Raw genomic sequence first — 72,089 nt, 5'->3', positions numbered from 1 at the left:
AGTGGTCTCCTTTGCAAATGACACATGGAGATTTAGGTTTGGATGGTGCAGTGTGTGGATTTTCGCTAGATGATGCATGGCTGCCCCTTTTTGCCTTTGGCTCCTTCTTCTTCTTCTTCTTCTCCTTCCCCTTCTTCTTCTTCTCAATTACTTAGTTTTTAGCTTTACCAGCTTCACCAAGCAAAGAGGAAGGAGGGGAGGGAGAAACAAGAGAAGCCAAAGGTTGGGGGGTAACTCTAGTATCATCTAGTTGCTGACTCTATTGCTCAGCAATCGTGGTGGTTTGAACAACAGAGGTTGAGAAGAGCCATATTGGCAAACCAATTGTCAGTCCTAGAAGGGACAATGTGGCCATATGAGGTGCACCAACATCTCCCCAAGAGGAGAAGGGACTAGGATTTCCCCCAAGGGGAAATCCTTGGTTGGTGGACTCCATTTTTCTCAACCTAAGACCAACGAGGGAATAGTGATGTTATTCTGATTAAAATAAATTTTAGACACTTTGACACAACTTGCTTTTTCAATTTTTAAGAGTCAATAAAAAGCTAAAGATAAATTTAGTCGCCTTCGATTTTTAATGAGCCTGAAGTGGCAAGTGCTCAGATGGACCTTTTCCTTTAAGGAGTCTGAAAAGGAACGAAAGAGACTACTCTGGAAATCTAGACAGAGGTATTACCAAACCAATCGCAAAATTGTAGAATACTTTTTATGGTATGGCAGTCAATCTTCCTGAATGATGTGTTCAGTGCATTGCAATCAATAGGGCGGCAAACACGGCTTCCTAAGGATAAAGGATATAGCCTATTGTGGTCTCCCAGTATATACTCGACGGTACATGGGACCACAAGTCCGTACTGGCACTTGTCGTCTCAAAGAGGAGGAATCACCCAACCTACAATGAAAGCGATAGTTACCAGGATTTACAACGCCAGAATACGTCTCTAGCCTAGACTTCTAAATGTTGTGTGTTAGGTTCGAAAGCATTTTTATGTTCATTGAATTTATTTTATAGTTGATCTTCCTTAAGAAATTCTCCTTTCAGGTTCACCACGTGATGTAGATATACAATTCCTAAAATGCAATCTAAGATGATAAACAATCGTTTAATCTTCTTTTTGCAATGAAAATCCTAGCTACTAAGGAAAGAGAAATGAGATTCTTTCAACATAGAGCAGAGAGCACACACTAGATGCACTGTCCCAAATCAAAATCAACAAGCAGTCTAAATGCAAATGCACATGCATGTATTTGTTTTTTGCTTTCTTAATGTGTGAATGACAAAACGAATGCTGAGTAAAAATCTAAATTATCTTTTCAAAGCGACAGTACTAACAATTTTCTCTCAAAAACGAAAGGAAGATAATGATGACACTTTGCGATTTTGAATTGAAAACTGCTTTCGACACTTGAAAAACTACTAATTCAAATCAAATACAAGAGTAACAGTGTAATCGACCATCAAGAACAATAGGATCCTTTTCTTTGACTGAAAACAAGACTTTCGAAACTTTCAAATCAAAAGACGACAGTTCGATTAAGCTACTTCTTTGTAAAAGAGAATTGTAAATGGTGCACAATACATAAAAACATTCACAATTCTTTGTACAATGGAGGCCAAATCATGCAAAGGAAGGGAGTTTCCACAGTGGTATACTGATCACAGACAACAAAACTCCTGAATAAAGCTGAAGAGAGTGAAGAAAAACCAAAATCTAGAGGCAAAATTAGCCTTTTCTGATCATCGCACCTGTAACACAGGGAAACAGGGATGCATCTCACCTACTGCACACGGGAGGTGCGATGCATCCAGATTTCCTTGAAGGGAGGATGCGATGGTATAGGGACGAGACTTTACTTGATTTTTGGTCACAGTTTGTAGCTCAATTCAGGGATTTAGGCCGAGCTAATGATGGTTAGTAAACATAAATCATAGTGGCTGATCTAATGAGGTTACTTGAGCCACCACCAGGGCAATTAGGATGTTTGCAAATCGATTGTTCAGTTTATAAACAAAACTCGGAGATAGACTAAAGCAGTATTGATCTACTTTGCACTTGCATATAAAATGTAGTTCGAAGGCTAGTTGGCTTAACTTCAGGCTCCGTCTGTAGTTTATAAAGCAAACAAATATAGACAAGCAAACAAGCTATTCGCGCCCCAGCGGAGTCGCCATTTTTTTATCAGGAAATCTAGTGTCCACTCGGAGATGCTAGTCCCACTAAGACAAGTAGCTATCTTAGAAACAAACAAACTAAAATTACTCTCATTTTCCTTTATGAGAAGTAGATAGGAGAGACGCAGAGTACCAACCTCAATATTTCACTTGGTTCCTTACTTGTTTCCTCTCCCCTCTGACAGATCTTTGCCGCTCCTCCCTCGCTTATCCCGCTTCCAAGAGCACCTGTAAAGTCAAAGCAGCATAACACTATCGAAGTATAGAGATCTACAATCATAAACAATATAGGAATAGATATATATTGACCACACAAATGCATATATCATCAAACATACAAGAACGTAGAGGAAAAATTGAATAACTTTATTAATAGAAATATTAGAAGAGAAGATTGCAACCCATTGATCTAACCCAGTATCATCCTCCCAGCATGAAAGCCCTTCTTCACCTCATGAAAAGCTTAGATCACCCAACACTATGATATTCCACCAAGAAACCAATAGCACTTCCTTACAAAATACAAGATTCCAGCCCCTGGATCTCTGGGATGAGCGATCCATATATAGATGTTTACAAGGGGGTGAGTCAGCTTCTAGGATTTTGATTAGTGTCCTCTCTCTGATAGTTCTTGGTTCCACTTGGAGATTCATGATCTCTTACTCATCCCTGGGCAAATTCAAAGAGGCAAGTGTCACGGGAGAAGTTTTTGGAAGATTCCATGATCATCCACCTTGCAAACTGTCTCTGCCATTTGTCTACTCTCGCCCATCACACCCTACAGAAGGGCTTTCCAGTATGCATCACACTTTTTTCACTGAGCAGGTGAGATGCATCGCACCCTTAGCACTGAGCAGTCTGTATGGTCCAGTTTTGACCAGTTCTGAGCAGTTTTCCATGGAGAACTTCTAGGAGATGATGTAATCAGTTGACCTTGTTCCTTTAGGGTGTGAAACAACACTTTTAGGGACTCAGAAGCCCTTGGTTTATGGACATATATGATTGGGGTTGCAGTGCCCAAATATTTCTATAATACTTACCCGACTACAAAAATGTGGTCTATAACACTACAAGGGTTAATGATATTTTCTACTGATTTTCATCAAATTAGATGAGGTGATGATGAAAGTTGTGGGATTATATAGAACCTCTAATCAGATGTTTATCAAATGTTACATATTAGTATACAGACCTCCTTAATGGGAATGGATCAGGTAAGCATGGACTCCCTTCATCTTGTTGGAACATCAAGTGGAAATAGAGGAAAAAAATATGTAAACTAGTCATGGCACAAAGAATATGCTGGAATATAGGGAGAAGACAAATTCTCTTCCTACGGCTTGTTAGAGAAACTTAGCACAACTTTAGATAAAAGTGATTGTCTATGGTATACAATAAGGTATTCTGAACTTGTAATTAACTTTTCTTTTGAGACAAGGGGAGACTATGATGACTTACCCCAACTATTTTTCCAATTATGAAGTTGGTTTTTATGGAAGTTCATGAATTGTTGTTATATGATCCTTTCTCAGAAAAAAAAATTCCCAGTAATATCAATTTTATGTCTTCTTTCTTTCTCTAGTTTGTGCTTGTTATCCAGACATATCTTTATAAAGAAAGTCCATTCCATATTAATAAGTACTAAAATCTAAGTACTCTGAAGATATGTTAGGACTATTACTTCACGAATTTGTTAGGGTTTTGATTATGTATTTAATCAATACAATATTTATATCCATGAAGATGAACCATTTTTAAAGAGTGGAAGCCAAACAATATTTCATGTGGATAGTCGAGGCCATACACTTCATGTGTTTGATAATGGAAATTTCGTAGGCGAGTAAAATGTTTAACTTTCCTATGTTATTTCTAGAGAAATTTCATACTGTTGGTTGATTTGGCACATCAAGAAAGTTAATTTCTTAAATTTCTGTTATATGTGAAACTGAATAATTTGATATAGGATTGGATTGATTGATGGGTTGTTTAAATTTAGAAAAATATTATGAACGCGATGATGATATTTTATAGGACCTCAGACTGGATATCATTTGAAATGGGGGTTTATGTTTGAGAAGTTGATTGCACTGCAGATTGGAGAGAATCATATTTCCCTACTAAGCCTGGCAGTTGGATTGCAGGTTCAATTCCATACCTAAACGGTTAGAGAAAATAAATATTGAAAGCAGAGTTTATTGCTTTTGAATGAGCAGGGAATTAAAAATTTATTTATTACTAAGGCTATCTCAATCAACTACTTTCGTTATGAGCTAGTGGGAATTGATTTTTTTTGGTGAATAGAAAATTGATTCTTTCTTTGATACATGGCCAACGAGAATAAATGGTCTTGTGAAATTGCTTGGACTTAGAAATGGTTGAACGTATTTGAGCTCCCAAATGTGGTATTACCAAGTATTTACTGCTAAACTAGGTCATGCTATCCATTTGTTTTCTACCCATTTGTAACTCGATTTTCACGAGTAATAATCCCAGCAAGTTAGTATAGCTAGGAATGATTGCTCCCTAGTCAATATTCTGATCAAGTTTTTCCATGTGTGTCATACTCGATCAAAATTTCCCTTCTAACATTGAAGACTATCAATTTTACTTTTAACCACAGATAGGTATAAAGGGTGAATACTTACAACTATCTTTAGACACTGGAGCAAAGAAATTGGAATGGATTTCAAGAGTAAACCCTCCTAAACAAACTACTCTCACCTAGTACAAGATAATCAGTGTCTCTGGTTCATATGAAAATATGAAACTCTTCTTCTATTTGGACTTCGTAGAATATATAGTGGATATCAAACACCTTTAGTCACACACAAATGCTTTGCATTAGTTAAAGTTTGGAATTGATGATGAGGTCATTCCAACCACTATGCCCATACTAGCATAGATTGATCTGTCCTAGTTATAGTGACAGACAGAGCTTTGCTGATCTTTTTCTTGATGGGACCATGTAGACTGAGTTTAACACACCCGAAGGCACCAATTTAGTGGCTTTGGACCTAAGTACCATGAGCAAAAGGAAAACCTGGGTAAATGGAAATCATATTGGGTGCTTTGTTTCATTGAAAGCTCCCATTGATGCATGCTCTAATGTATGCGACTACAAAGGAACTTATTACTCATCTAAATGTGACACGAACTGTGGATAAACCACTAAAAAATGCTAACCATTAATTAGCATAATCATTAGAAATATTCATTCCTAGATAAAGCTTCTTTGTAGATTTTGTAGTACTATACCTTCTAGAGTATGAGGTAAAACTACTTTTGGCATGCACAATACTCTACTTTTGGAAAATCACTCAGACGTCAAAAGTGGCCGGAATCTGGGTAAAAAAATTTCAAAAAGTCTTGTGAAGACAGTGCTTGAATCATATTTTTGAGAGTTGAAATGAATTCAGCACCATCAAAAACGTCTCGGACACCTTTTGAAGTTTAACAACTATAATTTGGATTTACAAAAATAATTGTGTAGAATCATATGTATTCACTCGTACAATGTTACTCCTACGCCCACGGTGCGTTGTACCATTGTAGTCTTCAACCAGAGAGAAATAAAATTGAAATGGTAATGAGTGGTAAAATGTTAAATTGTAAAATTGAAGTCTTATTTGCCGGTTGTAAGATTTGAAAAGGCAACTGAAAAGTATAGGATGACCGACCAATGTTTATACTTTTTAAGTAATGATTTTTAATGTTGTTTCCTTTAAAATAGAGTTTTTAAAATTTTAAACTAATTATTAAATAGAGGTTAGAAATTTAGTTTTAAATATTATAAATAAATTATTTTTTTATATTTTTTTTTAGAAATTTTATTATATTATTTTTTGAAATTATTTGTTTTAGAATTTTTAATAATAAAATTTAAATTTTTATTTAATTTTTCTATATATCTTTGTATTGTCTATTTTGTTTTCACATATATATAAAAAGTTTTATATTTAGAAATGCAAATATCTTATGGGTACTAAAGTACAAAACAATTTGCATTTAGAGAGATTTGATTGCTCAAATACTTAGTTAGAAATAAAAATGGATCTATACTAGTTCTTAATAATATTTTTTATATTTATATAAATTTCATATTTCTATATATAGAAAATATATTTATTTTATTTTAATAAAATCTTAATAATATTTATAGTTATATATGTTATATTTTTTGTTGACATGTTTTATAATTTTTATAATTTACTTTTTAATGTGATATTCACAATATGTGTGTGTGTGTGTGTATTTATTATTTTAATTTGTCTGCAATGGTGGTGTTAATGTGAGTAATGAGACGACTTCAAGGGTTGTGCAAGCCACCCTTGAATGTGGTGTACATTTATGAAGAGGGGGGCACGACCAACCCCCTGCATGCATTCATATGCAAGACCTTAGATGGCCTTGGCTCATTATAAACATCTCCAAACAATGTCTTGCAAAGCAAGTAGTGGTGGATTGAGAGCAGGAGGCGAGGCTAGGTCCTCAACCCCCCTATGGGTACTTTTTGTTCCAGTTAGCGGTGAATGGTGCTTTTTGTTCTGGTTTGGGTCTATTGTAGTGATGATGAATATAGGGCTCCCTGGCCCACGAGGGTCTTGGTGGCAAGAGTGGAGTATCTTTAGCAATGAGGACTCTCATTTGGAGCTTGGAACCCTGGGATGTAACAAGTTGGTGTGGGCTTCACTTTCAACGCCTTGCGTTGGAATTCATGTTGATTCCTTCCATTATTTGGCAGTTTATTTTGACTTAAGTATTGGGGTAGGGTTTGAGGATATAGGTCTAATTTATTTGTGATGGGGGATTTGGTTTAATTCTATTTATTTGGATTGGGGAGTTTTGGCAACTTATCTACATCTTTTTCTCAGGGGTCTCCATACATTTTTAATTGCTAGGTCTGTTACTAAATTTCGTGTTGGTCTTAATGACCATCGTCCAGTGAATTATAAGGTTTGGGCTTGATGTTTGCTTTGGTCTTGGCTTCCTAGGAGTCTGAGATTTTTTCATGACCTAGGTTTACTGTACTATGTGTGTTTTGGAATATGTTTAATAGTGTTGGGGAAGGGGACCTTTTTAGAGGCTTCTATGACTATTATACAACACCCAGGTGATTCCCTTGAGTATGGGGTTTCTATCACAAGTTTCTGAGATGATTTAGTGGGTTGATGCTCTGGATTTATTATGGATGTCAAGTTTTATTTATTGTTTTTTTTGCAAGAAGAGGTATTAACACTAGTAGCTCAAGGTGTGCCCTCTCGGCTTTAGACATGTCGCCTAGGAAGAAAATGTGTTGTAGGGGTGGGGGAGAGGGTAGAGAGGAGTGAGGATTTTTTCTCATGACTAAGCTGCCACATACCTTAATGTATTTCTACCAGAAATAAGGAAAGGGATATGTAAATTGGAAAATCAGGCTGGGGTGGAAAGATAATCCCATTATGATTCAAAAATCTTGGAGCACATGTCTACTTCGATTCCTGACCCTAGGCACACTAGGGGAAGGAAGAAGCAATATCTAAACTCTATGGCCTTACATTGGCAAATGAAAACCCTATTGGGGCTTGTCCAGAAGGACAAGCAAGTGGAGTTGTATAATGTATTTTCCACCTATAATAATTTATCAAGGGAATGCTCATAAATCAGTGTTCTACTTGTACAAAATTGATGCATGTCTTTCTCATGTTGAAGGGCATATTCTATGTGAACCTGATAACAAGGATCCACCAGACTCTCTAGGTTTAAGAACAAGGGATCCCATGCCAATTTCTTCTTCTGAAAATGATTATAATGTATTGTCTGTTAGCTTTCCTTCTTCTTCCCTACACAATTTTGGTTCAGCCTAGTCAAGTGGGATTATGCTTTTACGATGTATTCAGGTCTTAGCTTTCAATATGTCGGAATTGGTTTAACGCTGTGTTTTGTGAATTTTTATAACCATGAATATATGGAGAAATGTTGGCCTATTAGTCTCATGGTAAGTGATTTGAGGAAGAGTAAAATCCTCAAAGTGTAATCTAGCACAACTATGTAATCCTAGTTTTTTTTATAATACAAAGTATCAGTTTACAAGAAAAAAAAATACGAAATTCAAAAATATAATGGTTACATATAGAAATCATTATTTTAATTTATATGGTCAAATATATCTTTATTTGTAGCTATTATTTAAATTTTTTATATGTTTATTTTTAATTACATTTATTAAGTTTTTATATATTTATTAATTATATGTTCTAAAATATCATGATTATGAATATGAATCATCATTTTTTTTTTTTAAATTAATAGCTTTATTGCCTCGGAATGTCTTCAAAACTGAGTACAATATCTGGCCATGCAGTGCCTACTCATAATACCTTATAGGTGGTCTCAATCTGCCTCGAGGGAAACCATATTTTTAACCACCTACTCATTAAAAGTAGTCTAAAAAAAAACATTCTTAGCATATCCTGATAGACCAAAACATAGCTACAATACAAGATAACCTAAATCGTTCCAACCAATTAAGAGTTTGAGTAAGTAACAGGGGCTAGTCCCTTGGTAGTGGAACTAGGAGGAGCTGGAGGATCATGTTCACAATAAAGCTGGCCTTCCAGATGTGCTAGCCTTGTATCTAGTATATCCAAAAAGAAACATTTATTTCTCGAAGCTCTTTTAATGTCCTCTAAGGAGGAAAATTCAATATATCTCTCATCTTGTTTCTCTTTTAACACCCTACCAAGAAATTCCTTCATCTGGCAATGTAATACTATAGAATTGAGATATTGTTTCCTTCGTCCCCTAGTGTGACCAAGGTCGGGAACCTAGTTAGAGACCTCTTCTAAAATATTTGAATTAGAAAAGGCTTGACATTTTGCATCAACCAAGGACTCTAGGTTACAAATTTCATGATGAGTTTTAGGGATAACAACGACAACGAAAAAGTCCCAACAACTTCCTTTTCATGTTATTGAGCCCAATTCTAGCCTTCGGGGCCCCACCACCTCCCCTATGACTGCGAATACACTATATTGGTGGCATGTCACAAAGTTATATCATTCTCCTAGGGTTCGAACAAAGGAGTGTAGAGGTAGGGGAAGGTAAGAAATACCAAGCTAGGTCAAGCACACTAACAGAACACTACAAAATTCCCATAGAGCCAAGACACAAAGCAGAGAAAGAAACAAGGCAGGGAACGATATTCACACTACATCGTTTACAAGAATTTAAAGTATTCCCTATAACCACCCAAAAGTGGAGCCGATTCCACACTCAAACACATAAAATTACATCGCAAGGTTAGTTACCCCTCTTCTACACAAATTATTCAGGTCGAAAGGAGAACACAGGAGAGCCAACACCATGGTGGCCAAGACATAATCAACATTTTCGAGGCTACTAGTAAACATGGTCTTCGACCACCCTCTAGTGTAAGATCCCAACAAAACAAAAATCATACCAATGAGGCTAAACCACTAAATTCCATACCAATTAACAAGAAAAGAGAGTAATAGCAGGTGTACTGTAATTTGGGCAGTTGTGGAAAATGGAGCTGGGAAATCCTACATCTCTGCCCCTTTGCCATTTTTTTCTCCACCTCTGTAGCTCCCCTAATATTCACATCCACCTCATAAACCTTCTTTTCACACAGCTAGATAATGCCTTACATCCACAAGATGGATTTTTCACACTTCCACAAAATACAACTTGAGTGATTAGTTCCGCTTCCAAACCAAACACACGACAAATAGAAAAATCCTCACCCTTTCCCTCCTGCAATGTCAAATCCCTATTAGTGACAAGATTAACATTTTTGCATTTTTGTAATGGCTTGCTGCCTGTGAATATTTTTGTATTGGCTTTGTGCCTTGTAAACTCTTAAGTGAGTATACTTAAGAAAATAAAACATAATTAATTAATTAATTAATAAAAAATAACTAAAATTAATTAAAAAACATAAAAGTAAAATAAAATAAAATTGATTAATTATAATAAAATAAATTTGATTGAATAAATTGAATACTTTTATTTATTTTTAAATTTTATTACCTTTTTTTATTGAGTGTACGTTATGTTTTTTTTTAATGATTATTTTTAGATTTACTACTTTATTTTAAGAAAACTACAACATCTCTCCCTATTGAGTTTACATAGAAAAATATAATTCTAATGATATGTACATGAGAATGATGGGAGACAAACTAGTTTATCAAGAAGCTATAACAAAATGCACTATACATTATATATTGATTTTTGTCAACAATATTATTTATGATTTTACATAAACATTTCATAACTCCAAAATTTTCATATTTAATATGTTTAGTTAATGTTGTGTGTTGACTTTTTTATTTATCATGTTAATTACATTATTGGCCTAGTCTTTAATATATGAAAATATGAATCTAGAACAAGTTTAAACATGAAATTTTTTTTAGCTTCTTGAAGTAATTATCACCAGATTAAATGATGTAATTGTTGGTGAAATTGAAATTTTTTATTATTCAAATTATAATTTAAATGTATAGATAGATTGGGCCCTATAAGAAAACATTGAACTCACTTGAAATATGCATTACAATTCCAATAATTCTTTTAAAGTTTTAATTGATTTAAAAAATGATAAAAAATATGAAATAGGTTAAAAATTGATTGTTGAAACTATTTGTTTAACTTTATTTTAAGATAATGATTAGGTATATTTATTTTTAATTGAGATTTGTTTTAATTTTTGTTTTTCATTTTGTGGAGTTGCAGTTATTAAGCATGGCATTCTTATGAATGTTGTTTATTAACATGTGGCATCACAAAATCATAAGAAATGATTTTGTCTTAAATTCCCAAAAGTTGGGATGAATTTATGCAATTCTAAAAATTTCCAAAATTAGCAAAAATGTTTTTTCAATCTTTCTTTAGGAAAACCTTTATTATCATCTACAATATGCTCCTTAGGACACATTGTTGGTCTATTTGTGTTGCCATTGATGTCCCCTATTGAAATCATGTACTCATGAGTCTATATGTCAAGTCTTGAGTCTGTTGTATACTTGTTGAAGGTTTTCATGTTGATGTAACTTGTTGTAATAAGTATCAGAAGGTCTGTAGGAGAGGTGTCATGAGGTAACAAGGCCTCACTTGAAGCTGAGATACACTTGTACTAGAGGTCTGGTTGATGATGTGTGTGATGTCTTGTTGAAGTTATGCAGTTGTGTCCCTGATGTCAAGATGAGTTTGGAATGATGGTTTACAGGTCATTTCACTACCCAGAAGCTCTGTGGAAAGTTTGAGGGTTGGATCCTTATTGCAAGCCATGCTTTTCCCCAGTTGCATGGAAGGATGTTCATCATAGTGATTGGAACAATCCAGTCACATGGAGGACAGACTCATGCAAGCAAAAAACTCTTCTAGTCAATTTTGTCTAGGCCTGTGAATTTGACCAAGGGATTACGACTTTATCTCCAGGTTTCTCATGCTCCTCTAGAAATTAATATTTTTTTGGCAAAGTCTAATGTCAAAATTTTCTAGAAAAAGGTTGAAATAAGTCATGGGGCCTTTAGAAGGCGGTTAAAGTTGAAATCATCAAAGGGCTAGTGGAAGCAGGGGTTTGATATGGTCATGATGTCAATCTCAATCATTTATGAAGTTTGTGAAAAGGTTTTGTGTGAGCTCCATCATCTGAAGAATTAATTGACTTAACCATATCTAGATTCTACAAATATGAGAAGGAAAGAAGCTCATTTGTTGGTTCAGAAGAAGGGTGTGTGAGGGAGTGTGCTTGAGTTGAAAGTGTACAACCAATGAGTTTTGTAGTGAGTTCGTAATTTCAGAATTGCAGTGTGCTTCAAAGAATAATCATTAGGGGAATTTTTAGGTCTAAAACGGGTATCGTAAGGAAATTACTAGAAATTGCACCAAATGTTGCAATGTAAATGCCGTAAGTCAGTAGCATATGAAAAAAGAGCAGAGTTTAAGAGTGAATCCTCAAAGTAAATTCTTCGAGGGAACACCCACTGTTTTAGAGTGGATGTTTTCATATCCTTTTGAAGGAGTAATTCATACTAGACATTCCCCATTAGTACAACTTCCAAAAACGTGTCAATGTAGTATTTGATTCCCAAAAGCAATGCATTGTCATTTATAAAGGCACCAAAGACATAAACAAGACATATATCTTAACTTATTAGCATTAAATGAAAATTTGATAAGGTGTTGTCAGAAATAGTGAAGTGTGAAAAGATAGGGGAAAAGGATCGAGTTACTTACTTAGAGATGCATATGTATCAAGTGGCTTGTAGTTGAACAACATTAACGTAATATCCTGCCTTGTTGGGTGATTAGGTACTTTAGCGCCTCCTGTTTTGTGACCAACTTAGTGTGAAAACATAGGGGAAAAGGATTGTGTTACTTACTTAGAGATGCATATGTATCAAGTAGCTTGTAGTTGAACAACATTAACGTAATATCCTACCTTGTTGGGTGATCAGGTACTTTAGCGCCTCCTGTGATCAGGTACTTTAGTGCCTCCTGTTTTGTGACCAGCTTCACATAGGGGAAAATGATTGAGTTACTTACTTAGAGATGCATATGTATCAAGTGGCTTGTAGTTGAACAACATTAACGTAATATCCTGCCTTGTTGGGTGATCAGGTACTTTAGCACCTCCTATTTTGTGACCAACTTATTCCTTCCTGTTGGCAAAGTGCGTGATCAGGTACTTTAGCGTCTCTTGTTTTGTGACCAGCTTCTGCCTCTTATTTTGCGACCAACTTCTTCCTTCCTGGAAAAGTGTATGGGGTTATCCACATCCCCACTTGGTTAGAATGGTGCCTATCGCTATGTTGTTGGCATCTACATGCACATGGGATTCCATCTTTTGATCCAGAAGGACCCAGATTGGTGCCTTCCAGTCACAGGTGGGAGTACAATCCAAATACTGATACATCCTGGTCGGGAACTCATGGTTATACGACACAAAAACAACCTCTCCAAAATGTGATAATTCTCAAGGATAGCCTCGCCCACCCTCGTTGAGTCTCAACTCTTGCTAAGGCATAATTTTTTAGTATATTTGGTTTGGATTGGAAAATGTGATAACTTTGACAATAATAACAAATGAGTCATCTTACAAATTCACCATAGTAAGTTAAAAATTCATGAAAACAAGTTACAAATTCACCATAGTATAAGTTAGATGTATGCTAACTTTGACAAACATTAATAACAAATGAGTCATCAAAAATAGAATAGAAATTTCTAGTGTAGATTACTCAAACAAGTTACAAATTCACCATAATAAGTTACAAATTCACCATAGTATAAGTTAGATGTATGCTAACTTTGACAAAGATTAATAAAAAATAAGTCATCAAAAATAGAATAGAAATTTAGATATAAAACAGTATAAGAAGAAAATAATAATAATTTCAAATAATTTCGAATTCAATTCTATCTTCTCTTATGATGATATTTTTTCTATAGATTTTAATATGGTTTCTTTAAATAATAAAAATGAGTTAATATATTGTATCAACTAATAAAAAATTATTTATAATATTATTGAAAACAAAATAATATTAATTATTATAACTAATAATATTAATTATGTGGCATGCTTATTTTAGAATAAGGATATTTTCATTTTTTTTAATAACAAAAATTATGTGGATGGGTGAGATTTAGTAAACTCTTGATAAGGGGCATAATATTATTGAAAACAAAACCATATTAATTATTATAACTAATAATATTAATTGTGTGGCATGCTTAGTTTAGAATAAGGATATTTTCATTTTTTGAATAACAAAAATTATGTGGATGGGTGAGGTGCTCGCAAATTAACGAAAACAAGTTACAAATTCACCATAGTAAGTTACAAATTCACCATAGTATAAGTTAGATGTATGCTAACTTTGACAAAGATTAATAAAAAATGAGTCATCAAAAATAGAATAGAAATTTAGATATAAAATAGTATAAGAAGAAAATAATAATGATTTCAAATAATTTTGAATTTTGAATTCAATTCTATCTTCTCTTATGATGATATATTTTCTGTAGGACCATTTGGGGGAGCTCGGGCGTGTGTTGAGAAGAGATGAAGACCGTTCTGCGACCAACCAGGGCGCCTCTGCATTATCAGCCAGTTGAAGCCTTCCAATCCACGACTCTCAGGTATTTTGAGCTTCCTATGCATGAAGAGCATTAGATTTCCATGCACGCCATCTCGTCACGACATCTCCTTCCTTTTCATTTCCATTCATGTCTTCCATCTGGTAGTCATGCACTCCTCTATCACCTATCCTTCCCTCGATAAATCTGGCTTCTGTGAAGAGTGATGATTTTTTAACCATCTCTTGGTTCTCTCGACCCCTCAATGGAGCCTCTCTCCCTGAGTTTATTCCTATCTCCTTAACAGAGCTTTCAGTGTTCATTTTCCTTTGGTTTGCAGGTTGTGCTGCTGGTCTACTGATGCTCTCCTTTCGACATGCGCCTGGAGCAAGGTTAGTATCTATTACCCTTACAGTTTTGTTGGGTTATCTCTGTAACTCAATCTTTCTTTTTCTGGAAGCAGTTCTAAGCTATAAATTACAGAGATTGCGTGGGTTTATAAGCGTGTCTGCTGCTTATCAACATTATCCTACATAGTTAAGGATAAAACTTATTTTTGTTATCATCAGTATGCTTCTTTAAGTTTTTGTCAATTGTTTCTGGTTTCTTCACAATGGTCTGGGCTATCATCCATATGGTGAAGAGGTTTATAGTTATACATAAGCCTTGCTCTGACATCCGTTTTAAAATAGGAGGGTGGTGGTGTATCATGGAAATATATTGTTGCTGTCTAGTTTGTAGTTAATTCACTCTTTGCAGTGGCGGCTCCCTTCAGTTATTACCTTCTGGCCATCAGGCGCTTCTCCTTTCCCGATCATGCCTCGATAGTTGGTATCCTCCTTCTCGAGTCTTCTGGCTTTCGTTTCCTGTGTCAGAACTGTTCAATCATCCCTTATATGGCATTTATACTCTCCAGGCTTATTTCCGGTTTTTGGTCAGATCTCCTTCTCGAGTCATCTGGCTTTCATTTTCAGTGTCAGAACTGTTTAATCATCCCTTATATGGCATTTATACTCTCCAGGCTTTATATCCTGAATTTGGTCAGATCTCCATAAATAGCTGGTACTTAGCATGAACTGAAAATCTTATTAGGACATAGCCAATCCCGATAAGTTCTGGGGTAATTACTGAGGTCAGAAAGTGGGTGAAGCATGGATGGTGATTCGGATGTCTCGGCCACGGAGGCCATGGTCAAGGCCGCGATTCAGGCCGAGAAAGCATGGAAGACTGCCACGTTGCCTGCTGATTGGCAATCGACCCTCGATGACGTAGTAGTAAGGCCATCATGGTATGATGCTGACAGGGAAGGGACAAGATTCCATAGAGCACAGTCATCCCGAGAGGCTAATAGAAAAGATGCTTCTAACCGACTGGAAAAGCTGTTACATGAACACGCTAACAGCTATAATAAGATTCGGAACCCTGTTAAAACTTCTCCCCCGCCAGCGGCTTTAAAGCTAGATAGCTCTCACTTGTCGGATAGAATAGATAGCTTGCAGAACCTCGCTTTGGTGGGTAAGTGGCACTTCCCAGAAATGGAGGATGCCGAGATGAGAAGGTGGATTGAGACTCAGTGGAAACAGGTGATTGGATATACCCCCATCATATCTAATCTTATGAAAGAGTGGTACTGCTTTCATTTTCTAAAGGCCAGTGATGTTGAGTCTATCCTGAAATGCCCATGGGTTCATAATAGGAGTTTTCTTGCTCTCTATAGGTGGTACATTGGATATGACCCTCTAAAAAATACTCCTTCGAATAATTTAATTTGGGTGAAGCTCCCAAATCTCCCCCTGGAGATGTGGTCTAAAGAAACCCTAGCAGAGATTGGCAATTCTATCGGTCGCTTTGTTTATGTTGACCCTTGGTGCCTTGGCGCTAAGGACAAGAGAATAGCATGGATTCTCATTGAAAAGGCCTATGGGGGGGTTTTCCAGACCATATTGAGATTGCTTGGAGAGATTTGAAAATTAAGCAAAGGCTGGATTTTTGGGGCATCCCTTTCAGATGCTCTGCGTGCCACCGAACAGGTCACCTGATTAAAAATTGCCACCGGCTCTCAAAACCAAAAGCTAGACTTGCGCATCGGAAAACCAGGATTAGCTCGCCTTTTTGCAAAGAAAGGGAGTTTCTGCCTCATTCAGATAGCCTCTCCCCAACGGAATTAGTGGATGGTCAGAATAACAATGTCATTTTATCTCCGCAATTTTTATCTCAGGATTTCTCCTGCGAGCAGGAGTCTAAACCCGAAAGCTCTGATAAGCTTGCATGCTCGGTAAAAGTCATAACCTCCATTTTGCAATGCTCGCCTATTCCCGAACCGATGGATGACAAAACTGTTCCATCCCCTCCTCCTGTCCAGCTCAAAGACTTTATAGTGGGCTCCCACCCCATCCTTATATCCTCGTCATCGTCGATGCCCAGAAAAAATTTGCCTCCTCCCTCAAAAGGCAAGGAGCCATTGGCGGCTATCACCCCTCTAAATTCTCCGTCTTCATCTCCTGCAAACCCATATGACAGTGACTTAGACTTCCTCTTAAGCAGAAAATCCCTGGAGCTCGAACCGCTGACCATTCATAAACCTGCTAAACCGTCTATGCCTTTCATAAGCCCGACCTCAACAAGGAACATAACAGTGAGAAAGAAGCGTAATGGAGATAGCAGACATTTTAGAGGGAGGACAACTGTTGATGACAGCGGGATAAGGAACCTATCCCTGACCGATGTTCCCATCTATGAAATATCAGAATCTTAGCCCCTTAGAGCAAGTATGGCTGGAGAATCATCCAAATGACCTTTATGATTTCAATGAACATCAGAGGTCTTGGAGTAGACCTCAAATTTTTGGCGTTGAAGGATCTCTTTTATTCAGCTCAGCCAAAAATTATTTTAATACAAGAAACCATGCACAGTAACCAGGTGTCTATAGCTTATTTCAGGAAAATGTTTCCTTCATGGTTCCTAGTAGCATCAGAAGTAAAGGGTCTTTCTAGGGGTCTGGCAGTATGTTGGGACCCCATTTGGATTTGGGCAAAAGCGTACAAATGATTTGTTGGAATTCTCATATCGGCCTATATCAGAGGGACATATTTCCCTATCAACATATTGAACACCTATGCTCCTTATAAGAATAGATTCCCCTTTTGGGAAAAAAATTTAGTTTCAGAAATTCTTGATATAGAATATTTGATAATTACAGGGGACCTGAATATTACTCTAAACTCTGGGGAGCGATGGGGAAATTGCAGGCGACAGGATCCGCTTGTTGACCGCATAAAAAATGAACTTCTGCTCAGAAATCTTGTTGATATAGTTCCATCGAAAATGCTACCGACTTGGGACAATGGAAGATCAGAGGAGGCGTATATTGCAAAAAGAATCGATCGTTTCATTGTACGGGGCAGCATTATTGATAAGCTGGGTATGCCACAGTCTTCCATTGGGCAGGCTTTCATTTCCGATCATAGACCTATATATCTCAGTTGGAAGCAAAGCGGATTCAGAAAAGGTTACTCTTTTAAATTCAATAGGGCATGTCTGGAGGATCCGGATTTCAACGAAGTCATCACCAAAACCTGGAACGAATTGTCGGCAAATGATAAGGTCCCCCCATTTTTGACTTTCAGGGATAAGCTATCTGCTACGAGGAAAGTTGTCAAAGATTGGAAATTTAAAAAAAGACAAATGGATAGAGCTTCTTATCAAGAAATTTAGATGGAGCTTGACAGTACCTTAAAGGACCTGGATGAAAATTCCCTCTCTTTTAGCACAATATGCCGAATCAGAGATCTGGAAAGGAAAAAATAGAACATCCTAAAGCATGAGGAAGCTCTCTGGAAGCTCAAAAGCAGGGTCTCTTGGCTGCTGGAAGGTGACAAGAATACTAAGTTTTTCCATAAATTTGCAAATTCTAGGCGAGAGAAAAATTCAATATGGAAAATTAGTGATGGTCAAGGGGGTTTTTTAACCTCACAACAAGATATATCTAAAGAATTAGTAAGATATTTTAAAAATCAATACAACAGAAGAGAAGGATGTAGCTTCCGAGACATTCTTTGGGGTATTGACCTATTTCCTATAATGTTTGATGATGAAAAGAATGCAAGTCTTCTTTAGCCTATAACAGAGAATGAGCTCCTGGATGTCATAAGCGCTTTCAAAAAAGACAAATGTCCTAACCCGGATGGCTGGACAATTGAATTTTTCTTTCATTTCTTTGATATTATCAAACAAGACTTGCTGAGGATGGTTGAGGCTTCTAGAATCTTAGGGAACATTCATCAGATTACAACTTCAACTCAAATCACTCTCATCCCAAAAAAAGTAGAGGCGGATTCTTTTCAGGATTTCAGGCCAATTTCCTTATGCAGCATCTCCTTTAAAATCATCACAAAGATCATTGCTGAAAGGATTAAAGGGACTCTAGAAACCTTTCTTACAAAGGACCAACATGCTTTTCTAAAGGGAAGGAATATCTTGGATGTCGTCACCAATACTCAGGAATGTCTTTTTTCTATGCTCTCAAATAAATCTGATGCCGCCATTCTAAAAATTGACTTGCAAAAAGATTTCGACTGCTTAGATTGGGGTTTTGTAAGGTGCTTACTAGCGAAAATTGGCCTTAATTCGAGATATAAACTGGATCATGGCATGCGTGGAAAACGTGAATTATGTTGTCATTATCAATGGTATGCTTACTCCTTTTTTCCCGGCTGAAAGAGGACTTCGCCAAGGCTGCCCCCTATCTCCTCTTCTATTCATCTTGGAAATGAACTCTCTAAACCTTCACATAAACAAGGCGGTCTCAGAAGATAGATGCAAGCTCGTAAAGATCTATAGGAATAATTTCATATGTCACAATCTTTTTGTTGATGATGTTTTAGTTTTCACAATGCTTTGCAGAATTTCATGGATCTGCCTTCAAGACATATTACACAGATTCCAAAAAGCTACAGGGTTATTTATTAATAAGGAAAAATCCACACTCTACCACAACGACAGCAATTTGGAAATGGTGCTATGGATCTCTGACCTGTTTGGAATCGAGTCGAGGTCGATCTCAGATGGTTTTAAGTACTTGGGATTTCAGTTGAAAGCAAATAATTACTCCAAAGCTGACTGGCAGTGGCTGATGGACAGATATTATAAAAAAGTCTCAGCTTGGGAATTCAAGTGTTTATCCTCAGCAGGAAGAGTTATCTTAACGCAAGCTATGCTAACACAAATGGTTGTTTATTGGGCACATATTTTTTACCTCCCTACAAGTATCATCCACAAAATAAATCAGATTTCAGCTAACTTTATATGGGGTGGTAAATCTCATCAGCAAAAATATCACCTTGTTAAGCTGGAAATGCTCTTTATGCCCAAGAATATGGGAGGATGGGGATTGTTGGACATGAGAACTTTTGGAAAAGCTCTCCTCTGCAAATCTCTGTGGAGAGGAGTTTTTGGGGAAGGCCCGTGGAGCTCCACCATCAAAAAGAAATACATGAAAGGGCGGGGCATAGAATACTGGTTCAGAAGAGGCAGGATTGGAGCCAAATATGGCTCGGCCATTTGGCTCAGTTTTCGCAAGATTGAGAATTATTTCTTAAAGCATCTGAAGTGGAGTTTACAATCAGGCAACAATATCCTTATAGGTATAGATCCTATCATGGGTGGTCGGCAAGGCATAGACATGCCACAGGAGCTTATTATGTTTTTCCACAGATTTGGCTTTTTTACCTGGGACAAACTCATTTCTGAATGGCATGCTCCAATCCCTATCTGGAAAGATTCCTCCGAGTTTGGCATACCTGTGCCTTTAGCTGACCTGTGGCTTTTTGTAAAGGCGTCGATGTCTACTTGCGGCTTTCATCGTTCTTCCTCAGCCAACTATCCGTTGTGGGCTATTCCAAATTCCTGTTTGCCGATCCAAGTGAAAGATATTTACAAGGATATGATTGGTTTCAAGTATCCTTCCGCTGGCTCGCTTTTTCCTCTGTTGTTATGGAAGTCAGGGTGCCATCAAAAGCTTGTTTTATTCTCATGGTTGGTGTTCCAGAACAAAAACTTATCATGGGAAAACTTGAAGAAAAGAAGTCGGCACGGCCCGAGTAGATGCGCTATGTGCGAGTCTTCAGAAGAATCCAATTTCCATATACTTTTTAAATTTCACTCTTCACTGCAAGTTTGGAAAGCTTTGGCAAACATATATGGTTTCCCCCTCACTGATTTTGATTCATCTCAGGAAGCTTATTCTTGGTGGAACGGACAAAAGGAACAATGGAGGTCTATGTTTATTCTTGTCCCCTGGTTTTTGTGGAAATGGAGGAACCATGAGATCTTTGAAGACTCAAAGATGCCCCTACTGTCAATTGTTCAACAGATAGTTGCATCCTTTGAGGTTGTGCCTTCGAATCAACCCAAAATGAAAAAAAAACATCAGTAAGTCGCATAGCAGCATCGACAAATGTCCTCCATGTGCTTTCTTTGATGGTGCTGAGCAACGTGGCATTTGTGGCTGCGGGGTACTCATCATTATGGATTCAGACCTTAAATTCAATATCTCTTGGAATGGGGGTAAAGGTACAAACAGTTTGGCCGAGGCGAGGGCCCTTGCTGGCTTTCTTGCTTTTTGTTCCTTCTGTGATATTCACGCTATCTCTATTTTTGGTGACTCAAAATCTCTAATTGATCATGTTTTGGGGTCATGCCACATCAGATGCCCTCACCTGACGGGCTGGATGGCCCAGATTATGTATTTTTGGGATCACATAAAATATAAATCCATTCATCACATCTGTCTCTTTCAGAATCAGCAAGCGGACTGCCTGTCTAAACAGGGTCTGCTTCTTGATACAGGTACATGGTCCTTGAAGATTGAAGATGGTGAGAATTCCTACTTCATCCAGGACTTCTTTATTCCCAGCTTATGATCCCTCCTATGGTGTTTTCTTTTATTTCAGCTTTATCTATATCATATGTTTGTTGTTTATCTTCTTGACAGGTTGAGGTCAATGGCCTGTGATCTAGTATCATATATTATATGCTAATCTGTGATGCATATAGAGTATGACTTATGATGTATCTCACTTTGATTTTTGTCTATATTTGTTATATCTGTTATTATGTTTCTGTATTGACGTTTTCCTTCCCTCGTGGGGGAATCGTCTTTTTTGCTATGCTTTTGATATCAGTCCTTGTGTTAAAGATCAAGATCTATCAGCTCTTCAGCTGTCATTTGTAAAATTTGGACTTTTATATTATCTCAATATGATATATTCAGCTTTTTCTTTCTGAAAAAAAAGATATATTTTCTATAGATTTTAATATTGTTTCTTTAAATAATAAAAATGAGTTAATATGTATCAACTAATAAGAGATAATTAATAATATTATTGAAAACAAACTAATATTAATTAGTCTCAACTCTTGCTAAGGCATAATTTTTTAGTATATTTGGTTTGGATTGGAAAATGTGATAACTTTGACAAACATTAATAACAAATGAGTCATGTTACAAATTGACCACAGTAAGTTACAAATTAATGAAAACAAGTTACAAATTCACAATAGTAAGTTACAAATTCACCATAGTAAGTTACAAATTCACGAAAACAAGTTACAAATTCACCATAGTATAATTTAGACGTATGCTAATTTTGACAAACATTAATAACAAATGAGTCATCAAAAATAGAATAGAAATTTGTCCTGTAGATTACTCAAACAAGTTACAAATTCACCATAGTATAAGTTAGATGTATGTTAACTTTAACAAAGATTAATAAAAAATGAGTCATCAAAAATAGAATAGAAATTTAGATATAAAACAATATAAGAAGAAAATAATAATAATTTCAAATAATTTTGAATTTTGAATTCAATTCTATCTTCGCTTATGATGATATGTTTTCTATAGATTTTAATATTGTTTCTTTAAATAATAAAAGTGAGTTAATATGTATCAACTAATAAAAAATAGTTAATAATATTATTGAAAACAAAATAATATTAATTAGTCTCAACTCTTGTTAAGACATATTTTTTTAGTATATTTGGCTTGGATTCGAAAATGTGATAACTTTGACAAACATTAATAAGAAATGAGTCATGTTACAAATTCAAACAAATTCACCATAGTATAATTTACACGTATGCTAACTTTGACAAACATTAATAACAAATGGGTCATCAAAAAGAGAATAGAAATTTGTCTTGTAGATTACTCAAACAAGTTACAAATTCACCATAGTATAAGTTAGATGTATGTTAACTTTAACAAAGATTAATAAAAAATGAGTTATCAAAAATAGAATAGAAATTTAGATATAAAACAGTATAAAAAGAAAATAATAATAAATTCAAATAATTTTGAATTTTGAATTCAATTCTATCTTCACTTATGATGATATTTTTCCTATAGATTTTAATATGGTTTCTTTAAATAATAAAAATGAGTTAATATGTATTAACTAATAAAAAATAATTAATAATATTATTGAAAACAAAATAATATTAATTATTATAACTAACAATATTAATTATGTGGCATGCTTATTTTAGAATAAGGATATTTTCATTTTTTGAATAACAAAAAATATGTGGATGAGTGAGGTTTAATAAACTCTTGATAAGGGGCATAATATTATTCAAAACAAAATAATATTAATTATTATAACTAATAATATTAATTATGTGGCATGCTTATTTTAGAATAAGGATATTTTCATTTTTTGAATAACAAAAATTATGTGGATGAGTGAGGTGCTCGACCAATTTACAGATATATAAAACTAGAGAATAATATGTATAGTTAAAATGGTTTTATTGTTTCAATTCTCAACTAGAGAATAATATATATATATATATATATATATATATATATATATATATATATATATATATATATATATATATATATAGATATATACTGGTTTTCCTCTGTTTGCACTTTGCAACAAATCATCTCTTCAATATTTTTTCAAAATTTGAATCCATTATTTTAGTTCTAAGATGTATCTTAGTGTTTCAATTCACTATTTCAAATCAATTTTAAATGATAAATGATGATTTTTATAGATAAAATTTATTTAACAACATCATTACACTTTATGCTTTATTGTTATGTTATATTTTTGTATATGGAGAGCTTATGTGTGAAGCCTGTAAGGGGCAGAATGATCTAATAATATATTACATTGGAAGCCGTTCACATTCCAAAACCTAACCCTAGAAGATGAAACGCCAAATTGTGGGCCCCGTTTTTGGGTAAGTTGGTACATCAAATTCCCGAGGTCGTGAATTGGTCGTACTATCTCCGATATAGATTGGATACTCGTAAATTGGAAATTATTTTTGGTATAATTGAATGCATAAATCTATTTTGTATATAAATTTTCTACACATAAATCCACTTAATGTAATGCAAATTTCCATAATTGGGTACATAAATCCACTTTAAATCCACTTATGTAATGCAAATTTCCATAATTGGATACATAAATCCACTTTATGTAAATTCTAATCACTCGCTGTATCATTGACGTCAATTTTAATAAGCTTGCATTGATCTCAATCTTAATGAGATTCCAGAGTTATAATAAAAAATTTAATAGAATTTGACTGTTGTCAATTTTAATAAGATTACATAGAGTTATAATAAAGATTTTAATACATTAGAGAGAATTATAATGATGGAACTGAAGTGAATCGTTGACCTATAAAAAAACATTTTTTATAACCAGATATATCATTATAATAAGTAAGAAAGTTTGATTATTAAATATTATTAAAGTTTGATTATTAATCAGCTCCGAACAACAATTTTAGCAAAATTAACGAGTTGGTGCAGGAGAGAGCGGCAGCTACAGGCCAAGATTGACCGCGGTGAAAATGTTCATAACCTTGTTCTTCTAACAATCCTTTGACATTAACGAGTTGGAGCAGGAGAGAGCAGCAGCCACAGGCCTTGTTCTTTTGACAATCCTTTGACAATCCTTTCAAAGTTGCTCTGCCAACCATATCACAAGTACATTTTACAAATTAACTAATAGTATTTTTGTGTAGTAACTTCCAATTTCTAATGGGAAAAATAATTTCAATAACTAATTAACTACAGCCATAAAATTATTGATGTCCATATGCAATCAAAACTACGGCCATAAAATTATTGATGTCCATATGCAATCAAAATTAGTTCATCTGCTCAATGTAAACTTCCAATTCATTAATGGATTTCCTTCTTTTCAAGTCTTGTTTGCCACATACAAATCTGAGAACATATTAGAACAAAACATTACCCAACATAGCACTGTAACATATATCCCCACACAAATTAGACATGCATAGTGAAAATACAGAGACCTGAGCCAAAAGTCTGAGAGTGGCTTTTTTAACAGCACTTTGAAGGAGTCTGTGGGCTTTTTTTAACGAAAATTAAAAAAAAAAAGTTTTTATAATGCCAATTTAATTTATTTTCATCATCAAAACTACGTGGATTCTGTGATGGAAACCTTTTCATCGGTGTGAAATTCATATTAAAGTCCACAACGATTTTTTTACCAAAACCAATGCCAACTCCACAATGACCGTCCCCAAATCCTCGGCCCGTTGTTCTTAATTTTCCCCGATAACGACAATTTGTAAATAAACACATTCAATCCAAAGAAAAAATAAAAGAATTAGAGAAGGGAATCATTCAATCGAGAGAAAAAATAAAAGAATTAGAGAAGGGAATCAAATATGGAAATAAAGAAAGTGTGAGTCTAATGTGGCAGAAAATCAAGAAAGTGTCATTCTTACCTGTTGCAAAAATAACTTAGATGAAATAGGTTGCCAAGACTCCCAGCTGAAAAAATCCATGATCATTCTCCTGCTTTTAAATTCAGTTGCAAATCCTAAGCACAATCAAGATAGCTGTGATCACTTGCAAATCTTGGAAGTCGAAATATTTGGGCATAGTTTCGAGAGTCCACCAAATCCACCATCCAACCAAACCTTTTCGTGTATTAGAGACACTAATGGTTAATTCATTCATTAAAAACTAATTGGAACGGGCGACCACTTAGGAAAAAAGAATGGAAAATTTGAAGATTTGAGCTCCGATCACGCGAGAATCGAACTAGCGATAATAGGTAGCTCAAAACTAGCCATTGAGGTAGTGATTGGGGAAGAGCCATTGCCAGGAAAGGGGAATCAGGATACACAGGGTCATTACGGTAACGAATTTACAACCGCTTTTGATCATCTGACGATGGGAATTTTTTCAATCGTCTAACATATCAAATCAATCGCCCAAAATAGTACATGTGGCACATAGCAGAGTTTATTTCATAGAGAAATGCCTTACGATGTAATAAAATAATAGTGGAAATAATAAAATAAGATTAGATTACATCATCAAATTTTAGAGGGAAGAAAGAAAAAACTATTTTTTCAACTTATCTCCCTATTGGTTTACTCAAATTTCAAGCGGGAACACTCGTTCGATGCATAATTTGATTCCTCATCTAAAAAGTACCCATGTTACATACTTTTTATGGGCTATTTGGATGGGGTCTCCTAGATGATTTTTGGGGTTAAAAACCTAAGTTTTGATGTAAATTTTGGTAAAAAATGTAAATTCTCCGCAAATTGTGGATGCGGAGCACGTATAGAGTTAGAAGTCAAAAGGGGTTTACCCTCTTGTTTATGTAAATTCAATTCGGTTTTCAGATCTACCCATGGTCCGCAGACCATGGGATTGTATGAAGAAAAGTTATAAATAGGTGCGTCTTAGAGAGTCTAAGGGAAGTAATGAATGATGGATGTAATGGGTCAATAGAAGATAGCACAAAGAAGTGAGTCGTATAGGAAGAAAAGGCTTTGCAGTTGAGTGCGCAGAGGCTTAGAGTAGAGTCCACATCTAAGTGCGCGGACCCCTGCAGCTGAGTGCGCAAGGCAGTTTTTGATTCTGTAACATCATATTGATTATCAATAAATAAGATTGTTGGAGAAATTCATGTGTTTACCTGTTTACTTCTATTATTTATGTTTACGATATATGTTGTGATGAAATAATTTTATTTATGAAATATTGATGTAGTGATGCACGACTTTGTTGGACAAGTCTTACTAACTGCATGCAATACCTGTTAAATATTTATGCGAAGATTATAATACATTATGTGGTGTTTATTGAATATTTAAGTAGATCTATATGAATTCAGATCTAGGGTTGCTTTATGGTGCGTGTAATTGGATGCTTCACATGTTAAGGGTCCGCAAAACCCTATCATAAACCTTCATGAAGGTCTAAAGGTCGTTTAAGTGAAGTTGCAGTACCAATCCTTAGGGGTTTATTGGTCTACACGAAGGCAGATCTAGGGTGATAAAAGACATCACACTGATGTCTAGATGCGGAAACTTGGTTCCAGCATCTCCCCATACTGCTTCGGGTGAGACTTCAGCCTGCGCTACGCAGGTTGTGATGCGGGAGCATCCAACTCAAAAGGGAAATTATTGTAAATAATAGACATAGGGGATGCATTAGTTTCTTAATTTCCAAGTTAATTAGATATTCTCAAATAAAACTAGGAGAGCTTTTAGGCATAAAGGAGTGGATGTGGATCATTAAAGTGATAAGGATAGCTTTTCTATTTTAGAATAGGAAAAAGATGGAAAAAGACAAAAAGATGCTTTTCCATGTGTATGCATTGCATGTAGAGTTAGAGCTTTTAGTTGAGTGATTTTGGGATTTTTTATCATGTTAAGTTTAATAAATTATGGAGCCTCATAAGCATTGAAGGCAGAGAAGAAAGTGTGAAGAGTGAGTGTGAGGAGTGAGCAAGGTTTCTCCTTGGGAGCCTTCGGGCAGTTTGTAAAAGGGCCATAGATTTGCATATCTGGCCATGAAGAGCAAGTTTGTATAAATGTTTGTTTTCATGTGAATATAATTATGTTGTATTGAGTCCTGTATGAGCATATTGACGTTTAATCAATGTGAGATATGGTTCTGGTTGCAGAGACCGATGTCATATGACCTTGAATTTGCATGAAATGATTATGGTTCTTAACTTTCAATGCGCCATTGTGTATGTGCCAGTCATCGAAGGCACCTTTCCGTGTTGATTTCTTTGATTCTTGTGCTACAGTGGCGCGCATATATGCTGGTTATAACAAGGATGTTTGCGATTTCGTTAAGTAACTGTAGTCTATTTGGGACAGAATAGATTTATGCAGGTTCAACAGTCAATTAACGTGAGTATATGTGTGGCAAGCAGTCGTTGAAGAGTTGCACCACATCAAAGTAACCATGCAAATAGACTACGGATGTGTGACAGGTTACGATGGCCAGCTTCCGCATTAAAATCGAAGGTCGAAGCCATGCAAAGTTAACTGGAGGTGCAGCGTAACCAAGTTCTGGAAAAGCGGAAATCTTTGTTTGAGCATCGTAGGACAGAGGAACGGTGATCTATCAAAGACCACATAATCGGCCGTTTGTTTGGGCAATTACACAGACAACGAAAGTCGTGGTTTAATGCATGACAGGCGCCACATTTGGAGGCCGCATGTAATTATATATGCAATGCGAATTATGTATATGTGCAGACAAAAATTGTGTGAAAAGCACCGTGAGTTATGTTTATGTATACATGCGCCTTATCCAAGGTTGTGGTAGGCTTCGAGCTGTTTTAAAACACTCCGAGCTATTTGTTAGTGGCCAGTCATATGAAGTATAATCACCGACGTTTAAAGGTAAGAGTGCGATCTTTAAATTGAATCCAGCCAATATATTGTTTATGAGAATGTCCGAAGATTTCAAGATTTGAATATTTGGAATGGAAGTCTTTTACGTGGATTGAAATGATGGTATGGCGCATCTTTTATTAAGTTATGAATTGGGGTTTTTAAATCATGAGATTACAAACCCATAAAACAAGCTTTTACATGCATGGTGAAAGAAAGATCCTGGTAGTTGTGGCCTGGGAGAGGCCTGGGCTGCATCAGGTGGTATCAGAGCTAGAATGCTCAGCTGAAGATATTTGTTTTTTTTTAGAACTGAAGTGTGTTGAATGGTTTTTAAATCTGATATGCAAACTCCACAATTGAACAGGACTGCAGAAGACGGAAGACAAGATCATGCAAGGTCTTAAGAGGTGAGATTAGTTTTCTGATTTGAAATTTGTGAATTGAATTTTATGGTTGCAGAAAAGTGGCAGTGAACCTGAAGAGTCCAATAAGGAATTGGTTAAAGAGGACAACTGAAGTGTTCTCAGGAGAGAGAAGAAGATTGCAGAAGCCTAGAGGGAGCAAAGATGTTTCTCAGGAGAAGGTTCCAGATAAAGGACCGTGCTTACCAAAAGACTAAGTAAGGAGAGCTTAGTGAGGTAAGATTGCAGCTAAGAGGACTAGCTATTGCAGAGGCTTGTTGCAAAAGAAGATTCAACAGAGGTTGAAGAAAGTTGCAGAAGAGAGAAGCTTGAAAGAGCAGTGGAGAATGCTCGAAAGGTTCCAGCAGAGGACCAATGATTACCAAAAGACCAGATCCGGAGGGAAGGATTGGTGAGGTAAGTGGCAGCAAGAGAGTTTGTTGTGGTAGAAGCTTCATGCAACTCATAGGTGAGGAACCTATGGCGAAGGAGATGACTACTAAAGGTCATAAAGGAGAGAGCAGAGGTTCAGAAAGAGGCCACAGAAACAAAGAGAAGAAATATGCCAAGGCGAATGGCATAAGACAGCAGTTGACTCAGGAAGAGTATGAGAAAGAGAAAGCTGAGATAGCAGTTCATCTTGAGCTATTGATGGAGTTGTTACGGAAAAATGTGAAAGACCAGAGACATGGGTTATTGATGAGGAAGAGAGTGAAGCGGCAGAGGCTACAACAAAAAAGAGATTTACAGATAAGCATGCAGTTAACAGAGGAGAAGATCATTGATGATTTCTTGAGTTATTGGACAAATCCAGATCAGATGGATAATGTAAAACCATGTATTTTTGTAGCTGACAATTGTGATGTGATTACAGGTTTTATTGAGGAGGATGTGCAACCTTGTGCAACTGTTACAGCACAAGAGGAAGTTCGTGTGGATGCAGAAGAAGTGGATGAGTGTGTAGCATGGAAAAGTAAAGCAACAGTTGAAACTGTTGAACTCTGTGATTTTCAAACTGACACTTTATGTGTGAATGCAGGGACTGTAAGTGATGATGAAATGCTGCAACAATGCTATAGAGAAATTGCATTGATAGAGTACTGGTTGGAGAATCCAAATTATGACAAGGAGATTGCAGCAGATGAAAGAGTTCATTACAGTGCACGAGAGCAGAAAGACATCCTGGAGGTAGATGGTAAGAAGGCGAGAGTAGCTGACAGTCTCATGGTGAATGTGAATCAGCATACTGACGTGCTGACAGAGAAGCTGGTAGGAAACTCAGAGCAGCATATTGAAGTGTTGCCAACAAAAGCTGAGGAAAAAGTTGCAAATGAAATTGCAGATGAACTTGCAGGTGACAAGCAAATGAATGTTGCAGAGGGACAGGAAGTTTGGGAGGCAGCAGCATTCATAGAAACAGCTAGAGCAACATGTGGAGCAACACTAGCAGCAAAAGAGGCACTGATGCCTTATATTTTTTATTTTAACAATTGTTTTGTGAGTACAGGTCTTACTGAAGAAGCTGGAGAAAATCTGCTAGACAAAGAAATTGAAATGATGAGGCGGATGATGATGAAGGAATTCCGGAAGAGACTAGCAGCAGTGAAACAAAAGAGAAGCAGCAAGAGGAAGACAGCAGAAGATTGCAAGAGTACAGCTAGTGGAGAAAAGCAGCATAAAATATGGAGACCTGGAGAAGAACAGACAGAAGCAGCGGCAAGTGCAAAGTTACAATACAAGATATGGGATCCAGGCAAACATGGAGCTGAACACATGATCAGGAGATCATGAAATTTTCTACCTTGGGAGTATGATGCGGAAGCATCCAACTCAAAAGGGAAATTATTGTAAATAATAGACATAGGGGATGCATTAGTTTCTTAATTTCCAAGTTAATTAGATATTCTCAAATAAAACTAGGAGAGCTTTTAGGCATAAAGGAGTGGATGTGGATCATTAAAGTGATAAGGATAGCTTTTCTATTTTAGAATAGGAAAAAGATGGAAAAAGACAAAAGGATGCTTTTCCATGTGTATGCATTGCATATAGAGTTAGAGCTTTTAGTTGAGTGATTTTGGGATTTTTTATCATGTTAAGTTTAATAAATTATGGAGCCTCATAAGCATCGAAGGAAGAGAAGAAAGTGTGAAGAGTGAGTGTGAGGAGTGAGCAAGGTTTCTCCTTGGGAGCCTTCGGGCAGTTTGTAAAAGGGCCATAGATTTGCATATCTAGCCATGAAGAGCAAGTTTGTATAAATGTTTGTTTTCATGTGAATATAATTATGTTGTATTGAGTCTTGTATGAGCATATTGACGTTTAATCAATGTGAGATATGGTTATGATTGCAGAGACCGATGTCATATGAGCTTGAATTTTCATGAAATGATTATGGTTCTTAACTTTCAATGCGCCATTGTGTATGTGCCGGTCATCGAAGGCGCCTTTCCGTGTTGATTTCTTGATTCTTGTGCTACAGTGGCGCACATATATGCTGGTTATAACAAGGATGTTTGCGATTTCGTTAAGTAAGTGTAGTCTATTTGGGACAGAATAGATTTATGTAGGTTCAACAGTCAATTAACGCGAGTATATGTGTGGCAAGCAGTCGTTGAAGAGTTGCACCACATCAAAGTAACCACGCAAATAGACTGCGGATGTGTGACAGGTTACGATGGTCAGCTTCCGCATTAAAATCGAAGGTCAAAGCCATGCAAAGTTAACTGGAGGCGCAGCGTAACCAAGTTCTGGAAAAGCGGAAATCTTTGTTTGAGCATCGTAGGACAGAGGAACGGTGATCTATCAAAGACCACATAATCGGCCGTTTGTTTGGGAAATTACACAGACAACGAAAGTCGTGGTTTAATGCATGACTGACGCCACATTTGGAGGCCACATGTAATTATATATGCAATGCGAATTATGTATATGTGCAGACAGAAATTGTGTGAAAAGCACCGTGAGTTATGTTTATGTATACATGCGCCTTATCCAAGGTTGCGGTAGGCTTCGAGCTGTTTTAAAACACTCCGAGCTATTTTTTAGTGGCCAGTCATATGAAGTATAATCACCGACGTTTAAAGGTAAGAGTGTGATCTTTAAATTGAATCCAGCCAATATATTGTTTATGAGAATGTCCGAAAATTTCAAGATTTGAATATTTGGAATGGAAGTCTTTTACGTGGATTGAAATGATGGTATGGCGCATCTTTTATTAAGTTATGAATTGGGGTTTTTAAATCATGAGATTACAAACCCATAAAACAAACTTTTACATGCATGGTGAAAGAAAGATCCTGGTAGTTGTGGCCTGGGAGAGGTCTGGGCTGCATCAGGTTGATGCCGAAAGGGCTAGTAGTGTAGGGTTTGTTTGGCACAATTAACTCTGAACCTGGCTTAGGACCCATTAAGCCAACAAATGGTTTCGTTGTCGGGACCGACATTTGTATAAAGAGATGTTTGATGTCGCATCACTGGAATCCGACCAAGAAGGAAACTGAAAAGTGGTTGGATAGGAAGATTCACAAATTCGCGGAGCAAGAGAAAAGGAATTCACGCCTGTCAAAGGAGCAGTGTCTGGATAGATATTTGTACACAGAAATAAACAAAATTTTCTTCTGTACCTTCCTGATCGAATTATACGAGTGGATAGCTAAGCTGGTAGACGACCAAGGAAGGTGGAAGCTTGACAGTCCAATAGTGTGAACTCCGAGATAGTGCGAAGGTTGGATGCCTCTGAAGACAAGATCACACATGCTCTTGACCACTGGCTCGATTGAATTATAGGAGGATTTGTTACAGAGTTCGCGGTTGGTACCTCAATCAGCTACAATGAAGCAGAGTGATGCTTCTTCAAGGGACCACGAGGTAAGTATCTAAGATCATTGAATACCTAGATTAAGATGCGCTTGTGTGAGAAACGGGTTATGCCATTACCTTGATCTTTGGATATACACGAAATGGACGGATCTTCAGAAATCGAGAGGAAACAACCCCTGAATATAGCCTGTTGATTGGACCTCCTTTGATTGACAATGAAGGAACAACACAAGCCTCACTGTATAGTGTGGTCCAGCTGATAAGATAGGGGTTTCCATGAATACGTCATCCATCCACTCCACGTCCATCTTCACCTCCACAACATACGCCTTCACCCACACCACCGCCACCCACACTGCCATTCAACATGTCAAACTCAGTAAAGCTGTCGATTTTCAAGGCTATAGGGAGCGAAGATACAAATCAATTTTGGTTTGTTTCGAATGTTGTATGGACCATGCAACAGATCAATGATGACAACATAAAGAAGGTGCACTTAGCTACTGCTTTGTAGGATCGCACGCTGACGTGGTATATTAAGTATTGTACAGATCATCCTCTAGCAATGCTAGCAGATACTAAGGATGCCTTAAACAAGGATTTTAGTAAGCCTAAGTATGACTCACAATCAGTCGTTGGATTTAAGGAAATCACGATGAGGGCTGGTGAGACGCCCTAGGAGTTAGATTAAATGCTGAAATATGTGATCCACGAAGCTAATAAGCAGCTTACAGATGGCCAGCACTGCGAGTGGTTTTTAGTCTCACTTTTTCCCCACCTGCAGATTTATTTATCATAGAAAAAGATAGGAACTCAGGTAGAAGCCCTGGAAATCGTGATGAGATTGCATGAGATACCTATTCAGGACACGACTTTGGGAGTCCAGTAGATTCACTCGTAGTTGGAGAACCTCTGCTTGGATTTGCAAAGCTTGAAAAAAGAGAAAGAGGCTAGGCTAGGGGTGCGCGAGGAATTATGGTGCCTCAAATGTAAGAGCGAGGGGCATGATAAATACGATTGCCTTGTCTTCGCGAATTATATTACAGCAGGGGGACCGATTCCCTTGAGTTAGGAAGAGGGAAAACACATAACAAATAATTGTCATTTTTAGCAAAATTACGTTCAGACACCACAATAGTTGTTTTGAGATTTCTGCAAATTGGTGGGCTATGATGAGCGCCATTGTCATCGCTACGAAACTGATGATGGAAAGAATGCCTACCTATCGAATGCAAGAAGAAACTCGGCCTCCAGATCAAGGTGCTAGGGGAGCGTGCAGAGGATGTCAGGGGCGAGGACAAGGCCAAGGAGGAGGAGGACCTGGTAGAGGTTGCATTCAAGTTCTTTGCTATAACTGTGGGACACCAAGGCACTATGAGCTAGTGTGTCAGAATTAGACACGCCCGTCCTATCAATACTGCAGCCAGTTTGACCACACTATCGAAGAATTCCCTTTGTTGATAGCTAAGATGCAGGAGAAGAAGGCACAACCTCAACACCCTACGCAGAACTTACAAATGATGAGAGTTGAGCCCTGCGAGGAAGATCCAAATGTGAATATCGCGCTAAGAAGTGGAGTAACAATCGGGGATGATAAGGGAAAACACCTAAAGAAGCAAGATGGGTTTACAAGACCCCTGAAAAGGAAGTTGGTTTTAATTTGGCACGCATGAAGGAAACATTTATGGAAGCTAAGAAAAGCTTCGTTGAGGCATCTACTTCAAGAAGTTAGAACAAAGCACGAGAAACTAGCGTGCCTAATAACTTTATTTTGTGAAAGATCTAAGTAGGTCAACTTACACAAATTGACAATGTTTTTGAGTATGTTACCCGTAAGTTTGTTTTGAGAGAGATCTAAATTGTCAACTTGACCAAATAGGCCATGCATTTGATTATGTTAGTGAGTTTGTTGTAAAAGATGTCTAGGAAGGTCAATTTGGTCAAGTTAGCAATGCCTTCGGGAATGTTGATGAGGTTGTTTTGAGAAAGATATAAAAAGGTTAATTCGGTTAAATTAGCAATGTGTTCAAGTATGTTACTGATATTGTTGAGAGAAAGATATAAATAAGTCAATTTAGTTAAATTTTCGATGGATTTAGGTGCCAATGAGTACATTGTTTGATAAATCTAAGTAAGCCAATTCTGTCAAATTGGAAATGGAGTTAGGTATCCTATTGAGAGTAACGTGAAGTGATAGATAAGAGAGGGGAAGTTTGAATATTTCAGAAGGAATAGAGAAGTCAATGGTAACAATTCTTCTGCTATATGGTCTGCAAAAAATGCCATACCACAAGCATATATTCTTCGAGTTTTACGTCGTCCAGTTGGAAAGAAAGTCATCTTGCGAGTACACGAGGGCATTTTTAAAGGATAAGAGAGCCTTAAGATCCCTTTTCTCATGGGTGTCTATGAATTCACCTTCCTCCACCATGCTTTTAGATTCTGATTCAAAGTGACGACGTTGCACCAAAGTTCTTCCACCACCCATGAGCTCATATAAACCAACTTCCGGACGATGAATCTGGGAATATGGCTTCAGGTATATTGAGTAATTAAGAGACGTTGTTGCAGGTAGAAAAGTAGCCATGCACATAAGCAACAATACCACTAGAAGAAAATCCATTTCTCCCTCTTCGCTACAAAGCCTTTCAGAGCCTGCGAGCTGTGTGGTTGTGGCCGCCTTCTCTCACACATATATATAGATATCTGGTGGAGTTACCAGTTAGAAGACATGGATTTCCCACTGGAATTGCGGAGATATTTTTCCACGATGGAGTAGGTGGGTGGACAGAGAAAGAAAAGCATCGGGAAATTGTAGTATCACATTCCTATGAGTTCACTCGTACAACGTTACACCCACGGCCACGACGGTGGTAGGAAAAATTGAAAGTAATCAGATATTAAGTTTTATAATGTTTAAAAAGTCAATTGTTTAATATTTAGTATTGAATCTTAGTGTGTCGATGATATAATTACAAAAAATTATTATTATTATTAAATAGAAAATAATATATATATAGGTAGATAGGTGTGTTTATTTTAAAATAGAGTTTTGTAAAATTTTAATTTAGTTATCAATAATTATTAGGTGGATGGTGGGTATTTTAATTTTACAAAATATTTTTAATAATAGTTAAACTATGTAGTCTATTAGTTCACAATGCCTAAAAAGATTTTGAAAACGTTGAATCCATTTATGCATTTAATTAAACAATGAAAATTTAGACATGGTGTGTGTAGAGAGAGGGAACCAATATAGATGCATCATAACCATGGATATATCAAACATCAAGACGATCAATTTTTTTGATGTGAAAACTTTTCTTTGCACTCTAAAAGAAGTTTGCACATCAAGAAATTTGAACCTTTCAACATTTGTTACATATGTGGTTAAGATGGAACTATACTAGTATTAGATAAACAAAAAATGTGTGGAATAACATGTAGAAAAGGGAAAAAAAAAAATTATCGCTCAAGATATAGATTTGAAAATGTAAATTAATAATAATATGACTCATTAATTCGAATTTAAAGAAGAATAATATATGTACACCTTAGTAAATTTCAACAATCAAATCACAGCTCAAAAATGAGTCTATTACCTTACAAACTAGGTCTCATACACCCAATTAATATAACATGACCATAACCTCAAAATTAGAAAAAAGTTCAAACAAAAAGAAAACAAATAATAAAAATATTTATAAATTAATTAAATTAAATATATTAATTATACATCCTAAATATTATTTATTTATTATAATACCATATACAAAATAAGATAAAAAATTATAAAGAGATTTTATTAATCAAGCCAATAAAGTTGTAAAAACAATTGAATAATAATATTAATTATATTATATAAATTTTAATAATAATTAAATGAAATATATTAATTATACATCTTAAATATTATTTATTTAAATTCCATATAAAAAATAAGATATATTATATAATTTTTTATTAATAATTAAATGCAATATATTAATTATACATCTTAAATATTATTTATTTAGGTCCAAATTAGTTAGGTCCCTCGCTCGGTCCAACTTGCCTTCACTGTAATTTCCTTTTCGATTCCATTGGAAACGTCTGCCTAATTTTCCATGATGGAGTGGGTGGGTTGACAGAAAGAGGAAAGGAAAGTATGGGGAAATTGTAGAATTCACTCGTCGATACTCTGATTTTCTCCCATATATTTAAATTTTCTCATATATTTAATGTTTTTAAGAGTCAAGTCAATATACTCCTTTCTCTGTAATTACCTTACAATTCCCTTCACTGTAATTGCCTTTCCGATCCCATTGGAAACGCCTGCCTAATTTTCCACGATGGAGTGAGTGGGTTGACATACAGAGAAAAGGAAGGTATGACGAAATTGTAGAATCACATTCCTATCAATTCACTCGTACAACGTTACCCCTACGCCCATGGTGTGTGGTACCGTGGTAGTCTTCAACCAAAGGGAAAAAAAATTGAAATGCTAATAAGTGGTAAAATTGAAGTCTTATTTGTTGGTCGTAAGAAAAGTATATGAAAACTAAAATTGTTATTTTGTAAAAAATTTATTTTTTGAATATTCTTCATTGAAGTTTTTAAGATAGAAAATTGATTGAAATATTTGGATAGACAAGTAAATTTAGTAGCACCAGTCCCAATCTAGTCCCAGATTCATTTTGAGAACCACCAGCATAAGAGGAATGGGGTACTTGGATAGACAAGTAAATTTAGTAAAGTGCATAAAATTATAGAAACATATTATTAATTGTTTAAGTTAACATATATTGATTGCACTAAAAAGACACTTTCTATAATTCAATATTAAATGGATGTACATGATATATTTTAGTTCATTTTAAGTACTAAAGTGACTTGCATCATAGTAAGATTGTACCCCTTTTTTTTTTTTTTTCTTTTTTTCTTTTCTTTTTTCTTTTTTTTTTTGTATGAAAAAAACTTATATTCATCAAAATATGAGTAATACATATAGAGAGGATAGCAGCATACGGATGTATACAATATCATCTAAAGTCATTGATGCAATCCAGAATCAATGACATAACGACATGACCAAACATATAGAGCACCATGGCCAGAATCTGTACGAGCATAGCAAAAACTAATTTTATCTGCAGCCCTAAGATTATAATGAGAGTATATATATATATATATATATATATATATCTATATCTATATCTATATCTATATCTATATCTATATCTATATATCTATATCTATATCTATATATATATATATATATATATATATATATATATATATATATATATATATATATATATATACAGTAGAGCAAAATACAAAAAAGAAAATAAAAACTCTTGACAAACATAATATATATCGGAAGATACTCTAAGATATTCTGCCAGCATTATCATATGAGAGTTTCCAGTGAATGTAGAAGTTATCCAGGAAGAGGTATCACCCCAACATCCATAATATAATCCTCCATCTTGATCTCAATGTGCATCCCGTCCAACTCATCTAGTAACCCCCTCTTTGAGAGTCTGTCCGCGGATTGATTGAACTCCCTTCCAATGTGCTCAATCGTTGAGCCCATAAAAGAAATCCAAAGTTGTTGAACTTGGAATAGCCATCCTTGGAGCATGGGTTGGTAAATTTGCGCCCGTCCCAGAACATAATCAATGAGAATCTTGGAATCCCCAAATATATGCATAGTAGGGATGTTCAGATATCTAGAGAACCATAGAAGTCCCCAGAGTGCCATAACTTCTGCCTTCATGTTCGTGCCGCAGCCAGCACCCCAGTGAACCCAAAATTCCTGATCCAGAGAATAGGCAATCAAGAAGCCGCATCCACACCTATTCCTTTGTGAAGCTCTGTCAAAATAGCCAGCCGGGAAGACCAACTTTGGGCCAGTTGGTTTATGAATGGTATCCTTCGGTCCTTTACCCTGTAGAGTGCCAATAGAGAAACCCAATATGATGTGCTCCAGAACCCATGATTCAGAATCTCTAAGATTGTTGAAGATTATGTTGTTTCTCCATCTCCAGATCTCCCAGAAGAAATTAATGGGAATGTTGCACCATGTAGGTTGTTGTTTGCTCCACCATCTTAAGTAGTTAGAGATATGATCAAATTGCTGATATGGGAAACTAGTATAAACAACAAGTTTTTTCCATAGTTGTATAATCTTAGGACAAAGTAAGAATAAGTGTAAATTGTTCTCCTCCGCAGCCCTGCAAATAACACAAAAACCCGACCCATACCAATGCCTCTTCTAGAGGTTTTCCCACATGAGATTTTATTTTTCCATACCAGCCAAAGGAAAAGAATAATATTAATGGGAGAATTGGATTTCCAGAAGATTGTGAACCAACATACCTCAGGATGTAAAGTCTCCTCACGATATAGAGAAAAATATGTGTTAGCCACCATATGACCACCTTCCTTCATTTTGCCAGTCCAGGCAATCTAGTCCCTTTCAACCACACGACAAACTCCAGCAAGCTGCATGTTAGATCTAATATGTTTCTGGATTCTCTTGCCATCTGCCCGTCTAGTCTCAGTTCCAAAGCCCTTTTCCAGATAGGACATCTATCTTGCCATGACGAAATGACCTAATGCTAGAAAAAGATGTTGTGGCTATTTAAACAATATATGAGATCATCTGATATATTGGAGGTAGCATCAATCCCCTGAATATGATCCAAACCAATGATAATGCAGTGGCCAATACCCAATTTCCATGTCAGTTGTAGTAGGAAGCAGCGGTGAATTTTGATGAAACTGAGCCAAATTGTTGATCCTGTAGTGATCCCAATACTTCCGCGTCGCATCCAAACAGAGAAATCGGAGTTATTTAAATACTTGTGCCGAATGATCATACCCCAGGTGCCATCACCAAAAATCCCTCTCCACATACATTTAAGTAATAGTGCCCAACCAAATCTCCTCAGATTCAGAATACCCTAGCCACCCAGACGCTTTGGAAGAGTGAGGTGGTCCAATTAGGCAAGGTGGTATTTGTTCTGTTTTTTTGTACCAGACCAGAGGAAGTTTGTTGTAATCCTGTTGAGTATTTTTATAATGGTGAGGGGAAAAATATATAAGTGTGCCTAGTACACTCCCAATTGAGTGATCAGAGCCTGTGTCAGGGTGATTCGACCTCCCAAAGATAAGCATCTGAACTCCCAGCTAGATATTTTCTATAGAAACGATCTACGAGCCATATCTAGTTAATGGTTTGGAAGCCACACCAAATAATCTTTTTATGTATGCGATAATCTCGTCATCACATATGTCATGGATAGTGATGGATTTCTAGAGATTCATGAGAAAACCAGAGGCATTTCCAAACTTAGAAAAAATATTAAGAAGATAGAGCCATGCAAACCTGTTAAGTATCCCCATGATGAGGACGTTGTCAACAAAGAAACTATGCAAAATATATATATCCCGCCCCATATGCAATGCTTGAAATTTCCCTTCTACCACAACGTTTTGTATGTGAAGGCTCAGCCCATCCATAACCAAGATGAAGAGAAGTGGATATAGTGAGAAGCCTTGTCTGAGACCCCTGCTCACCTTGAAGAAATCTGAAGGATAGCCATTTATAAAAACCGCATAATGTACATTTGAGACACAAGCCATAATCCACTCTGCAGGTCCGACTTGAATACCAATATTGTGAAGGACGAGCCTCAGGTAGCCCCAATCAAAATAATCAATAGCATTTTGTAGATCAACTTTCATTATAGCGGCATTTATTTCTTTATGATGGATAGAGTGCATACATTCCTGGGCAATCGCCACAACATCATGGATCTGTCTATTTTTGAGGAACCTGAACTGTTGAGGAGATATAAATTTAGACAGTGTGTGCTTCATCCTATTTGCGATAGTTTTAGAGATGATGTTGTAGATAATATTACAAAGCGAAATAGCTCTATATTCCGAGAAGGTGGTGGATGGAGACATTTTCAAAATAAGAATAATGTATGTAGAGTTTATATGAGGGTGTATATATCCACTGGTTCGGGATTCCTCGGCCATGTCCATAAGATCCTACTTGAAGAGGTCGAAAAAATGAGTGAAAAGTTCCATTGTCCACTCATCAGGTCTGGGGCTCTTATCCCCCTTGAAATATTTTAGCACACCCAGAATTTATTCCTCTGAAACAGGTTTAAAAAGAGTCGAGTTAGCAACCTCATCAAACATGATTGGAAATAATTCCACACCCCAAAGTTGATCCTCCAGAAAGTCCAAATCTTGTTGTCGGTATGCATTATGAAAATGTTGAACAGTAGATTTGCAAATATCTTGCTGCGATTGAACCTTAGTGTCGGGCGCATCATTAATCTCCCAAATAGATTTTACCTTCCTTCAGAAGTTTTCATATCTTCCTGAAGTACTGAACCAAGTAGGAAGCATCTTCTTGAAGTAATGAACCACCTGTGGGACCGCATGCATAGTTTCCTGCAATAGAATAATATATGGACGAAGAGAAGAGAAGAGTGCCTTGAGGGCCAAATATTTAGGAGCGGCCCCCAAACCCCAGATATTAAGAGAGAGGATGAAGGTCATGTTAAACCATGAGTGGGTGTTTGTGCTCCAAGGGCCCGAGGGGGGAAAGAACCAGCGATAGGAACATCAATGAGGGAAGAAGGGTTAGCAGGACTGAACAAGAGAGATCGACGACAACTTCAAAAATTTCGACTATCACAATTTTGTTTGCGACGTACAGTGATATTCCCAGCAGAGGAGGGGCTGATACGGGGAGATGAAGAGCTAGGTGGCTTGTGAATGGTGAGAGTGTGAAGATATAATGTCTTCTTCTGCAGAAGAAAATCCAGGTCGCAGTCAATCAAATTAGTGGGTGAATTAAGTGATGAAAGTGGTGATGTAGGGTGGGTTCCAATTGCTGGTGGGCGGGATGTGTCACGTGAAGGAGACGACACGGTGATATACAAGATGTGTGAAGATGAGGGCTCATCACGTGACAGCGGAAGATATGATGTGGGACGTGAAGGAGGATAGTCACTAAGTGAAGTAGGGATCTTATCTAGAGGAGAAGGTGAGGTGGCGTCAGTAAGAGGAACGCTAGACCCATTCGAAGATCGAGGGGATGAAGCAATGTTAATATGTGCAAAGATATTCAGTTTAACAGACTGATGTATAGAAAAAGGAGGATTCGAAATACCTATAGACTGTAGGGGGCTGCGTCTAGGAGGAGGCATCTCATACCAACTACATGGAGGAACAAAAAGATGAGAATCATTTTTTCCCCACATATCATGATGATAGCGTCGGTGAGTCCTAAATTTGTCGCCCATCTGCCGTGAATATTGCGCCAGAAGATGACTTGTATGGTGGCCATTAAGACACCAGAAAGGAACCCCCCATAAGTCAAGCCGTTGAACCAGATGAGTGGCACCCCAGTTGATTTCAATATGATCCGGAAAGCCCCCTTTGTATTCTTTTTCAATTAAGATCCAAGCAACGTGCTTGTCCTATGTGCCCAAACACCGCGGATCAACATACACAAATTTGCCAATAACATTGCCGATATCCATAAAGACCTCTTTCGTCTAGAATTCAATGGGCAATCTAGGAAACTTAACACAAATCAATTTGTTTTGGGGGGTTTCTTTCAGTGGATTGAACCTGATGTACCAAGAATGTAGCGCCAGAAAGCTCCACCCATTGATTCAAGGAATTGACATGATTTTAATAAGATCCTCCCAGCTTAGGAAATGAAAATTGTACCAGTCATTTAATAGTCATACCACTGTAGGCATATAACCTAACAATGTTTTCCACTTCATGTCAACCCAATGCCTCATATCCACTTCGCACAAATTGGAAAAATGCCACTTTCCAACAAGAGCCCACTTCTGAAGGTTGGTAACCCGGTTTATGAGGACGTCGTGGTCGAAAACCAGAGTAGGGATCGGGGAAGAAATCTTGAGAGAACGATGTTGATGTCGGGATCGTCGTCCATTTTCCGCATGGGGATTTCCATGCAAACCATGTTCTGCATGTGAGCCATCTGGAGAGTGCATCGATGGCTAAGATGAGAGCCAAGTGTCTGGGATCATTGGGCCCTGCTCCCCAAAATTTGACTCAGAATCTAGTGTGGCCCAAATGAAAGCTTCGTGGGCTGAGGTGTCAGAATCCAGCAGGTCCACGACCGCATAAATGAGAAGGAAGACCAACACAGCCGTATGGTGGGAAATGTAAATGCAAACTAAATGAATCTCTAGGAGGTAGGTCAGAATTAAATAGACTACATTAGAGAATCCCTATCAAGGATATCTAGGGATCCACAAAACACAAATTACGAAGTACAAAAGCCACAGAACATAACACCCACATAATGCTCAAAAACATGAAGCACCGTCAAAAGCCCAGTCTATATGTGGAAAGTACCCAGAGTGGAATTTTTAAATAGAAGGAGTGTGATCATGTCAGAGAGAATGTTTAGGAATATTTTAGGAGGAGAATGTATGATGCAGACCCAAGTCACCTCAAGCAATTATAATGACACCACCCCATCTAAAAAATAGAAAACTCGCCAGAAAAACAACAGGCTCCGGTAGCCAGAAAAAACAAGCCGATCGAGAGTAGAAACTAGACTAGCACAAAGCATAGACGAGAGATCGAACCCCCGCACAATAGCACAATGAGGTATATATTTAAAATTCATCACAATAATAACAACAACAGAAACTCCGATAGGCCCACCATCTATTGCAGAAACGGATACCAAAAGTTTTGCAAGGTCGAGAGATTATGAAGGAATTGATCCATCGATGCCAGAGTGGAAGAAGGTTGTTTGTTTGTAGGGAAGATCCTTCCTCCCGAGAAAGCGAAGGACACAGGAGATTAAGAATGTTAGTCCAGAGAGGCATATGGACGTCTAGAGGAAGGATGAAAATGTGTTCGGAAAATAAAGATAAGAAGGTATATGGCAAGGCAGAGAAGTATCAGAATATGAAGGACTTCCGAGTGAAAGTAATAATGGAGAACATTGAGACGTAGGAATAGCATGCTATATATCCGGTGAAATTGAGGGAGGGAAAGGGAGACCAAGAAAAATTAGGAACACACCCCAAGAGTCGCATATGATGAAATACACCCCGGATAGTAGGCAGGATCCCCCACAAATGGAAGGAGTCAATGATCGGGAGTGCCCCACAAGTCTAGACTAGTGTCTATAGAAGGCAATGCAGAGACAATAGCAGAAACAAAAACAAGATAACACAAAAGGATAGGGGAGAAAACAGGGCAGTGAACATCAAACCTACGAAATACTGGGGTCAAATATTATGGAACACCAGTGCCCAGAAGCAACGACCCCATATCACATACTCTTGTCCACCATACTCGCAGCGACCCTAGATCGCATACTCTTTTTCGCCATACTTGTGCTTTCCTTCAACAAGCCAAGTTATCTTACCCTTAGTAAGATTGTACTTATTTCCTTAGTCTATGAAAATAGAATTCAAATTTGTTATTTTGTAAAATTTTATTTCTTGAATGTTCTTAAGTGAATGTCTTAAGTTAAGGAATTGATTGAAACATTTGATAGCCAACTAAATTTAAGAAAGTTCATAAAATTATATAAAATTATCTAAAAACAAATCAATTTTTTTTGGTATATTAAATTCTAATACATATGACTTATATAATGTGTTATGACTAAGTTGTTTTTTTTTCTTTTTTCTTTTTTGGCTATGGTTCACGGACACCCTGGTCATCGAGTGGTGGCTATGTCCACCAAAAAATCTGGGTTGACCGACCCCGAAGGGAATCTAGCCCTACGGCCCACTAGCTAGGCCTAACCCCAAGGGCTTTCGGGGAGAATGGACCGTGTGACCTCCCGATCGGCGAGGCACTGATTTGACCAAATGAGCTAACCCTTGGGGCTTGTTATGACTAAGTTGTTGTAGATGACCTCAAAAGAAATAAAATTTAATAAAACAAGTTATTAGTTGAACATTACTAGTTGAAGACATTTTTAAAATTGAATCTGAAATGTATTTCAATCATATTTGTGTATTTTAATTGAACCATGAACATATATTTTAGTTCATTATATGTATCAAAATGACTTGCATCATAGTCTAAGATTTTACTTATTTTCTTAGTTTATTTTTGGAGAAGTCAAAATTGTTATTTTGTTAGCTATGTATGATAATAAACTATCTATATGAAAATATATACAAATTACATTATACACATGAACATCCACAAACTGAAATAATAAGCATCCATAAACAGAAATAATGTTCATGCATCCATAAAGTGTCCATGTATGAAAATATACGAAGTTTGTACATCACATGTGAATATGCCCTATGAAATGGGCCTGAAAATATACAAACTATCTATGATCCACTCTAGAAGGTACCATTTCTATAACTCTTATGTGTGTTCTGTTGTGCAGAGTGAGCATCCATAATCTGGTACTGCAATATAACACATTAAAATTCAAATTAATTAAAACATTATTTGTACAAAATAAACAATCTAGAAATAAAAGATTTTGAACTGTGCATTTAATAGTCCCCTACCTATGACTTGGTTGAGTGAAAATGGAAGTCAGGTGGAATGGGGGTATGATCAATCTGGTTTTGGTTCTCCCCTGTCTGTCGCTTAATGCTTTCATACCCAACATCCCATTGATGTGTCCACATAATTACAACATTGACACCCCTCTACATATGGGCCTATGTACACAATGGAAAAGACAAATTATAATTACTCTATGAATTAATTAGCATGCATACATGTAACTTAAAAAAATAAAATGTTGAAATCTTAAGAACAAAAAAAATCACCTCAACTGTTAGTCCATGAGTGTTAGAAGTTGGAGGTGGAGGTGGAGGAGACTGAGCCATGAAAACATGCACTAGAGGAGGCTGCTCCAGCTAGTCAACTGTCCTCTCAAATGATCTCATAAGCTCATATGTGTATTTGGGTTGTGCATGCATGTTATCATGAAATTTTTAATATAAATGCAATCTCATACAATCTTATTAATATAAATAATGTAAAATGTGATGATAAGAGTCAAAAGTTTCATATATATGTACCTATTCTGTGTCACATGGGTCGTGCACCCTCCACATGTCACGAATGGTATCACGACACGCATGTGCATATGAAAAAAGTTGGTCATGCCCTAAACTCTCGAGATATGAATCATCGTGTAATGTAACTAGTGTTTCATGAGGCAACGAAGGTGGTCTAGTCATATCTCCACGCAATGTGACACGTGGAATGGCCAATTTCCTCTGCATGTTATCCCCATTGTTATGCCTAGTCTCAGTGCTAAGTTGTGATGACTTCTCTACCTCCATCGGTAATACCATGCTCCAAGATGGTCATGGAAACAATATTGGAGGTGGTGTTGCATGTGTAGGGTCCCTACAAGCCCTAAAAAGTTCATAACTACATCCTAAACTAGGTCCATAAAACTTAGATCCGGTCTTGGTGTAATCCGGCCTCATATGTATCACAAACTCTGCATATATATTCTTTGCGAAGTAAATGGGGACATGTTCATGGTGGGGGAAATGGCCCCAAGCTCTAATGAATCGATCATAAACAAAAGGGGTCGCATCAACATTCTTAAAATATTTTAACGGAATCAAACCAGCATGTCTAGGACGACATTCCAGAGGGATGTCAAACAACTCCCCACAAATATCAATGTTCTTGGTGACATCTTTCACCTCCTTCCAAGTATGTGGGCCTCTAACCTCTAGCCTCCTAATCCTATCCATGGAATATAGGAGGTGTCTTTGTGGGCCCGCCCTCTAGTATGTTTCAATCAACTTGTTGATCTTATCCAGCATGAGAGACAAACTATGTCTAGTAGGTGAACTAGCAGATATTTTATCCAACTCTAGTATGATCCATGTCTGTTGGGCCCTAACATCCTTAATTTTTATACTGGCTATAGTCGTTCCACAGAGGGATCGACAGTGCACTTTGATCCTCAACTTCACCCCGTTCAGGGTTTGGAAATCATATATGTGTGTGTGTGTGTGTGTGTGTGTGTGTGTGTGTATAACAAACTAGAAGCATAATAACATATACATTAAGTTCAAACACATCAATGGAAGACGATTTAAAAATTAAAGACAATTTCAAGATCATCAACAGATAGAAACATTACCTATGGCACTCTGACTTGTGTCGAAGGGAGGATCTATGAGTGGAACAGACACTCCCGTATGGTTACGTGATCTAGCCTGACCATGTATAACAGATCCCCTAACACTTCGATGAGCTGCAGTTGGGGGGTGTATGGGAGATGGGTCTGTAAATTACATATAATACATATAAACTAATCCAAGAAAACATTGTTGACATAGAAAGAATGTTGACAAGAAAACCATTTATAAACTCAAGCAGAATAATATAGGTTAAAGTCCTAAACTAAATACAGTGTCTACTTTGATAAACTATCAACCAAAGTATTTAGTTCCATGTAAACACAATAAAAAAATATAATTGAAAGTCTAACTTATACTTTTTCCCATTTATAAATAATGCATTTTATTCATAGAGCAGAAATATGTAAACACATGTAAAATATTGAAATAAACCTATTTGCAAAACTAATAAAAATTCATGCCAACCAAATACTCCATAAGGCAAGTTCTTATAATGTTTTATTTTGACACATGACATGTACTAGGTGCGAGCACATGAAGACAATGTTTCTGGTACAACACACTACATAATGAAACAATATGGTACAAATTAGAAAAGAGTCAAAATCCTTATATATTCACTTTAAATGCACTTTCCATCATGGATTTAATGTATGTATCAATGATGCATTGTTGAAACTTTAACTTGTGTGTGTGTGTGTGTATTAGTTATTCTATGTTGCGTTACATAGTTAAATAAAAATATAGGAAGTGTAAGTTACAAAATCATTACTCAACTAATAAATTTAATAAGAGTGAGAACTAAGAGGTATATACTTGTCACGTATCATTATATTAAATAATTCTACAAATATGAGTAATGGAAATCTTAAGGAATATTATAGTTTATAGATCAACTCGAGTGTTAAAAAAGTTGTTGAGCATCACCCATCTTATGTTATTATGAAGAGCACATTGTGTTAAATAATTATAAAACTATGTTAAATGTTACATATAAGTGTGTGAGAGAGAAATAGTGTAACTATAACTATGCTATATATGTAGTTATATAATTATGTTACATGCTATGTTATATTATATAATTATATATCTAGTTATGTTGTATATATATAATAGTTATGTTATGTTATACTTTACAACTTATATATATATATATATATATATATATATATATATATATATATATATAATATGTTAGTTAAGTTAGCCATATATATATATATATATATGTTTTGGACTTTCCATTTAGTTAAAATATTTTATTTAAGTATAATTAATTTTATAAAATAAATTACTATATTTATTATTAAAAATATTTAAAATATAAATTTATTTAAATTTAAAATAAATGAAAAAAAAATTATTTGATTTAATGGAGATTCACTATGAGCAACCATATTCATTATGTCAATTTAAAGTTCCTAATTTATTTATTTATTGGAATTCTATAGTTGAATTGTTTTTTGTTTTGAAAAAATTTTGGACAAATTTCTAATCAAATTTATTCAAAATTTAAATGCATTTTTAACAGCAAAGCAGATCTCCTAGACCAAACTTCTTCTCCGTCTATTTTCAAGAGGACGAACACAATAGATCGCGAAGCTAAGACACCAATGTCCCAAGAACCAGAAGAGATGAAGGAGATGCAAGATACAGGAAGTTGGAAGACCGTAGAGAAAAAGAAAAGAAAAGAAAGCTACAACGTCAATCTCGCCAAGAAAGACGAGGAGCCAGACAATTAAAAACTAAGAAAATTATCGGTCCGATAGACCAATTTGGTCTCAGTGGACGTTAACCATCATCATCATCATCATCAACAACAAAAAAGTCATTTTTTTTCAAAATTTATTTCACTAAATTCCAAAAAATAAACTAAAACTTAAAATAATTAAAAATAAAATTTTCCATAGAAAATATTTATAATAAACATGTTAATATTGAAATTAAAAAAAAATAATAATTAAAACCTAAATTATAGTTTTTGTTTTGTGCTTTTCAAGGGTTTTCTTGGTGGCTTTCTAAGTTGGTTGGCCTTCAAGGACTTTCTTGGTGGTTTTTAAGTTGTTTTTTGTGGATTTCATGGTGAGTTTCATGATTGTTTTTTGTAGTTTTTGTATGTTAGGTTATTTTTCAAATTAATTTATTTTATTTTGTAGAAAAATAAATAAATAAAAGAGACAAAAATGACAAGAAAGCTACCTCAGCATGAGCTTTTGGATCATTGGTGGGGTTGATGGGTAGCTGGATTAAGTTCCTCCATCTCGGTGAGGTTTAGAAATATTTCATTGAATTCTTTTTCCTCTCGTGATCCGAGCAAAATGACTTGCGTAGGTCATGGCTGGGGTATTTTAATTAGAAATATCACTCGATCGCGCTATATCTTTCGATCAATTCAATGACTGGATTGAAAGATATAGCTTGATCGAGCCATAATTTTCGATCGAGCTATTTTTAAGTGCCTCAATAGCTCAATTAATCGCTTAAAAATTACTTGATTGAGTGCTTAAAATTGCTTGATTGAGGATCCGTTTTTCAGCAAAACAAACCCTCTTTTCGCCAAAAAAATGTAACCTAGCTCCATGCTTTGACCCATATATATATTTATTAAAATTAAAAATAATCTATCAAAAAAGTAAGATATTATTTGAAATTTTTAAAAGTTCATTTCTATATTCTAAAAACATTAAGAGAAGTGCTCCAACATCACCATAGTTTCCCTAAATTAAAGGTTAAGAAGGTTGTTAGTGCCACAAATATTATGAAATTTGGATTTAAAATAAGTATGCAAAACAATCTAAGAGAAAGTGTTTTTCATTTTTAGAAGTGACGAATTCTTTCATTCAAAGGGGTTTTGCAAATTGGCCAATGCCCAAATTTAATAACTTATGAGGTTTTTACTTTTATTTTAACAATATTTATTTTCTCTTTTATAATAATGTTTATTTTCTTCTTTCCAAGAATTAAGACAAAAAACATTTTTAAAATTTTAAAATTTGAGTTGGTCACCTCTTTATAATATCTTAACTTCTTTCCCCCTTTTAGCTCAACATCACATCACAATTTCTCTAGAAAATAATACTTTTTTATATTATCTTTATTTTGCAAAATTGTTTCTTTCTTTATTGTTCCTTATACCATTTCCACTTTAGTAGAAGGTGGTTTTGGCTAGATTTCAAAACAATGTTACGAAGCTTTCTCTAATGTTCTAGTTGCGTGTTCTTTATACCATCCCCACTTTAGTAAAAGGTGGTTTTGGCTAGATTTCAAAACAATGTTACGAAACTTTTTCTAATGTTTTAGTCGAGATCGGGCATGTTCCTTATACCATCTAGATTTCAATGTTACGAAACTTCTTGACTTCCACTCCATTTAACATCTTCTTATACATTTGATTTTGAGTTACCAACATAGATCCATCTTAAATACGGATATAACACTAGCCGAGAGGGATTCAATTTCTTCAAGTGCAATTTTTTTTGAGTCAACATTATTTAAATGTTTTATATATTTAATTTTTGTTTATTTTTAGATTTTAGATTTTTTTATTTAAGTCGACATGAGCAAAATTTCAACTTTGATGACGAATAGACATAGTTACACATCATATTGAGTTGTAGAATAAACCTCTTGGCTCAATGAGAAACAAGCTCACATTCATATGAAAAAAAAAAAAGAAAAAAAAAAGAAAAAGATATATTTTCTTTAATATTAAAAATATAAATTACAAATTTCTTTTAAATAATATTCTCCACAAATCTCTTACATCTACAAATCTTATATCAATATAATATAACATAACCTAACCGATTAAATAGAAATTTTAAAAGTTCATATTTAAATTGGTATTGTTTTAAAATGGTTTTAGCTTTTTTTCCTCTCAATATTATTAAAAAATCAAATTCATAAAATTAGATTTATTAAATTTTTCTTAATATTATTAAAAAATCATATTCATAAAATTAAATTTAGTGATAAAAACTACTCAATACTGCAAAAAAAAAATCAAATTCATAAAATTAGATTTATTAAAATTTATATTAAGAAATCATATTCATAAAATTAAATTTATTGATAAAAAACTTAATAATTTATAGTAACTTCCCTCCCCCTCCCTCAGACCCGACCCTCAGACATTCATGCACGAGGACGAAGGCTTTTCTTGCCTGATAGAATACTTTTAGTAGTTACCTTAAAAGATAAAATTGCTTGAGCACAAACATAAATACTTTATAATAGACTAATTCAAATGGGGAAGCACAAACATAAATTTTAATAGTTTAATTTTCTGGAGATTAAATTATTTGAAATATAAGAAAAAGTATTTTACTTTTAACTTTTTATATATAAATTATAATTTTGTTAGAATCCTTTTTTTATATAAACTTAAATCATATTTTTAAATATAATTAAATTGAAATGTTTTAAAACAAAAGGTATGGTCACCATGAACATAAAAATGCAAAACGAAATTGATATCAGTAAGGAAGGTGAAACCAAATTTGCAAAGTAAGATTTAAGATTTGAAAAGCGAACCGAAGTATAGAATATATCGGATGGTTATACTTTTTAAGTAATGATATATTAAGTTTTTTTTTAATGTTTAAAATTGAATAAATAAATAATTACATTCAAAACATAAATAAATTATAAAATAAAAAATTATATCAAACTTTGTAATAATTAATATTTTTATTTAAATATATATAAAATAAAATAGATTGTGTTTTTATTTATTTATGTAAATAGTTAGGTTTGTGAGATAGAAATTTTAAAATTTTAATTTAGTTATTAATAATTGTTATTTGGATAGTAGATATTTTATTTCTAGAAAATATTTCAAATTATTTTTAATAGTAGTTATTGATAATAAAAAATAAAAAATTAAAAATAAAATTAAAAAATAAAATTAAATTAAATTAAAAAATGTGCTAAAATTAAAAGTGATGACTAGAATTTGGTGCTTAGGGAAGATGTACAACTAGGTGAAGTTATGGAGATATCATAAAAGGTGGTGGTGGGGTGGATCAGAGGAAGATTTCTCCCAATTGAGTTCTTGAGTAAAAACACGGAAAACGAATGGGGGAAAGAGTTGAATGAATTCCCTAAGGTAAGCACCCTTACATGAGGCTGGCTCATGTTTAAATTCAATTCGGCAGAAGCTACTAGTTGGGTCCTTTATAAAACATGGAGTATTTATTCTTCATCGATGACGATGAAATAATGCAACCCTTTATTCGATGTTGATCGTGAGAAAATGGGCTATGCCCCTATGTGGGTAAGAGTCCTTGGTTTGTTGCCACGGCTTTGGTCCAAGGATGTTTTCAATATTATTGGGAATAAATTAGGAATTTTTTTGGAGGCTGATAGGTCTTCTGAAACCAGTGGAAAGATGGTTATAGCAATGATACTAGTAAATTTGGACTCACGTGAAGGGCTTTATGCATAAATGAATATAAACTATCAGGGGTTTACTCATTAGCAAGTTCTCGACTATGAAGGAATTCCCTTTAGGTCCTGTAAATGTCATAAATAGGGCCACATTTTGTAGTACGTCCCTGTCCCTTTCTCAGGCAAGAAAGGTGTGAATGATTTACATGAGGGAGATAATAGGAGGGGGGAGGGGGGAGTTTTAGGATGTTTATTGACAGAGACCACTCCCTAGGTTCAACAATTAGATGCTCTAGAGATTATGATGATGGGTGGGGGCATAAATAATGTGGGCAACGTGTCAGCTAAATCTGGGTGGATCGGAATGCGTGAGGGCGGTCGATCCTCCTAATGAATCTTCTAGTTGGGTAATTTCTCTCCTCCTCTCCCTATTTCAAATCTAATTGGCTCTTTTTGTTGACTTACTATGGGGATGGGACATCTCTCACAATCTCCATCATTAACTTTTGTTGCCCCTTCTCTACTCAAATTGTATTTTGTATCTTGTCCTATCCCCCTCGCCCCTACTTGTTTCTCGTATTCGATCTCTTCCCCATCTAGGGAAATGGCGACGTCCTTTAAATCTAACTGATGATATAACCTTTTCTCCTCTAGTAAGAAGAGGGATTCCATCTCAGGTATGGGGGGACTGGGCCCTTCTTATCTAATCAAGTAGGGAGGGTGCATGTGGTGAAGAAAATATAATATCTCAAGAGAAAAAATTAAGGCCAATTTGGACATTGCGACTGGTAGAAAGAGATATTTTATTGCGGTGCTTAGAGCAATGCATACCCCTAGTCTGGTTCCCAAATTATTTTTCTCTCTTTCAAATTGTCAACGCTTGGTTAGCCCTTCCAAAATGCTAGCTTTGTGGAGGTTGGTACATTCTAAAGACAAAGACATTATTTTCTTACAAGAAACATTGGGGAATGGGGAATTGATAGGCAGGGCTCTGGAATCTCTACTTCAGTTTTGTTTTTTTGTGGCTTCTAATGCAAAAGGGAGATCTAGGAGTTTGGTTGTCGCTTTTAGCCAAGAATCAATCAAGGTTATAGGAACTTAGGCATCTGATATGGTTTTGGGAGTCAATATTTTCCCTTGTGAATTGGAGAAGGAACTAAATATGGTCAATATTTATGGGCCTTTCGAAGAAAGATTGATTTCTAGGATTTGTTGATGTCTCAATCTTTTATGAAAGTTAATAATTTAGTGGTAGGATGGGATTTGAACTTTTCTATAGGAGCTTCTAAAATTTGGGGTCCTCGCGTCCATGTGGACTCCCTATTTAACTATTTTAGCCACCTTCTAGATGAACACAACTTGTGTCATGTGGATTTGATTAAGTATAAACCTACCTAGAGAAATAGGAGAACTGGGGATGCGATTGGTGCCAGACCGATAGACCGATTTCTTATGACAGAGTCTCTATGGGAAATGAATCCTCTATTTTGTCAGCGAATTGGGGTGGGGGGTGAATTTGATCACTATCCAATTATTCTTGAAATGAAAGGGGATTTTAATGAACCATGATTCCTTACAACCATGTTGGGGATGTGCTTCACTTTGATGAAAAATATTAAAATGGTTAAAAAAACTATGATTGAGTGGAATAACCTCAAAAGATAAAGGAGGAAAATCTAAAATATGTGTACAAAGAGTTGAAGAGTCTAGAAGCTCCTAATGGATGGGTTGTTATTTGTCGTAGGAATCTAAACAATGAATCATTCGACTAGAGGATGCCAAAATGAGAATTTTGGAAGAAAAGGAGGAGACTTGGAGAAAAAAATGTAGAGCCATATGGCTGAAGAGTGGTGATGAAAAAATAAAGTTCTTTCAGCAGTTTCTTAAGGGGTGTTGAGCACCCAACACTATTTAGGATTTGGACAATTCAAAAGGTGGCAAAGCTTCATTATTTGAAGATCTTACAAAGCTAGTAAAAACCAACTTCAGTAACCAATATATGGCCCCTCCTGAGGTGACCATTGCTAATGTAATATTACTAGCTCGATCTTTCCCTAGGTTCTCAGGAGCTGAAGACAACTATTGTTTAATAGAATCAATGACTGAGGTTGAATTACAAAATGTCCTCCACAATTTTCAAAAGGATAAAATCCCTAGTCCTCATGGTTGGTTTGTGAAATCTTTTACGAGGCTTTATGATAACTCGGGGGAAGATCTCTTAAGGGTGGTTACGGACTCTCAACAATCTGATATGATGCCACATTATTTGAACTTTATCTTTATTTCCCTCATTCCCAAATCGAATACTCCACATTCCTTTCATGACTTTAGGCCTATATCACTCTGCAACTACATATACAAACTCATAGAAAAATCATAGCCAATAGGCTAAAAACAATTTATCCAAAAATGTATCTAAGGAAAAATTTTCCTTTCTGGAAGGTCGACATATAAATGAGGCAATAAGGGTTTCTCAAGAAGGGCTTCACAACTTAAAATCTAAGAAAATCAAGGGATTGGTGATTAAAATTGACCTTTCTAAATCATATGATAGAATTAGATAGATATATATGAGATTGCTAATGAACCATCTCGGCTTTGAAGTACCTTTTATAAATTGGGTTATGAGTTGCATAACCATGATACCATTTGTAGTACTAATTAATGGGCCATCTTCGACTTTTCTCCATGCTCCATGAGGACTATGACAGGGTTGCCCTCTATGCCCCCTATTATTTCTATTGGTGATGGAGGGCCTTAGTTGGTTGTGACTTAAAGGAGGGGTGAATTAAGGGGTGTTGTTGTAGTTGATGATATGAACATCACTCATCTATTGGTTGTGAATGATATTTTATTATTTTGTGATGGATCTAGGTGTGACCTAACAACCGTCAATGAGGCCCTATCCCTTTTTAAGAAGGCTACATGCATGTAGGGAAAGAAACTCCATTGCATGCACATTATCTAAATTAGGTGCTTTGTAGGTATTAGGCACTTGTAGATGATAATATTTCAGAATATTATCACAAGCCTTTCATAGAGGGCTTGTAGATGGAGATTTAGCAGGGCTGGCAATAAATCTACATATTTTTTTTATCTCTCTCATAAAATTCCAAGTTAACTAGGAGGATATGTATGTAATGTAGTTTTTATTTTCGATGTATCTTTTTTTTATTGATATATTTTTTGGACATGATAAGGGCTTTTTCTTGGCCCTGTTTTTTTTTTTGCATGGTTGTTTAGCCAACTTTTGAATGCATATAAAAATGTAATTTTCTTTTCCATGGTTAAAATTACAATTTTTCCTCGAAAAAAAATGAGATTTATCTCAAAGTAGTTATGCATTTTATGTCTTTTTAATTAAATTAATTAACTAAAAAAATGTTATCAAGTGTCATATGAAATCACTTATGGTTTTGATTTTTTTTGGCATGTGGTATTGATAAGTGCCTATGAAATTTAAACTATGTAGTCTACCCCATGAAAGTGCCTAAAGAGACTTTGGGTCAAATCCATTTATGCATTCAAAAAAAAAAAATTAAACAATGAAAAATTACACATGGTGTGTGTAGAGAGAGGGAGCCAATATAGATCCATCATAACTATGGATATATCAAACATAAAGATGAATTAAATCTTTTTACATGTAAACTTGTTTTCAAGTTTTTCACTCTAAAAGAGGTTTGCACATCAACAAATTCAATCTCTCTAGTGAGTTTTCTAGATCCGTGGTTAAAATGGATCTATAGTGGTATTAGATAAGCAAAAAATATGTGGAATAACATGTTGATAAAAAAGTTAAAAAATGATTCTTTTGAGGTAGATTTGAAAGTGTTTATTAGTAGTAATATGAACCATTAATTCAAATATAGAGGAGACTAGAGTATGTACACCTTAGTAAATTTCAGTAGTCAAGTCACTGCTCAAAGATAGGTATGTTATCTCATAAACTAGGTCTCAACACCCATTTATTGTGTGACTTGGCCATGAACATAAAATTAGAGAAAAAGAAATTGAAAAAAAAAACATTATATTTTTGTCATATTAAAAATAATTATATTATATAATTTTTTTATCGATAATTAAATCAAATATATTAATTATGCCGTAAGGCATTCCCTTTTGAAATCAACACAACTCTGAAGGTACATGTACATTCATGGGCCCTTGATTTAAGTGTTAGACGATTAAAATAGTTTCAACCATCTCATTGATTCTACGGTATTAAATTAGTTACAATTATAAGTCTTGCGACCTCGCTACGTAGCAAGTCGACCGCCTTTTCTCACACTACTTCTTGCTCGGCACCACGCCGCAGGTCGATCATCCTTGCTCACACTAATTCTTTGTCGGCACTACTTCCAAGTGCTGCCTCCCACTAGTTGTTCACCCAAACCCTCATTCTCATCCTCTACCACCGCGAAATGTTGCTCTGAAACTTCTCCAGGGTTTTGTGGTTTCTCTTTCGCGGTTTTCCTCATATCACTTCAGTTTAATTCTACGGTTTGAAACTTTGGAGAGAAAGACAGTGCCGCTCATAGAACTCACATCAATCAGTGAGCGCCATTTTTCCTTTGTTCTTCATGCACAGTTCGACACAGTCGCTATCTCTGACGTAACATCATGGGATTTTTTGACACGCAAGGAGAAAGTTGGGTGTTCCCTTGGCGGCAAGATCTCGTGCCTTCACCCGACTCATCTTTTTCCCACGACGATTTGTACAGGTAAACTATGGCTTAAGTATTGTTGTAATTCCTTCGTTATACTTTCAGGATCTGTGTTTTTATTGTTTGATACTAATTTTCTACTCCTCCGTGTAGGTGGAACTATCTTATCGATACCCATGTGTCGAAACGGGAACGAATCGGTCACAACTACCCCAACACTACGCTTATCTCCATGCAGACTCCATAAAGTTAGGAACCATTGTAAGTTTGTCTTTGGATTTTTTCTGTTTATTTGAAACAATATGTATTCCAAGTTTATGTTTATGGGATTCTGGTAAAATTGTAAGTAATGAGGCGATTGAATTTGTATACATTCTAAAACTCCATTCACAATTTCATGAGAATAGACCTAACTGGTTTTCTCTATAAATATGCCCTGCTTAGTTAAAAAAAAAAAACGATAAAAAGTCAGTCTCTATCTCTGCGTAATCGTTGTCCTCTGTGATCCTTACAGGGAAGATAAGGCAGTCGAAGTGGGGGCATATGAAAGAGTTGCACAAAGCGATAAAACTATGTGAACCTGCTCTAATCTATGGAGACATGAATATCATTTCACTGGGAAAAGGCTTTAAGGTTTTTCATTCAATTGAATAATTTATACATAATTTCATTGTATATAATCATTTAACCCTTGCAAGGGAGTGTCGTTCTAAAAGTTGTTGAGCTGGAAACTAATGACACTTTTAGGCATCAAACTTACCCTGAATATGCAGGCAACGTATATTCTACCAAGAATTATGGTGTCTGTGATGCCTTCCTTAGCAATGTCCACAGTAAGCAGGATGCAACCGCGTGATTCAATGGGACATCTTATAATCTACCTTTGTTTGGTCTGTCAGTCTCTTGCCTGATTGCAAAAATGTGGTCTATAACACTGCAAGGGTTAGTGATATTTTCTACTAATTTTCATCAGATTAGCTGAGGTGATGATGAAAGTTGTGGGATTATATAGAACCTCTAATCAGATGTGTATCGAATGTTACATATTAGTATACAAACTTCCTTAATGGGAATAGAGCAGGTCAGCATGGAGTCCCTTCATCCTGTTGGAACATCAAGTGGAGATAGAGGAAAAATATTTGTAAATTGGTCATGGCACAAAGAATATGTTGGAATATGGGGAGAAAAAAAATTCTCTGCCTATGGCTTGTTAGAGAAACTTAGGACAACTTTAGATAAAAGTGATTATCTATGGTATACAATAAGGTATTCTGAACTTGTAATTAACTTTGCATTTGAGAGAAGGGGAGATTATGACGCCTTACCCCAAATATTTTTCCAATTAGGAAGTTGGTTTTTATGGAAGTTCACGAATTGTTTTTATAGGATCCTTTCTCAAAAACATTTCCAGTAATATAAATTTCATGTCTTCTTGCTTTCTCTACTTTGTGGTTTTTATCCAGATATATCTTTATAAAGAAATTCCATTCCATATTAATAAGTACTCAAATCTAAGTACTTTGAAGATATGTTAGGACTAATTTGTTAGGGTTTTGATTATGTATTTTATCAATACAGTATTTATATGCATAAAGATGAACCATTTTTAAAGAGTGGAAGCCAAACAGTCTTGCATGTGGATAGTCGAGGACATACACTTCATGTGTTTGTCAATGGAAATTTCGCAGCTGAGTAAAATGTTTAAATTTTCTATGTAATTTCTAGAGCAATTCCCTACTATTGGTTGATTTGGCACACGAGGAAAGTTAATTTCTTAAATTTTTGTTATATGTGAAACTGAATAATTCGATATAGGATTGGATTGATTGATGGGTTGTTTAAATTCAGAAAAAGATCATGAACACGATGATGATATTTTATAGGATCTCAGACTGGAGATTATTCGAAATGGGGGTTTACGTTTGAGAAGCTGATTGCACTGCAGACTAGAGAGAATCATATTTCCCTACTAAGCATGACAGTTGGATTGTAGGTTCAATTCCATACCTAAATGGTTAGAGGATATAAATATTGAAAGCAGAGTTTATTGCTTTTAAATGAGCAGGGACTTAAAATTTTATCTATTACTGAGGCTATCTCAATCAACTGCTTTCGTTATGAACTAATGGGAATTGATTTTTTTTTGGTGAATAGAACATCGAATCTTTGTTTGACACATGGTCGATAGGAATAAATGGTCCTGTGAAATTGCTAGGACTTAGAAATGGTCCAATGGATTTGAGCTCCCAAACGTGGTATTACCAGGTATTTACTGCTAAACTAGGTCATGCTATCCATTTGTTTTCTGCCCATTTCTAACCTGATTTTCACGAGTAATAATCCCAACAAGTTAGTATAGCTAGGAATGATTGCTCTCTGGTCGGTATTCTGATCAAGTTTTGCCATGTGTGTATACTCGATCAAATTCCCCTTCTAACATTGAAGACTATCAATTTTCCTTTTATTCACAGATAGGTCTGAAGGGTGAATACTTACAACTATATTCAGACACTGGAGAAAAGAAATTTGAATGGATTTCAAGAGTAAACCCTCCTAAACAAACTGCTCTGATCTAGTACAAGGTAATTAGTGTCTCTGATTCATCTGCAGATATGAAACTCTTCTTCTATTTGGACTTTGCAGAATAGATAGGGGATATCAAACACCTTCAGTCACACACAAAGGCTTTACGTCAGTTAAAGTTTGGACTTGATGACGAGGTCATTCCAACCACTATGCCCATACTAGCATATATTGATCTGTCCTAGTTATGGTGACAACCAGAGCTTTGCTAATCTTTTTCTTGATGGGACCATGTAAACTGAGTTTAATGCACCTGAAGGCACCAATTCATTGGCTTTGGACCTAACTACCATGAGCAAAGGGCAAGCATGGGTAAATGGAAATCATATTGGGTGCTATTTTGTTTCATTGAAGGTTACCATTGACACCTGCTCTAATGTATGTGATTACAGAGGCACTTATTACTCATCTAAATGTGACACGAACTATGGAGAACCCACTAAAAAATGGTAACCATTAATTAGGAAAATCATTAGAAATATTCATTCCTAGATAAAGCTTCTTTGTAGATTTCGTAGTACTATACCTCCTGGAGTATGAGGTAAAACTACGTCTGGTGTGTACAAATCTATAAAATTAACAGGGTAGGTCAACCATTACCTGAGAGGGAACCTTGGGCTTGGCAGACATAAACCAGAGGATGTTTGTCAGTGGAGTAGCCTTAGTAGGAATTGGTGAGGATTTTGTTGTAACTATGTTGTGTGCAAGAGGGTTTACTTAAGGGAAATTTTTCCTTACACTGCCTTATCTGTGCTAGCCTAAGAAAGTTGCTCGTTCTCCTTTGATAGTTTCAGTGAATTTTTACCTGCTCCAAAAAAAAAAAATAAAAATAAAAAAAAATAAATAAATAAAAATAAAAAATCATACTGATGCTAAATAGAATAACTACCTCAATCAAGTACCGTGTTCCTTGCTCATGGCTGCACCCAACAAAGAATGTATTAGTTATGATCGAGGAAGTAGGCGGTGATCCTTCTAGAATTTCATTCGGGACAAGATACGTTGACACTATCTATGCCCATGTGTGTCAAGCTCATCCTATTGTCAGCTCATTGACATTGCTAGAGCTTCGTCTCCAATGTTCTTCAGGGCAACACATATCATCCATAAGCTTTGCAAGCTTTGGAAATCCAAGTGGTCCTGCACAAATTTCATCAAGGTCTCTTTCCATGCAGTGAATTCAACTTCCATTGTAGAAAAGGTATACAATTCTTTAATACACTATTCTAATTGAGGGAGATAACTAAAGGTATGCTAACATAATTATTTTTTGTGCAGGCATGCCTTGGGAAGGAGACATGTTCCATCTCTATTTCTGAAGATTTGTTTGGAATCTTTTGTGCTGACAATCTCAAGTCTTTGGTAGTTGAGGGAGTTTGCAAATATTGATCAACACATCTGCTAGGCATATTGCCAAATAAATATGTAAAAATATAACACTCGCTTTAGATAATTTTATATATGGAAGCCCACAAAAATGACCAATGACACAATTGAAGACATAAAAGTGTATACACAAAGCTTATCATTTCCTCTAAGTCCCAAGTTCAAAAACCAATAGAAAAGAAACATATTGGAGGGAAAAAAATCCTGAAGTTTCAGATTGCACTATACCTCAAATCCTTCCTTCTTTAGAATGATTATGACACTGTTGAAGGCGGTTAGGTGCATCATGACCTTTTTATTTAATCAAATTAGCTTGATAAGTCAAATGTTATTTGATTCTGATAATACCTTCCATTCATGAAAGTCAGTTTATATTCCTTTTAACAACAATCTAACTAGGTATATAGCCTATTCTTGGGTTTCTATGTCATCCTCATCAAATGTCAAACCTTCTTGATATGAATATAGACTTCCCAAAAATGGGATTAATGCAGAAACGATCATCTATCAGATCTGAGTCACTTTTGGCTTGTTATGGGTGCTATTATGTGGATCCCTTTCATTATCTAAATGACTCTTCTAGGTAGATTATATTCTATTTTCGAGAAAGTCCAATTTCTTTCTATATCATTTGTTGCCTGCTAATTTCATCCAGTTGAACTACATAGTGCACCCTTTAAATGTGTGCCACATTTTTATTTCCTTCCAACAAGTCAAACAAATCCACCCTTCTTCAGTTCGATCTCAAAAGGAAACTTGTCACCAGATTTCTTTACATTTTACATTTTTGACTTAGCTGCAACACTTTAAGCTGGCCGAACTAGCATAGATTGATATGTCTTAGTTATAGTAACGACCAGAGCTTTGCTGATCTTTTTCTTGATGAGACCATGTAGGTTGAGTTTAACGCACCTGAAGGCACCAATTTAATGGCTTTGGACCTAAGTACCATGAGCAAAGGGCAAGCATGGGTAAATGGAAATCATATTGGCTGCTATTTTGTTTCATTGAAGACTCCCATTGATGCCTGCTCTAATGTATGCGATTACAGTGGAGCTTGTTACTCATCTAAATGTGACATGAACTGTGGAGAACCCACTCAAAAATGGTAACCATTAATTAGCAAAATCATTAGAAATATCCATTCATAGATAAAGCTTATTTTTAGATTTCGTAGTACTATACCTCTTGGAGTATGAGGTAAAACTACGTTTGGTGTGTACAACTCTGTAAAATTAACAAGGTAGGTCAACCGTTACCTGAGGGGGAACCTTGGGCCTGGAAGACATAAACCAGGGGATGTCTGTAAATGGACTAGCCTTAATAGGCATTGGCCAAGATTTTGTTGTAACTATGTTGTGTAGAAGAGGGATTACTTAAGGGAAAATTCTCCTTACACTACCTTATCTGTGTTAGCCTAAGAAAGTTGCTCATTCTCCTTTGATAGTTTCAGCGAATTTTTACCTGCTCTATAAAAAAAAATCATACTGATACTAAACAGAATAACTACCTCAATTTGGTACCATGTTCCTTGCTCATGGTTGCACCCAACAAAGAATGTATTAGTTCTCCTTGAGGAAGTAGGTGGTGATCCTTCTAGAATTTCATTCGGGACAAGATACGTTGACACTGTCTACGCCCATGTGTCTCAAGCTCATCCTATTGTCAGCTCATTGACATTGCCAGAGCTTCGTCTCCAATGTTCTCAGGGCAACGCATATCATCCATAAGCTTGCAAGATTCAGAAATCCAAGTGGGTCCTGCACAAATTTCATCAAGGGCTCTTGCCATGTAGTGAATTCAACTTCCATTGTAGAAAAGGTATGCAATTCTTTAATACACTATTCTGATTAAGGGGGATAACTGAAGGTCTACTAACATAATTATTTTTTGTGCAAGCATGCCTTGAGAAGGAGACATGTTCCATCTTTGTTTCTGAAGATTTGTTTGGAATCTCCTGGTCTGACAATCTCAAGTCTTTGGTAGTTGAGGGAGTTTGCAAATATTGATCAACGCATCTGCTAGGCATATTTCCAAATAAATATGTAAAAATATAGCACTCGCTTTAGATAATTTTATATATGGAAGCCTACAAAAATGAGCAATGACACAATTGAAGACATAAAAGTGTATACACAAAGCTTAACATCTCACAGAGTCCCAGGTTCAAAAACTAATGAAAAAGAAACATATTGGAGGGGAAAAATTCCTGAAGTTTCAAATTGCACTATACCTCAAACCCTTCCTTCTTTAGAATGATTATGACACCGTTGAAGGTGGTTAGGTGCATCATGACCTTTTTATTTAATCAAATTAGCTTTCATAAGTCAAATGTTATTTGATTATGATAATACCTTCCATTCATGAAAGCCGGTTTATATTCCTTTTAACAACAATCTAACCAGGTATATAGCCTATTCTTGGGTTTCTATGTCATCCTCATCAAATGTCAAACCTTCTTGATATGAATATAGACTTCCCAAAAATGGGATTAATGCACAAACGATCGTCTATCAGATCTGAGTCACTTTTGGCTTGTTATGGGTGCTATTATGTGGATCCATTTCATTATCTAAATGACTTTTCATGTTATATTATATTCTATTTTCGAGAAAGTCCAATTTCTTTATGTATCATTTGTTGCCTGCTAATTTCATCCAGTTGAATTGCACAGTGCACCCTTTAAATGTGCGCGACATTATTATTTCCTTCCAACAAGTCAAACAAATCCACCCTTCTTCTGTTAGGTCCCTATATTACTAGTGTAACCCTTTATTGTTATTAGTACAACCCCCTTATTATATTGTTTTTCCCATGTAGTCCCCATATTGTTATTATTGTGCCTCATAGAAGCCCACTATTTTTATTATTGTGCCCTTACATTATTATTGTTATGTTGGCTCTGATTATATTATGACCCCTTAAACTCCTATATATAGAAAGGAGGGCTTGTCATTTGTATCATCCAAGAATTGTTCATTTGTGTAATGTAAAGGAGGTTACCCCCTCGAAGAGGCTTATTTCTAAGACGTGGATCTATCTTCTCTATCTTTTTGTGAACTGGTTTCATAACATCTTCAGTTCAATCTCAAAAGGAAACTTGTCACTAGATTTCTTTACATTTTACATTTTTGACTTAGCAGAAAGTCTAAAGGTTATATATATATATATATATATATATATATATATATATATATATATATATATATATATATATAATTGATACTATGTTTAGTAAAAATGAATTCAACATTCAGAAAAAAATAAACATTAGTTTTATTATAGCTTCATCATTGAGGAGGAAAGTCTAATATTCATGTCTTCTCCTATATCTTCAATGGACATTTCTAAAGAAATAATCTTCTACTTCTTTGGAAAATGGCATTGTCGATTCACATCGTTCTTATCTACTTCACCCTCTGAATGCAACTACTCAGATATTTGCAATCTCTTTGGACTAAAATTCATTGACCCACAAGTTACTACTTGTTTGGAGGGGCTAAGGTATTTAGCATAAGTGAAGATCAAGAAGGAAGAAGATGTAAGATATTGCAAGTTTCTATTAGACATTGTGTAAAGAAGCCCTCCTACTTACAGAAGAATATACCCAAAGTTAGAATCAGAATAAAACGCTGAGGAGAGAGCATGTATACCCATCAAAAGCAATACATATCAATGCTTTCAGCAGCTCCTTCATGCATTATTACTAAAGGTCCCAAGCTCCAAAGGTCTACCAGCGATGGGTATGAAGCAACTGCAGAGGAAAGTGCCGATGATAGTGACTGATCCTCAACAAGATTCCACAAACCACCATGGAATAAACTGTTTTTCAATTCTGGTTATATGGGAAAAAAGAAAACTGCTAAGCCATTACCCTTTAAGACAAATCTGCTACCATACAATGTGAGTAAACTAAAAACAGCAGGTCAGACAACAGAGTGAAGAATGCAACCAATCTTCACAGTGATGGGCTTTCAAAACAATTCCGCAGTGCGATCAAATCAATACGGATAGTTCACGGGCTTTGGAGGACGCTCCAAGGCAGAAAAGTCAAGTGGATACTCTGATTTCCCCCTTTCTTTGAAAAAAAAATCCCCACTATTTCTTTTTTACGAGTCAAGTCTATGTTACTGATATAGTTTGCAAATTATATGTTTAATAAAAAAATGGGTTATCAATATAATATAATCAAATCAAATCAAAATTGTTTTTTTTAATCTGTTTTAGTTAAATGCGAGATAAATTGGTAAAAATATAAATTATATGTTTAATAAAAAAATGGGTTATCAATATAATAAAATAAAATCAAAATTGTTTTTTTTAATCTGTTTTAGTTAAATGTGAGATAAATTGGTAAAAATAAATATATTTTTTTCAGAAGAAAAAGCGGAATAGATTTATATTAAGTCAATATAAAAACTACAATTGGGAACATAAGACTTGAAAAGATCAAGTCAAGAGGGATAGATCAGAAAAAACCAGAAGATTTTCAAACCTTACACATGACTCAAAAAAACCCAGGATGGACTGATTAAACATATACAAAAACATTGGCCAGATAAACATAGCAGGAGCATTCTGTGGACGAAGATTAGGCCTGATTCCCTGATAAAGCATCATAACTTGAGCGGATACAATGCAAAATGTCTGAGAGAGGAGACTTTGAATCTCGAAAAATTTTATGGTTCCGCCACTTCCAAGCATACCAAATCGTGATGACAAGGAGGGGACGCCTTGACACACGTTGTGAGCTCCACCAAAGAAAGGTTGCATGAACAGAATCAAAAATGTTGTGAGGGAAATCAAAATAAATGGCGAAAAACATGTGTAGATTGGTCTCTTCTTCTGACTCGCACATCGAGCATCTGCTGGGGCCATGCCAATTCCTCTTCCTTAGATTGTCCCAAGCCAAATTTCGGTTATAGAAAACCAGCCAGGCAAAAAAAGTCATTCTAGGGGGACAGCCTGTTTTCCATAGAACAACCGGGAATATGGGAGGAGGAGGCAAAGCCTTTAAGCGGATGAAAGCAGAGTAGATATCTTTTACTCTGGGAGCTGCCGAAGAGTTGGAGAAAGACCAGGTTAAATGGTCAGAGGTTCCTGCACGAACAATTCCACAAACCTGTAGAGAGGCTTTGATCTGATTCCATGAAGAATGGAGAGCAGCCGGAAGGCCAATAACATGAGCATCCTTCCATACAGGAGAGAGGCCGTTCCAGTCTAAAATGAGCTTGTCCCACGTGAAGACGCCAATACGATGAAGAATAAATATCAGATCTTCTGGGAATAAAAAGTTACCAGAACAAGCGATATGATCCAAGCCAATGAAGATCATGTTTCCAGTATGCATGCTCCATCTGAATTTTGACAGAAAAAAACTTTCGATTTTCCTAAAACTGTGCCAAATAGCAGATCCTGTTTTGATGCCAATAGCCTCATTCCTATACCAGAATTCTAGACTTTTACCTTTCAAGTATTTCTGCCTGATTGTCTTGGACCATGGACCATCCCCGAATATCCCGCACCATAGAGATTTGCACAGGAGGGCCTTACCAAAATTCCTTAGATCCTTTAGGCCCCATCTGCCCATATTCTTTGGTAGAGAAATCCTATCCATTCTGGAGAGATGAGCCCAAAAGACTGCCATCTGCATTAGAACGGCTTGCGAGAGGATGACTCTGCCTGCCAAGGAGAGGCTTCTGAATTCCCATGCTGATATTTTTTTGTAAAATCTATCTATCAACCATGTCCAGTCAGCTTTGGAGTAGCCATTCGCTTTTAACCTAAAGCCAAGATACTTTAGACCAAGCTTGAGCGACTTGTGATCTATGCCAAAAAGCTGGGAGATCCATTCAACCGTTCCGAGGTCAATATCGTTATGATGCAGCAGAGATTTAGCTTTGTTAATGGTGAGGCCGGATGCTCTCTGGAATCTGTCCAGGATATCTTTTAAACAGATCCATGAAGAACGGTGAAGCATTGCGAATAAGAGGACATCATCCACAAACAGATTGTGTGATGCAAAATTATGTCTACAGATTTTTACAGGCCTACATCTGCGCTCTTCAACCGCTTTTCTAATTTGAGTACTTAAAGAATTCATGGCAAGGATGAATAAAAGGGGTGAGAGAGGGCACCCCTGCCGCAGGCCCCTTTCCGCTTTGAAGAAATGAGAAGGGATCCCGTTTACTATAACTGCATAATTTACATTCTGAATGCATGCCATAATCCATCGGATATTCCTTGTGTTGAGACCGATCTTTGCAAGGAGGCACTCCATGAATCCCCAATCTAAGCAGTCAAACGCTTTCCGCAGATCAATCTTCATAATGGCCCCCGGAATTTTTTGAACATGCATGGAGAAGAGGCATTCCTGAGTGATGGCAACAGCATCGAGGATGTTCTGCCCTTTCAGGAAGGCATATTGGTCCATTGTTAAAAAGGAGGCCAGATTTCCCTTTATTCTCTCAGCAATAATCTTTGTAATGATCTTGAAGGAAATATTACACAAAGAAATCGGTCTGAAGTCATTAAACGTTTCCGGTTCTTTCTTCTTTGGGATAAGGGCGATCAGAGTTGAAGAGGTAATATAATGAATGTTTCCTGACATCCTCGAGGCCTCCACCATCCTTAAAAGGTCTTGTTTAATGAGTTCAAAGAAATGAATGAGAAATTCAATTGTCCAGCCATCGGGCCCAGGACTTTTGTCTTTCTTGAAAGATTTCAGAACCCCAAGTAGTTCTTCCTCTGTCACTGGCTTAAACAACGTCTTATTCTCTTCTTCATTGAACATTTGGGGGACCTGGTCGATACCCCAAAGGATGTCTTGGAAGGCTACGTCACTCTTGCTGTACTGCTTTCTGAAAAAACTTACAGCCTCCCTAGAGATGTCATTCTGGGATACAAAGGAGTCTCCATTCTCGTTTCTGATTTTCCATATGAAGTTTCGGTCTCGCCTGGAATTTGCAAACTTATGGAAAAAATTTGTATTCTTATCGCCTTCTTGGAGCCACGTTGCTCTGCTTTTGAGTCTCCAGAACATTTCTTTTTGTTTTAAAAGTTCAAATTTCTTTCTTTCGAGGTCTCGGATGCTGCATTTCAGGGAGAAAGAAAAGGAATTTTTGTTTGCATGATTCAGCATGGAATCCAATTGCTGTTGAATAGAAGACAACCTTTCATTATCAATTTCCTTCTTCCTTACTTCCCATTTCTTTACAATTCTTCTCAAGACAGACATCTTTTCTCGAAAAGTGTAAGGGGGAAAAGATTCTTGCGAGGACATCTCCTTCCAGGTTTTAACAATAATCTCATTTAGAGCTGTGTCCTCTAGTAGAGACCGATTGAATTTAAAAGGATATCCTTTTTTAAATCCTTTTGCTGTCCAGAATAGCATTATAGGCCTGTGATCGGACACTAGCACGTTTTCCACAGATGAGCAAGGCATTCCCAGTTGGTCTATAATGCTAGTATGAACCAAGAAGCGATCAAGCCGCTTTGCAATATAGGCCTTGTCAGTCCTACCATTCGTCCATGTAGGCTTCATTTCTCGAGGAATTACATCCACTATATTTTTGTTTAAGAGAGAATTCTTGATGCAATCTGCAAGAGAGTCCATTTTCCTGCATTGCCCCCAGCATTCGTCAGGGCTTAAAGTAAAGTTTAGATCACCAGCTATAATTAAATGATCTATGTCAAGAATTTCTGAGGAGAGAAGTCTTTGCCAGAACGGTGTTCTATTTTTGTAGGGCGCATAGACATTGAGGACGTTGATAGGAGAGACTTTCCCCCTGATGGAAGCAGAGATGATAATCCCTGCGAAACATTTGAAAGCTTTGGCTCTGATTTGAGCAGGATCCCAGAGAGTAGCTAGACCTCCCGATAGCCCAGTTGCCTCAGTAGCAACCATGTACCATGAAGGTAATAATTTCCTGAAATAAGATATCGATGATTCACAGCTGTGCATAGTTCTTGTATGAGTATAATCCCTGGTCTGGAGCGGTGAAAGAAGTTCTTCAGCATTAGATATTTGGGGTCAACGCCAAGGCCCCTGATGTTTAAGGAGATGATAATAGTCATTTTGAGGTTTCGCCAGCCACCTTTGCTCTAAGAGGCTGAGGATCCGATAAGCCGTGAATTGGAACCTCAGTTAATAAGTTTAAAAAGAAAAATATTTTTTTATTGATAAAACAGTGAGAGAGTATAAGTAGTATAATATATCCCTAGTTTATGTTATTTTATTAATATTGGAATAAACTATTGATACATATTAAGAAGAGCACTCATTATAAAGATATGTTAGATGTGTGAATTAGCATTTTTTTTTTTTTTAATTTAAACAAGTGTAAATTTATTTAACTTTAAATTTATCAAATATTAGAAGGATAAAATTGACTGAGGTGTAAATTTTTTTCAAAATTTTCTTTGCCAAAATGGATATGTCTCTTCTCAATTCATATTAAACATTTGTTATTAATCATTACAAAGTTTTCCAATAATAAAAAAATTTTCAATAATGATATGCTTAAAATGAGTCTCAACTTTGCTCCACCTATAAATTTTGTATATTAATAATCAACAACAAATTAAACAAATTATTTGAATTCTATTTTACATTCTTTTATAATGTAATTTATCCACATACAAACACTATACTATTAAATGACATTGAAATTCAAATACTATATCATTAACACAAATGTAAAGAAAATTTTTAAATTATATTGTACATTAAGATAATTCACCCACATACAAACCCTATAACATTAAATAGCGTTATATATTCTATGAGGTCAAAGCATATTCACATATGAATTTTATTTTACATTCCTTTACAAGGTAATTTACCCACATGCAAACATTAATTTTTTTTTTTTAAGAAAAAATGTAAGTTTCATTCATTTTGAAAATTGTCAAAAACATTACATTTTGTTACAGTGTCTTATAAAAAAAAGCCATTTGGTATTTCAAAAGAAATAATTGATGGTTCGAGGAATAGTTTAAAGCGACATACAGAAAGATGAAATAGTAGTTCCAGTTGTATATAACAACCAAATATATAAATAGTTGATGATGAGAAAAAAGAAACACAAGTCACAAAGTTGCATGATTCAGTCCTACCTTTCCAAGGGATCCTTGAAAGACCTATGAAAGTGCTCATATGTACTACACTCTCACCCACATACAAACACTATACCATCAAATGACATTACATATGCTAAGACATCAAAGCATATGGAGGAAATGAAATTCAAACACTATATCATTAAGTGACATTACATATACAAGATAGTGAAATATATGGATAAGTGTCACTTTAACTATGTAGGAAATCGATAAACACCATAAAACAGTCTTCGTATGTTCTTGGAATGAAGACCCGCCACCCAATATCTTGCTTTGTCCCAAGTAATGAACATAATAACAACTGCTCCAAATCCAACTCCCACGCCTATTCCTAGTGCCGTCAATGACGCTTTTTCATCTACATGGCTTAGCCATCCTTTTCTAATATTACCATGTTTACCAGTGGCTCCAACTGGTGTTTTATTTTGCTTATTTTTTTCATTACACTGTGGTAGAGGAAACCCACATAAACACCTATTTCTTTCAAATGAAGACTTGTTGAAAGTGTAGAATTGAGTCCCTGTTGGGATTGGCCCACAAAGACTATTAGACAAAACATCTAGATAAGCTAGCATTGATAGCTTAGAGATATCTTGAGGAATTGTTCCATTCAATTTATTTTTTGCCAAGTCCAACTGCTCCAATGTAGATATCTCGCTGATACATGTAGGTATTTTTCCTTCCAATTGGTTCCCAGATAAATTTAGCAATCTCAAGCTACTCATATTTCTTATGCTTACAGGTATTTCTCTTGTAATATTATTATTAGACAAATCAAATATAATGTTAATATTGATAACATATGGCAGATTATATTGAATTCCTTTTATGTAAACTTCCACCTCAAAACCATACCCAAAGTAACCTCCTGAAGATACATTTACTGCAAACCCTTGTAGCCTTTCAAGGTTATATGATATTCTTCCACTGAATTTATTGTTGGATAAATCCAACCAAAACAATGCGCTGAGATTTGTGATCCATTGAAGAATAAAACCATGAAGTTTATTGTAACCAATACTTAAAACTGCCAAATCACTAAAATTTGCAAGGTATGAAGGAAGCTCACCCGTGAACTTATTATTCCTTAAATCCAATATTGTCAAATTAGAACACTTGGCCAAAGATGAATATAGGGTCCCAGAAAAATTGTTTGAATGAGCTATGAAAAATGATAAAGAAGCATGGGTGCACATGGGTGGAATAGGTCCTTCCAATTTGTTTCTCGATAGCTGTAATATATCAAGTGAAGCCAAACTATTAAGACTTTGAGGAATACGACCTTAAAAACTATTATCGTTAATGTTCAAATCCTCAAGAGCCTTCAAGTGACCTATGCTATGTGGGATTCGCTCAATGAATTTGTTTGAATCCAAATATAAATCCCTTAATGAAGGAAGTTCTCCTATGGTTTTTGGAATAGGCCCTGAAAGATTGTTATTTGAGAGGTATAGGGATTCAAGCTTCTTTAAATTGCCAATGGCTTTGGGAATAGGTCCTGTAAGATTGTTATTTGAGAGGTCTAGAGATTCAAGCTTCTTTAAATTGCCAATGGCTTTGGGAATAGGTCCTGTAAGATTATTATTTGAGAGGTATAGAGATTCAAGGTTTTATAAATTGCCAATGGTTTTGGGAATGCTAGCTGTAAACATATTTGAAGAAAGTTGTAGCATGGTCAATTGAGTCAAATTGAAAATAACTTTACAAAGGTTGTTAGTAAGTTTATTTTGTGAAATATTTAAGTGGTTCAACTTAGGCAAATTGACAATCTTTTCCAGTATGTTACACGTAAGTTTGTTTTGAGAGAGATCTAAATAAGTCAACTTGACCAAATACGAAATGTGTTCGGTTATGTGAGTGAGTTTGTTGTCAGAGACGTCAAAGAAGGTCAATTTGGTCAAGTTAGCAATGCCTTCGGGAATGTTGGTGAGGTTGTTTTAAGAAAGATATAAAAAAGTCAATTCGGATAAACTAGCAATGTGTTCAAGTATGTTACTGATATTGTTGAAAGAAAGATCTAAATAAGTCAATTTAGTTAAATTGGCGATGAATTCAGGTATGCCATTGAGAGTAGTACGCTGAAGAGATAGATAAGAGAGGGGAAGTCTGAATATTTCAGAAGGAATAGAACCGGAAATACTAAAGCTAGAAATCGTTAGTTGTGTAAGTTGCGTCAAATTACCCAATTGGAGTGGAATTTTGCCTGAGAAATCATTGTCCCAGCCGTCTAGAACCAGGTACTTTAGCTTCTGCAGCAAGCCCAACTGCACTGGAATAGAGCCGTTCATTTCATTGTAGCTGAGATCAAGTAGTCGCAATGCTTTAAGCTGGCCGAACTCGGGAGGAATTCTTCCCCTGAAACCATTACAAGAAAGATTGAGAGTGTGCAACAATGAGAGATTGCCCAGAGACGGTGGAAGCGTACCCATCAAGGACATCCCAAAATAGCCGGAAACTCTTCCGTCATCCGAATAGGCTTTTTCATTAGAGAGGTGAATGGCAACAACTCTTCTGCTATATTTTCTGCAACGAATGCCATACCACGAGCAGATATTCTTCGAGTTTTCCGCCGTCCAGTTGG

This window comes from Pinus tabuliformis, chromosome 2_2 (genome assembly GCF_031772625.1).
Source record: "Pinus tabuliformis cultivar Carrire ecotype Pingquan chromosome 2_2, CPIR1, whole genome shotgun sequence".
Classification (NCBI taxonomy): domain Eukaryota; kingdom Viridiplantae; phylum Streptophyta; class Pinopsida; order Pinales; family Pinaceae; genus Pinus; species Pinus tabuliformis.
Note: the sequence above shows the minus strand (reverse complement) of the source record.